At 46.3% G+C, this 60,948-nt stretch overlaps 1 protein-coding gene across 1 annotated transcript; it reads right to left on the reverse strand.

Annotated features, from left to right (window-relative positions):
• Positions 1–52,947: 52,947 nt before the first annotated feature.
• On the reverse strand, positions 52,948–59,902 carry LOC144100379 (uncharacterized). Its single transcript, XM_077633347.1, has 5 exons — positions 59,689–59,902; positions 57,356–57,513; positions 56,690–56,763; positions 53,505–53,588; positions 52,948–53,082 (listed from the first exon to the last, which is right to left on the reverse strand). Exons 1-5 carry the CDS (start codon positions 59,812–59,814, stop codon positions 52,961–52,963), a joined length of 564 nt encoding a protein of 187 aa, XP_077489473.1. The 5' UTR covers positions 59,815–59,902; the 3' UTR covers positions 52,948–52,960.
• Between the last annotated feature and the right edge of the window lie 1,046 nt (positions 59,903–60,948).

Consider the following 60,948-nt stretch of genomic DNA (forward strand, 5'->3'; position numbering starts at 1 on the left):
CAAAGAGCGATATATTTGTAATAGGCATGCTCTATCGGACCCCCACCGTTTTCGCGAGAGTACCTTTAATACATTGAGGGCTTGGGATGCTTTCTTTTTCAGGTTGTTAATGTGTGACAGAAATGTAAGTTTCTTGTCAAAAGTGACGCCTAAAAATTTATGTTCCTGTTTGACTGGCAGTGTGGTTTGATTCAAGCACAGATTGGGATCGACCTGTAGGCCTCGTCGTAATGAGAATAAAACAGCTACTGTTTTTTGAGGGGAGAACTTGAATCAATTTTTCTCTGTCCAAGCAGCCAGTTTATTTAGTGTGATTTGTATTTGTCTCTCGCAGGACAGTATGTTGGAAGAAGTGTATGCTATCTGTATGTCATCTACATAAACTGAATACATTACGGACTTAGGTATTACTTTGGCCAAGGAATTCATTTTCACTATAAAGAGTGTCGTACTTAAAATGCATCCCTGGGGTACGCCATTCTCTTGGGCGAATGTCGTTGATAGAGTTGCTCCCAGACGGACTCTGAATGTGCGGTTAGTCAGGAAGTCGTTCAAGCAGTTCAGCATCCTGCCGCGGATCCCTAGATCTGCTAGGTCATGGAGGATGCCGAACTTCCACGCGGTATCATATGCCTTCTCCAAATCGAAGAAGACACCGATACAGTGCTGTTTGTAAATGAACGCCTCTCGGATGGTGTTTTCTAGGCGGACAAGGTGATCAGTGGTCGAGCATGCTTTCATAAATCCACATTGATGTAAATCTAAGAGTCGACGAGATTCAAGTGTGAAGGTCAGTCTAATGTTTACTATGCTTTCGAAAGATTTAGCGATGCAGCTGGTGAGGGCTATCGGTCTGTAATTGTTAGGACTTGTTGGTTGTTTTCCGGGTTTCAGAAAAGGTACTATTATTGCTTTCTTCCACTCCTCAGGTATATTCCCAGTTGTCCATATTTTGTTAAAGAAGTTCAACAATGCCTGCACAGCAGCCTCAGAGAGATGGGCGAGCATAGCGAAATGCACATTATCTGGGCCTGTTGCTGTCTTTTTACCACAAGATAATGCCTTAATCAATTCCTGGAGTGTGATGGGTTGATTGTAGTCCTCGTTCATACCTGCTGCAAATGGAAGTTTTTGTTTTTCTGCTAATGCTTTGTGCTTCTGAACGTGTTTGTGTAATTGGACGAACTGGAAACTTCAGCAAAATGCTCACCTAGTATGTTGGCCTGTTCTTCTAATGATGTTTGTGTCCCGGGTGTAGTCAACAGAGGAAGTGTGAAAGGGGTATGGTCACTACTGAATCTTCGAACTTTTTCCCACATTTTTTTGAGGTTATTGAGCTGTTTATAGAGGACACATATTTCTGCCACGAGGATTTCTCGGCATTTCTCCGAACGAATCGCGCTCTGGCCTTGGCCCTCTTAAAGGCAATCAAGTTCTCCGCTGTGGGATACCGACGCGGAGAGCCCCAAGCTTTATTTTGTTGTTTTTTTGCCAATGTGCATTCTTGTGTCCACCATACTTTATGTTTTTTGTGTACGAGTTTTGTTGTTTGTGGTATGGCTAGTGTAGCGGCCGATATTATGCATGTAGTAAATATTCCATTAATTTCGTCTATGCGGAGATCTTCACAAAATTCTTTTTCTAGTGTGGCACTTGCTGTAAAAAGTGACCAGTCGGCGAGGTGAAGTTTCCAGCGCCGTGGTCTTGTGGGGATGACTGCAGTAGACGATGAGAGGCTGATGATAATAGGTAGGTGATCACTTCCCAGGGGGTCATTTAAAACATCCCATTTAAAATCGTTAAAAAGCAATGGTGATGCGAAAGCTAAATCGAGAAAGCTCATTTTTGCCGAGCTTGGGCAACAGTAAGTTGCTTTTCCTGTATTTAAAAGACAGATGTTATTTGAGAGGATAAAATCTTCGATTGTTTGCCCCCTAGAGTCGCAGCGCTCGCTTCCCCAAAAAGGGGAGTGAGCGTTAAAATCCCCAACTACCAGATATGGCTCTCGAAGTTCATCTATCAATTCTTCTAGATCATGGACTGTTAGTGTAAAATGTGGAGGAATGTATACGGAACAGATTGTTAGTGTTTTATAGCTGACGATGCTGACTGCAACCGCCTCAAGTTTTGTATTGAGCTTGATTTCTCGAGCAGGGACGCCGCTTTGGACGACAATTGCGACGCCTCCTGAAAGTCGATTTGCCTGCTCGCGATCGCGTCTAAAAGTTTGATAATGTTTCAGGATATGTACATGTTGTGGACCAAGATTGGTCTCCTGAAGACATAAAACTATGGGTAACATTGACCCTAAAATATGTGTTATGTCACTATAATTCCGCATAAGTCCTCTGCAATTCCATTGAATTAAAAAAGCCATGCTTGTGTTTTTGAGTGAAAATAAAAGGAGATTTACTTTATGTGGTGGGCCCGTTATGAGGGGCCTGTCTTTTTTCCGCTCAAGAGAGCTCTTCCGCCTCTGCAGTGGAGGCGGAGTGGGTGCTGTATCCATCACCTCAACCGAGGTGCTGGAGAACCGCGGAGGGCCCGCGGTTGTGTTAGTTTCAGGCCTCTCCCGACGGGGGGAGGTCCTGCGGGATGCCGACCCATGGACCGGCGCTCCCTGCTTTGAGGGTGGCAGAGCAGCCTTCGCTGTTCCTGCCCGGGGCGTGGATGGCCCTGCCACTGGCTCTGTGAAAGCAGCCTCAGCAGGTGCCGTAGAGCTGTGTGGTGCTACGCCCCCGCGCACTACATCAGCGAAGTTGGGTTTTGCTGTGAAAGAGAATGTGTTCGTAAGCGCAAAACGCCTCCTTGCTTCTTTGAATGAAATGTTTTCTTTTGTCTTTATGGTAATTATTTCCTTTTCTTTTTTCCAGGACGGACATGCCCTGGAGTACGCTGCATGGTCTCCTTCGCAGTTTGCGCAGCGCAGTGCTGCGTCACATTCCTCAGAATGCTGGTCTTTCGAAGCGCATTTCGCGCAGGTTTTGCGGCCGCGGCAACTTTGTGAGCCGTGGCCAAACTTTTGACAGTTGAAACATCGGCGGGGATTGGGTATATAATGTCTGACGTTGACTTTTAAGTATCCAACTTCGATTGTTTCGGGCAAGGTACAAGTATTAAATGTGAGGACCATGTGTTTGGTATCTATTTCTTTGTTATCCCTGCGGATCTTGATTCGGTGAACGTCGATTACATTCTGGTCGGTAAGCCCTTCAAGCATTTCAGCTTCTGTGATATGGATAAAGTCTGATTCCGAGATTACACCTCGGACTGTGTTTAGAGATCGGTGGGGGGTTACTGAGACAGAGATGTCCCCTATAGATGCAATGTTGGAGAGTTTTGAACACTGAATGCTGTCGCGCAGCTCAAGAAGTAAGTCGCCGCTGGACATTTTTGAGACCTTGTAGCCAGGGCCCAAGGTATCGGTTAAGCATTTTGACACAAGGAATGGGGATATTATTCTTGCCTGTATTCCGTCACTTTCACTGTGGATTACGTGGAACTTTGAAAATGTTTGTCTCTTTTTTGAGAAAAAATCAGCTGCTTCGTTCCGCCCTCTTTTTAGAGAGCGATCAGGTTTGGATAAGGGTGGAGCCATGAAAAAATTTAGTTTTTCGGTCATGGTGCCAGCCACCCACCACGGAGTCCAACAAGGGGACGGGACAGGAACTTGAAAGCAAGTCCTGCCCACGCCAGCTGTACACCTTAACTATAACCAAATATGACTCAACTCAGGGTAGTTGGTCACACAAGGTTAACCCTCGCCGCCAGGAAAACAGGAAAAACCAAGAAGTGAGTAGGATATAGGAGAGTTGTGAGACAGAGATAGGAAAGTGAAAGATGGAGAGGAAGATAGGAAAAGGCGACTGCCGATTCCCCCCGGTCGGGTCAGGCCGGAGGTGCCGTCTGCAGGAAGCTGGGGCCAAAGTGATGTGTTGCCTCCGCCAAGGGGCCTTAAGGGTCCAAACGCTCGGCATCGGCTCAACCACCAGGATCCCCTTTTCCCCGGACACGGCGATGCCACGCACGGCGAGGCGCGGGTGCTCGGGTCCGTGGTGATGCACAGTTCACCATCATCCTCTTGCGGGGATGTCCCTGCGGATGCTCGGGAACCCGCGGTGTCGCCAATCACCGTCGCGACGCCTGCAAGCTGCAGGCGCCCCCCTGCGGGGATTTTATGCGGTGGTTCAAGTTTCCCGATTAACTGACTTTCCCACATGGAGACAACAAAAAGATTTACCCTATGGCCTTTATAACACACGGATCTAGTTATTTAGGCGCCAAGCCATACAGGCTGTTTACTAGGAAGCGCGAAAAAACTGACGAACGGAGTAGAGGACACAAAAACACGTTCACTCCGTCCCTCGTCCGTTTTTTGCGCTTACTTGTAATCAACATGCATCACCAACTAGCCTGGCAGCTTGCACTCCTGAAGCCATACAGGATGTTGCAGGCATTCATTTAGTCATCAACGCCATCATCTGCTGCCTCTGTCGGGCGTACTTGTACTCTTTTCAGTACTTTTCACATCGTTTCTGTGTTTCTCCGTCATGACCCTATTTCTGGCGATGCATCAATTTTCACAATGTTTTCCGACGACTTGGTGCGGCGCAGTTGGAAACTGTGGCGGTCACACATGACACAGTGCCGGCAAAAACTCGTTAGTGATTGCCATTAAGGGAATTTTCGCGGGCCTTTACGCGTGTTTTGTGTTCATGTTTCACAGCCATCTGATTGTTATCTCACAGCTATTCCATTACCGTGTAATCAGCTCCCTAAACAGAATGTTATAAGACGTGTTCGGGCTGTATGCCTTTATATTATTCATTTAAATTTGGACCGTATCATGTGATCGTGCTTTGTCATGTCGAGGTGACGTCTGAGTGGGCGCAATTATAGCGTCAGTGGCATTTTGGCTATCGTTGTCAATTCTTAGCTCATGGCGAAGCGAAAGTGCTTGAAGGTTTAGAAAGGTACTTGTATACAGTCTAATGCGATTTTGCATGTTGAAAGATATGCAGTATTGTCGGCGTTCTGCAATGCTTTTAATTTGCGAAGTATATGCTGGTAGTCAGGCATTACTGGCTTTCAGTTAGCATTCTGCAGCTTCACAATAAATTTGGATTTTTTTTCTCATCGTGCAGAATAGGGCTAGGTTGTTTGCGGGGTTTAACATCTCGAAGAGTCATAAAAGTTTTCAGGGACACCGCAATGGAGGGGTCCGGATTAGTTTTGGCCCACCTGGAGGTAATGCACTGATATTGTACCGAACATGTGAATTCAAAGTGTGCAAGAGTGAATCGAAAATGCGCAAGAAGATATCTACAGGGCGTTTCAGCTCTGTGGTGCCAAGCTTTAAAAATCTACAAAGGGTTGTACGAAGATTAGACTAGTGCAGTGTTGTGGCATTCGTTATGATCACATCATTTGACTGCTTAAATGCGCGTTATTTGCAAATGCGAAAGTTGAAAGTAACTTGCGTTTGATGTAACTTTTAAAGACAAATTTTAAATGTTGATGTATGTGGGAGTGTGAGAAATTCAATTCGACGATTCTTACCAGGTATCTAACCGTTGTTTCTTCTGTTTATCATAATATAAACGCGATATGATATGAAAATTGTCTCGTGTGCATGCGTTCTCATGTTGCGTTATTAGCCGCATGAAACGCATCCCGGTGGAAGGTACTCGGTAACATAAAGCAGTAGTGAACAAACATGTCACTGAGCGCAGCAGTGGCTCCGCGAAAGGCGGAGCCACTGCTGTTAGGTTTCCCGATGTGTTTGTTGCTATCTCCTGAAACGGCAATGGCGGAATCGCGCTTCCAGCTGCAGCACCGTGGTTCCTACAGCAAGTAGTTGGCGGAGACTGGTAATTTCGAGAGGCAAGTTTCGTATGAAAAATATTCTGCAGACTTGACAGAGAAATTCTCTTTGCTGCCTTTCTACAGCGAGAGCTGTGTCTTCGAGGTTTCGCAACGGCGACACGCACTTCCACTCATAATCACGTGATTACCCTCAGCCTGTTCCCCTGTGCACATACCACGCGCCTCCTGGAGCCTTCGCTTTATATGGCGGGTAAACCGGTCACGAGACGCCGCCTAACGTTTCGAGTTGCCTCTCGAAAGCTGTGTGCGCCGTTTTAGACGATATAAGCTATACAGAAAGGCGCGGTTGCAGTCTTGAAATGTGTGGACACCCCTACCGTATTGTGGAGGATGGGATTATGGAAGATCTGATGGGGCCGTGGGCGACAAAAAGAATGCTTAAAGTTGTTCTCTCTGACTTCCTTTACTTACGTCATTTTGGCTTAGTTTTTGTTTTTAAATTAGTGGATGTAAAATGGAGGCTATGTACTACACAACGGTGCGTCCTTTACACGACAGTATACGGTATTACCAGCTGAGCGGTAACAAAAACATGTTTTTCTTTGCTCCTAGAGAGAAAGGCCGCAGCTTTTGATCTGCTCAGCAGTCGCACGTGTCGATGGAATGCATGTGGCAGTAGCTGTTCACTAAAGTGAAATAAACAAAAAAAGAATGCCCTTGCGTTTGCACACAGGAACGCTCCAACAAGAGTCGCTTCTGAGCGTAGTCTGGCAGCTGGCGTTAGCAGTACTAAAAGATGTAATAAAAACGGGAAATATGGGCTTGTTTGCAGCGCGGCATATTCAGCCGCTACAGAGCCGACAGTGAAGAAATGGTTCACAATTTTAACATTTAGAAACACTGCTTTTTTTGCGTTGGCTTTGTCTAGTGTGCATTAAAAATAGCTCTTCATCACTTCACAATGCTCAGCGATACAATCAGCAAAATTGTTGGGCACGACAATACGGATTCTAATTTCTCGATCGGGCGCATTACCCATGGTTGAAATGTGACGTGTATTTTAACGAACAGTTTCTTGCATGTTTCTGATTAATAATAATAATTGGTTTTTGGGGAAAGGAAATTGCGCAGTATCTGTCTCATATATCGTTGGACACCTGAACCGCGCCGTAAGGGAAGGGATAAAGAAGGGAGTGAAAGAACAAAGAGGTGCCGTAGTGGAGGGCTCCGGAATAATTTTGACCACCTTCCCTTACTGCGCGGTTCAGGTGTCGGCCGATATGTGAGGCAGATACTGAACCATTTCCAAAGTAAAATAGGAAATGGCGCAGTATCTGTCGCACATATCGGCGGACACCTGAACCGCGCCGTAATGGAAGGGATAAATGAGGGAGTGAAAGAAGAAAGGGAGAAAGAGGTGCCGTAGTGGAGGGCTCCGGCATAATTTTGACTACCTGGGATCTTTAACGTGCGCTGACATCGCACAGCACACGGGCGCCTTAGCGTTTTTCCTCCATAAAAACGCAGCTGCCGCGGTCGGGTTCGAACCCGGGAACTCCGGATCAGTAGTCGAGCGCCCTAACCACTGAGCCACCGCGGCGGGTTAGGACACTAAGAAATTAAATTTGTAGATGTAAAAATTGTTTTTTACTCCCTAATTGCCTTCACGCGAGCCCCCCTACGTAACAGATTTCTGGCGCTAACCGCTCTCAATAACTGGCAATATTGTTTGCAAAGCCACCGCGGTGGCTCAGTAGTTGTGGCGCTCGGCTGCTGACCCAAAAGACGCGGGTTTTGTCCCGGCCGCGGCGGTCGAATTCGGATGGAGGCGAAATTCGAGAGGCCCGTGTACTGTGCGATGTCAATGCACTTTAAAGAACCCCAGGTGGTCGAAATTTCCGGAGTCCTGCACTACGGCGTTACTCATAGCCTGAGTCGTTTTGGGACGTTAAACCCCATAAAACAATTTTTCCTTCCGCCAAAACGGATGGAGATTTGAAACTGTTTGGCTGGCACAAGCGGTCGTCTGTGTCGCCGGTCAGATAGACGCCTCATTTCGCTTTTCCTATCGCTGTCGGAGCCTCACAGCTGAGGACAGCATTCGAACGTTCTGCTCCATTTGCATAACCGAATATGCAATCGTCGACTGGGGAAAGTAACAGAGTGATGGTACCACAATTTTGGAATCCATGTTCAATGATCGGATCGATAAAAAAGAGATGTTCAATATTAATACATTTCGAACGCCTGAACACACACTTCTCTTGAATAATGACACAGCAAGCCATAGCGATAAAGACATGTCTCCGACCACTGCGGTGACACGCGGCTCAATCAGAGAGTTCTTGATAAGAATCAAACGACTACCTTCACCTGCCTTCAACAATGAGGGATACAGAGCTTGTGTTGTCCTGTCACGTCCCTTTCTTTTGAGCTGTTTCCTTCAGTTTACTTCACGCACTAGCAATCCCGTCAAAAAAAAAACCTATTGGATACAGAGCACATTAGGAAACAAACGCGAAGTAATATATTCTAGCCAAGCTGATAAGAAGAAATATACATGGGCAGGAAATATACTTCATTGAGAAGATAACGGATGGTCGCTTAGGTACCGGCTGGAGCCTAGAGAGAGGGGAAAAGCAGAAAATGGTGGCAGTGTTTGCAGTAGTTGGGGCCGATAAGCAAATTTGGGTGGATACCTTAGCCGCACCTTCTGTAGGATCGGGTTCATTGGAGGTGACTAGGAGAGGCATTGGCTCTGCAGTGGACATGGTTCCGTTGCTGCTTCCGCTGCTCTTGATGCTGATAATATTATCTGTGTCACGTTTTTTATCATAACGCTGGTGCTCAGCTTGGCCTCAACAGACACCTGTGCTTTGAAACAGGTCAGCGTTAAAAAAAAGACAAACACACGGCTAGAGATCGACGACACGACAGAGATTGAGCGCTCATCTCTTTAGTGTCGAGATTCTCTCGCCGTGTGTTTGTCTTTTTTTAGCGCTGACCTGTTTCAAAGAAATGCTCCGAGTTCTACTAAGGACACCTGTGCCGCTGCTGGCTGCTCTAGCAAGGTTCAGACAGTAGGCCACATGGCACATAATGCCGAATAACGTATTTGAGCTTGTTTCCTCCATACTAGAGAATTCTTTGTTTCTTGCCTCAATGTAAACATTTATATAGAATGTCGCCAAACGAAGCAGCATGTAAACTAAGATTACATGTGTAGCTAAAATGAAGCATGGGGTATGCTATTGGGGTTAACAAGAGATGTGTAAACATATTCCGAAATATTTACTACGTCTCCTCAAATGACACCAATAAGAACGAGTAAGCTTGCAGGCTTTCGTCGTTCTAAAAGTCACCGCATTTTACACCTCAACTAATGCAGACTCAAGCAGAAACCTACGACAGTTCACAGCTGTAAAAGGATGCGGCTAACGTACAACATAGTACGGTTAAAAGACTCGGCGCTAAATACGCAGCCAACGAATCCCTTGGTGCTCGAAACTCATAAATACAGCCGTAGTGAGAACGTTTTCGAAACGGTTTACTTTATTTTAAATAGGATGCACTCAAATCCGACGTGCTGTACTCGGAGTGAAAAAAGAAATTGCACACTCCAGTGCGCAGTTTCCCGCAATTGCACGAGTGGGCTTCGCTTTGCGTACGAAAACGCATCCAGAGCTCTACTGCTCAGCTGGGAAGTGTCTCTCCAAATTGGGAGTTACGCGTACTGTTTCCTGCCCAACAGGTGGTCTCTATTCGGATGCGCAGCAAAACTCCACCGCCCTCCCACCCCCCGACCCCGCACTATTATAACTAGGAGCCTGGGCAACGTTGAACGAACGATCCAAGAAGACGCGGAAGCAGGAAAACCAAGCTTTCGACCGCAGTTGAACGCCAGAATACACGCATTTGGAACTTGCCCTTGACAACAGACGTCGAAATGGTAATCAATAACAAATCTCAATTATAACGAAAAAAGAGTTAAATTATTAACTGCATTGATGTATTGAAATAAGTTTTATCTAAATAAGATGTTTTTGTAAAATTACGACTTTTGTACAGTTAGATGCGACAGATGTACAGCATGCGGATAGAAGCATAGTTATTGTCGAAGTTAAAAGACGACTATTTCTTTTCACTGTTTATATCGCTAGATTGTTCAAAAAAAGATTCTATATCATACGTTGATCGAGCATTCATGCTCTCGTGCCTACATATCGCAGCAGCAATATTGATGCTTTTCCTTCTAATTTTTTATTTCTTTCATGCCTCAAGAGTATATTGTTGAGACATTACATGAGGGTTGCGTATAGTGCAGTCTGGAGCTGAAAACCTTGTGCATTGGTTAGCAATGTCATCAACTGTAATTTTCGGAGCGAAAGGCGACAATGTAAAACACAGAAAAAAGCATTACCTTCACCCAACGCAGAATTTTAATGATATTGATTTATGTTTACAAAGATGCCGCACTGTGCGTTTTGCTTACAAATGCTATTTTACTGTGCATAGAGTTCTAGATCCATGCTGTGGGCCCGACTACTGCCCGTGTTCGCCGCATTTTGTGAATGTGAGCATTTATATTGCTTCTTTTCGGAAGTGTCTTAGGTAGCAATCTTTAATCATTCCCTTTGATTTTTTTTTTCTTCGTAGTCATCTACATCGCGTGTCCAGTGGAAGCACACAAAAGGGAAAACTGTACGAACATCGAACTCAGTATCTGTTTGTTCGGCGCAAATTTCATCGCTACTATCGGCGGTACCGAGGTCGAGATAGTAGCGGGAAATTCAAATGGCATACATTTGCATTAGATAAGCAGAAGATGCTTGGAAGTCTGACCGGGCAGGCAACCTCCTGTGGAAATATAAAACAAAATCCGCAACAGCACAAGTTAGGATACGCCTATACCTGAATAAATGGAAAATACTTCGCCTTTTAATAATAATAATTGCACTTAAGGGGAAAGGAAATGGCGCAGTGTGTGTTTCATAAATCGTAGGATATCTGAACCGCGCCGTAAGGGAAGAGATAAAGGAGGGAGTGAAAGAAGGAAGAGAGAGGTGCCGTAGTGGAGGGCTCCGGAATAATTTCGACCGCCTGGGGATCTTTAACGTTCACTGTCGCACTGTACACGGGCGCCTTAGCGTTTTTCCTCCATAAAAACGCAGCCGCCGCGGGCGGGTTCGAACCCGAGAACTCCGGATCGGTATTGCCTTTTATCGCAGTTCTTTTTTTGCGCGTTATCACAGTTTTTTTCATTTATGTTTGTAGAGAGAGCGGGGTTATGGGATTTTTCACAAGGGCGAGAAAACTGCCGCCGGCTGGCCCGAAATCCCACAAGTTTATTCTCGACAGCAGGGTCCAAGCTGTAAGTGCTTTGGTAGCTCCAACTGTGTCCGTTAGTGACTGCAAGAAGTATTAAATAGCGCTGCTAATGACGGATTTGGTTTTGCAAGCCGCGCATCTCACTAGAGCTCCGAAATATTCGCCTAGGTTGTATATCTGTGTGTGCCTGCATTACAGACACGTGTTGGATTCTCTCGGCAGTGAACTGTGGCGTCATCGAATAAGAACTTTGTGTAGGCTGGTTAGTTAATCACTGGAGGCTTTCAAAGTGGAGCGAAAAGTGTGAGGAATACCAGGACACACGGAAAGGACAGTGCTAGGACTGAATGCAATGCGGGTCCTAGGCAGACTCTGGCCGTCACGTGTGTCAACCTATTCGCCTTCATCAACCGCAAATGTGGGCTCTTAAACAGGATGCAACTCTAGTCCTTTCGTTCGTCTTGTGTTTCTACGTTGTGCTGGTATTTTCGCAGCGTTTCCAATTTCGCGATGCTTTCCGATGTCTCTGATCCCCTCTTGGTGCGCTGCAATTTGAAACTATAACGGTCAAGTATTATACGTTGAGGAGCTGCCGTTCCTTTGCCATAGTTTTCCAGGAATGTGCGCGCCCGGTTGTTATGTGCTATTTTATCTAATCGCTGATAAGAATGTTATATTTGTAATCTTATTGGAAGGTGAAGATAATTATCCGTCGAAAATGTGAACACGCCAAGGCAATCCAGGCGTGCTGTGCCCTTGACGAGATATTGTGCACGCTGTAAAGCCATCAGCGCCAAAATAGCTTTTGCCGCCACTTTTCAGTCCTGGATGAAGTGCTAGGACTGGAAGTTTTACATATTTATTTGTATAACCTCCTAAGAATTAAGAAAAGAGAATTTCTTCGTTGGCGACTAAAACGAAACCATAGGAGTGGAAGCGATGGCCTGAGGCTCAGTGGCAGCTGAGAGTTACTTCTTTGCTGCTTTTGAAATCAGCGTTGCCATCTAGTGAGTACGGACACGGTCACCTCGCTTCGCTCATCTTAAACAGCTCTCGAACAGTTCACACTGAGTCAAATTTCATTTTACGCCTGCGTTGAGAAAGCATTTACATGCATTTCGTTTGACGGTGAGGCACACTTACGCACTAATTAGCACACGAGTCATTGCAGCCAACCCAGGTAAGCGCAGGTTTTAATGAATAAAGGCTGCAATTTTCTACTGTGCTTATAATTTTCTTATAATTTTTTCTAATGATAAGACGGATGTCCAGACTTGTTGGTACTTCATGGATGACGAAATATAGCAGAAAGTAAACGGGCGAAGAAAAGAAAAGGAAGGCAAGAACTCGGACTTTCATCAAGGTTTTTTGGAATTCAATTCAAGTGTCACTACATCCACAGCCTAAAGTCAACAAACAAAGCAGACTGCGTCAAGGACACGAAACAGGTATGTGAAATGAAAAAATAACTAATATGAACAACAAAGATTTACTATTATTTTCCTTTCCCATTTTTACGACCTGGCTATGACATGCCGCATTCTGTGTGTTGTTTTTAAAGTTGCCCGTGTATATATAGCATGACATAGTTTACAATAAACCATGTTGAGTCAGTGCTTGTTTCTTCCGGTTCCCTTCTTCATCCCCATATTTCAAGAGAGGGTCTATTGAGCATCTAAACTGCCATTTGCCAGCTCACGCGATGAAGGTGAAAAGGCAACAGAAGTATACTTCAGTTATCGTTTGGAAACCAGGTTATCATATTGTAAGTGTCGCCCATAATATCATATCTTAAGCGCGCGTAAAAAATTAATTCACTCAGTTTACATCCTATGTTACAGGAGGCCAAATGTCTATGTGTTGGTTTGAGCTTGATGCCGTCACGTGATTGGTTCCTGTGCTATGCCTTCGTTAACTGCGCAGTAGCTTGTTGCTAGGCAGAAGGCCAACTTTTAAGCATTCAGGGACAGATTTTATTTCCCGCGGCTTCTTTCATTTAATCGCCGCTCGCGTCCTGAAAAAACTACGAAAAAGATGGGGCCAGAATGCATAGGACACGCGCCGTCTCCGAGTTAAAGTTTCATTGCACAGTTTTCTTAGAATCGAGAGAATTGATTTCAAACTTGTTTTTCTCAGTTTTCGCTCTTTCTGTGATTGCTGTTAACTCATTCCTTGGGCATTTAGTAATGACAGAGTAGAATGATCTTTCTTTTATTCACATGCGTTCGGACACACTGGTTATGCATTACTTACATGATTGGTGTTGGACTCCATGAAATGCTGGTTTATGGGGGTTTAACGTCTCAAAGCGACCCAGGCTATGAGAGACGCCGTAGTGAATGGCTCTGGAATTTTCGACCACCGGGGGTTCTTTAATGTGCACTGACATCGCACAGTACACGGACCTCTAGAATTTCGCCTCCATCGAAATTTGACCGCCGTGGCCGGGACTGAACGCGCGTCTTTCGTGCCAGCAGCCGAGCGCCATAACCACTCAGCCACCGTGGAGGGTTCTCATGAAATGCTGTCTCATAATCTGTGAAGACTACATTGCGACCGACAAACGGCTCACGCAGGCAGGGAAGGCTTACTTAGACGTGATGGGACGGGCAATACAGCAGGGAGCTCGAGAGAAGAGAACAAGCCACTAGGGCCTAGCATGCCCAAGGCTTGGCAAGTGCCAGATACAACAGTTCGAACGGGTGAGGGCGCTACAGAAGTTGTTAGCAGCGTCGGATTCACTGCCGAGCGAGTTGGCTGGCGGCCTCGGCGTGTCCAACGAATTAATGAGCACTATCTGGAAAAAGCTCTGCGTCCAGTCTGGACGTGGCTTCCAGGCCATGCACTAAACGATCGCAGTGTTATTCTATTTGAAGGTGATCTAAGAAAGTATTGCGTCCAAGTTTCGATGGCCCGCGTCGCAAAGCCTCTCGCATCAGCGATTTGAAATTGTTATGAAGGTGTTAATAATGCGATGCAACCTATGCGCCCACCGACAAAGCCTTACCGAGGCTGACGGTTCTGTGGATAATAGCTACTGCTGCGCGTAGCTTGTCTCGGAAATCCGTGTTCCCTTGTTAGATGACAGCTATGTATTCGCGAACGCGCACAAATATGTGCTGAGCAAATCTAGGACCGAAGTAAAGAAAAGCTTCCTCTTATTTTTTGTAAAATATTTCTCGCTCTGGAGAGTAGAGAAGCGAGTGTTCAATGTATAGCGCCATAGGAATTGTTGACGCCAAAGAAACTGGTGCCAAGAGAAGCGAAAATTCTTGCTTCGTCTTTCTTTTTCGCTTGAGGTTCCAATCAAATCTAACTGAAATGTTATGAAAAACTGAATTACATTGAAAAAAAAAGACAGAAAAGAGGGGTTTTTGTGTCAACTCAGTTTTATCCTGGAAACAGCACCTATTTCGCATAGATAAATTCATAGATGGAGGCATATGTTCAGGAGCACACAGGCTCGGATACTGAAGAATATGCCACTGCTCTGCTGACTTATTTTCAACCGACTAACAGATAAAACATGTTTATTGCACTCAATGAAGAGAGAGAACCTCTTTTTTCGCTTGCCAGTTAAAACAGCGGTCGCACCTGTCAGAGAAATGCATGAATCAGTAGCCATTCTGTAAAAGCAAATAATTAAAAAAGCCAGCCTAATTTTATGATGCGGCACACCGCTGATGTCTTGCTTGTGGAGCTATCAGGACAAAAACATGCGGCTCGCGCTGGTGCTGTTTTTTTTCGTATGCTTCATACCTGGTGGCTTAGAAGTGAGGTCATGGCCAAAATATTTCAAAAATATTACTATTTTGTTCCAGCTTCGTTTTCTGCGGATCAGCACTACAACTTACTATCACCTGCACTGCCAACTTAAGGTACAAGGATGGAAACAGTGTAGTTCGAGTTTATCAGCCTAACATCACCATTTGCCATGACAAAAGAATGATGTTGGTATTCCAGAGAACAGTGCACGATATTATTGTTATTCTTGTTCCTTCATGCACTGAGATGCTTATAGACAATCGTCACATGGCTACTACGACAGCTATGGACTATGGCGATAACGAAAAAAAAGGCAGGCTGGTGCGACACTAAAAGAAGTCCTCTGTTCGGCGAGCGTTTAACAACTCTGTACCAGTAATAGCAGCCACTGCGTTCGGCTGATGCTGGAGATCCCAATCCCGGCCGTTTTCTGCAATACTAAGTGCAAGGGTAACAGCCAAGTTTTGAGACAAAAATCTCGAAACATCGACCGCTATCATGAAGAGCGGATAAAATGTCGCATATGACAATGACAGTTACTGAGTTTCTGTTTCGTGCAGTAAAAACAGAGACAAATCCGAGCGCCGGAGTCAATAACCAACGTACGTACAGTCTTTGTCAAAAGTCTTAAGGCCACAGCATTCTGCTGCAACGAAATTAATGTTCCCAGAATGCTCTGCGTAGCGGATCATTCAAAACAGAAGTCAAGCAGGAAGCTTCTTTACTACAAGAAATTCTTCTGCTAGCATTTCAAAGTCATTCGGTCTTTAGTAGTGTCATAATGGCTCTGTTATGCGGCTGATGCGAAAAGCCTTTGGCCTTAAGACTTTTGACCAAGGCTGTAAATGAAAGCGCAAGCAAAAAGCTGCCAGGCAATGCAAGAAAAGCCTATCGGCTTGTAGGTTGCCGTCAAGTTTTCTGTACGGTGTGGGAGACACTTCAGCCAACGCATTCTGCCAGTAACTGGCTACACGCTGTCATTCCCACTAAGCAGAAAGGCCTTTATACCTGGTGGTACGGGCAGCAATACTTTATTTTAAAATCTTTTGGCTCACCCCAAAGTGATCTTCGCCCCATAAGGGGGAGGCAACCCTAGTTTCTGGACTGTAGGCGAGGCAGAGACTTAAGTTTCACGCCGACGCTACTCTCACCGATAACACACGGCTTTTTGGAGACAAGCTCCAATCTCCGAACTCCTGGAACAAGTTCAGGAGTGCAAACTGCTGGGCTAGTTGGTTCATATTGCATAGAAAAGGAACCAGCGAAAATAGACGCAAGACAAGAACGAAGGAGGCACACACCACAACACCAGCGTTGTGGTGTGTGCCTCCTTCGTTCTTGTCTTGCGTCTATTTTCGCTGGTTCCTTTTCTATCCTGGAACAAGGTTTGACCTTCAGTCAGGCTTGACGCACCTGGCGTCATACCACGTGACTGGCCGCAGCTAGAGCCTAGCTGCGCCTGCGCCGAGCCTCCACCGTACCACGCGACGTGACCACGTGATTAGCCGTGTATAGCAAGAGGGATGTACAATGGCGGCGAAGGCTAGGCTCAAGAACGCTTTAGCGCGATTGCAGCACAGCCAGAATTGGGCGGGGGGGGGGGGGGGAATACTCATATAAGGAAATATAAAAGTACAATTTAAAATGGTACACAGAAACAAAAAGGAATAAGTATTTGAATGCAAGGTTTTATAAAATAGGTAAGTAATTGTAGCAAAACATTATGCCAAATTTTCAACTTTTTTCAACGCTTTTATTGCGCGTCCTGTTTGAGTGTGAGGTGCATTTGCACCGCGACTTTGAAGGCCTTGCGCCTTTTTGCGGCCAGTGGCAGAAGCTTACGAATCGTATCCTTATCGCGCGTCTGGGAAAGTATAAATTAACCTCGCCGGTCTCAATATGGCTGCTTCGAGAAGTTTTTTTCGTCCTTGTTCGTAGCTTCTCTGTCACCGTTTGGTAGGATTCGCACCCCGCAGCACCGCAGCCTCTGTTTTATTAGTTCTATCTTTCCTTCGCTGTACGGCCAGTGCGAAACCTTTTCATGTCGTTGTGTCACGCTTCGCGCTCTTCGTTTGAAGCGCTCAGCTCTTCAAGATGATCTTGAGGATTGTGAAGAAACTTTTCTCCGTGGCACATTGCGACAGCGTGGACTGTACCGTCGGTGCCTTACTACACCGCTTCCTACTGGACTTTCATAGGTGAGCTCTTGCCATTGTCGTCTGCTCTAGATATGCTTTTGCCGGGCTGTTTCGTAGCTGTAACCGTTTCATGTGCACTTGGCTTCATGTTATCGCGGACATTCAAGCCAACCTCAGGGCACGCACTTTCAGTCCTAAGGTGTGCGAAAGAGTTTCATTTATAGTTTCGTGCAACCGACTGTCACCAACGTGACCTTGATACCGGGCTCTGAGGAGCAGCCACATGCCTTCTATGACCGCAAGGTCAGTTTAATGCAAACTGTGCTGCCTAACAGCTCTGAGCATGACATTAATGGGTTTTCCAACACCGTGGAGCCAATTTGAGGATCCCCTCGCAACTGACAGTATCGAAACTCAACCACGTGTATGTGAGTCGCCTTGACGTGGCCTAAATGAATTCGGTCAACAGTATTGTTATTGCCATTCTACATATATATGACCATCAATAAAGCTTTAAACTGATTTCGCTTCTGCGCTCTCGTTACTCTTTGAGCATAGAAAAGCAGCTAGCCGCGTGGCATCGGGGCGAGCGTTACCGCACTCTGAGGTGCGGAGGCTCTGCGCGGGCATCTACTGCCATAGTTAAGATAAAATGCACTGCATTTAGATGAAAGGAATCATGGCATATTGGCATTTGGAGTAAACGGTATTCATTTCCGTGCAGTTGTATAGCGTGCATGCTGCATCATGTACAGGTGCAAAACGTTGGTGCAGTTCTGCCACAACTTCAGCCTGGAGAAGACGCCGTGCCAGCTGCGAGACCTGAGGGTTTGTTCCAAGCACTTCGAACCGCCTGCGTATTACGAACTCAACCGTGTCATCATAACTACCACTCAACACCACTGGCAACAAAGCGATCCTTAACAGGTATGCTGCATCTCAGAGTATTTAGCACGGTCTTTCGGAGCACAACGAGATGAAAGAATAAAACACACACAGCAGCTCTCGACATTTGTCTGGCTATGTTGTAACGTACAGTGCAATGATTACATCCTCTGCTGCCATGTGAAGGTCTTTGCACTTCACTGTAAACTGCACTTCATGTATGCTTTACTGTGATCAGAATTGCTTGAAACTACTCCGGTTAGTGACAAGAAGCAGGTTTCGAGGTTGTCCGCAGGTACTATGTATGGTGTACTTGTCTAGCGTTCAGCAGGTTTGTTGATGCTAAAACTTATTTAATATTGCCATGTAGTTGTAAACATAGCTGCTATATTCTTTCAGTTGAATAAATGTGATGTGAAGAGTAGTCCCAGTGCTCTATGTCCCATGTGTAGCGTGGTGCGCCTATTTGATGTCATTTTTGCCTGAATTGAAGTTGTCACAGCATGTTTTGTGTACATTTAAATTTTCGAACTGGATACACTTGTTGCAATTCACGGCTTTTTTCTGTCTACACTGCGACCATTGACATGATTAGCCACCTTAAACAATGCTACGGTTTGTGCTGCCTGTGACATGCGGTTTTTGTTGGTGTGCTTTATAACTATATTTGTTTGGTTGATGTCATAAGCCATCAATATGAAAACGATACTTGCAGTACACTCTATTGTGAGTTGTGCACAGGAGCCAGCGCTTTGTGCATCATACCTTGCTGTACTCAAAAGTACTGGCATCAGTATTTGCACTTCGAATCATGCATGCTTAGCCAGTGTCCGGAAGTGTTGCTGCCTCCTTTGCCATGACTTTCATTGGGTTTCCAATTGCACATTAACAAGGCCATAAATAGCAGGAACTCGAGCACATTTCAACGGCAAACCTTGGCGCGCTGAAAGGCAACAACCTTCAAGAGGTACAGGCTCGAAAATGCGGATTCTATAAAAACACGGCTTTATAATTCGCGCAAAAATCAAAGGTATGCGTGACGTCATTCAACGTCACACATACGTAGGCTGCCCCACAAAATCCAGGGGCGCTGCGGTGCCCATGAACGGCCATTTTCAGACCAATGCGCGTCTATCGAGCCTTCGCTTCCAATGTACATCTACTTTGTATATAGCGCGTGCCTTGTCGCGCTCCCTCCAGTCGGAGTGATTGGGGGCTCGACTCTGCGGAGCGATGGAGGCCGGTCTCTCGCTCGTCAGATTCGCTATAACTGAGTTACACATTAGCTAATTTTGTTTCTTTTTTCTTGTGTACGTCAAAGCCTAAGAGCAGCGCGTACCTTTGGTGCATTCTTATAGGGCTGAATTGACAAAGAGGCATTAGGCGACGTTGCACAGCTATCGTGCGGCCTGGAGTCTAACGCGCGATATGGCAGCCGTTTGTACCAGCGACCTTCTTGTGAGGAGTAAAGGGTGTAGCTGAGGTTCGAAAAAAGCTACGATGCCGACTTTTTAAAGAAACGCAGGATAAAAGGAGTTCGATCAGAGTTGTTCAGGGGAGAGGTTCCACCAACAAAGGTGGACATTGCGGCGCCTTGCATATACCTCGAATATGAGAGACAGTTGGCATGATACTGTCGTATTTCTGTACCACCCTGTGTTGAAACACAAATGACAGGAAAGAAACAAAAATAGTACAACCTTAATTGTAGCTCCAGGTTAAGAGAACGGCTTATAGATACTTGCAAGTTGTAATAAGCGCGACCGCATTTTATTGAAATCGCGCAGGGATTGTTTTGATATGCGTGTTAACAATCTAATAGGCTGTCAAACTTGTGTCACGCAGTGAATAAAGAATGTTTTTCCCAGTTTTCTATAATACGTGCCCTTGTGACGAAGCTAGGTAGTAGTGGAACCATCTTGAAAGCAAAACCAATTTGTGTTCCACGTGGCCGGGCAACGCCACAAAAACTGTTTGGTGTTTATGGCGTTTGTGTCAGTCTACTATTAAATACATCATGCTGACTCGTTTTGCCATTTGTTTCCACGGCAGTTAGGCAATTGTCACCTGGAGCGTGGTAGAAGATTCGATGTGCGAAACAAAAAGGGCAATATGCGGGGTAAAATTTACGCTTATGCGCAAGATCGGGAAAGTGCTAGTCCGGACTTACAACGAGGAGGCCGACTGCTCTAGACAGATTTCTGTGAGGTGGTGCGTGCGTTCTGCGGCACAACCTTCAACGTTGGAGTGTGTGTGCGAATAGGTGAGTTGGATATGGACTCCGCCGCCTCTAGTTTTAGATGGCCATCCACTGGCGCCCGGAGGATAAGTTCTCGGGCTGTCACATGAACGCGCTCATTGCCAATGGGAGACGCATGCTCAGCTGTCCAGAGTAGGCGGGTTTTTAGGATGTGATGTGCACGATGAAAGATTATATGCGCGGTAGGCGTGATGGAAAACTCAGCTTTTGGCATGTCCAGAATAATAATTTGGCGCAAGCAAAAGCAAAGAAGCGGACTTTTCGTATTAAGGATCGAATCTGTTTTTGTTTAGCTTAGATATTGAGTATGGAAAAGGCGCCAAGTTTCTATAAATGAGTTGCATAGGTACGACTTAGGGCATCTAAATTTCTGGAGCCTTTCACTACGGCGTCCCTCACAGTCTTAGTCACTTTGGGAAGTTAAACCTACATAAATCAACTTTCTCTTCTACCTTTCTCCCTTCCCTCACATTGCTTTTGAGGTGTCCACCGAGAAGTGACAATTACCAAGACTTTTTTTGTCTAGCTCTTCTTCCCTATGCTTATTTTTCTCTTTGTTCTGGCTTGACTTGGCTTCTGGCGCACAGCTTAATAAAGCAAAATCACGAAAGAAGGACAACCACAACCACAGCGGGCTTCAGTAACAGTTTTTTATGGGTGAGAACACATCCATTGGCGTCACACATCCCCGCCACATCTACAGTGATTACGTGGGAGCTTGACTCTATGACGATGTCTAGATTGAGTCGCCTTCCGCTAGGCCTTTGTGGAGACGGGCTTTTCTTGGAGTTCTACCCCAGAGGGTTTCTCCCTGGCAAGTCTTGTGACTTCTTGGAGATAAAATTATGACGCTCTGTACGAGGCAAATGTAAGGTAAGGAGAACCCTTGTTTGCAGATTTCGCGACTTTTTGGTCTCTAGGAAGGCAGTAACTCCACAACAAAGCCGAAAAGCAAACCACGTTGCTGTGTTACTTTTCGCAAATGAGGTACGTTTTCAAGAACAGAAAACTGTACAAGTTGGTATATTGCAAGAAAAGGACGTTCAGATTGAGAGAGGATGGTAAAATTAAGGAATTAGATGCACTGCTGAACTGCAGAGACCGGCGTTAAGGATTAAACAAACTGGCTCCTGCAGTGCCATCTCCTGCTTGCTTTGCCCATTGTTTGTGGCGAACTAGATATTTTCGCGTTTATATACTTTAAGGTCGTTACAAAACTGCGTGCGCAAAATATCTCTGCGCATGTTAATATCAAAATCAGGTCAAAATCCGGTGTGGACTTTCATGTTTGCTCATAAGTGGTTCTATAATTAAACACTGAACGCAAATTGTCTTGTTCCAACAAGTTGCTAATCGGATTAGAATTAGAATTTATTTCACTAAATTAAATATTTGCTTTAAAAATGTTATATGTATTCCTTTTGGTGAAGAAGGGCGAGTTCCGTTGCTTTAGTTTGTCCGAATCCATACTGTGAGCTAGTAATTATAATATGATATTGTAGACATTTTTCCATTCGTATTAGTATGTTTTATTCTAGACGCTTAAAAATACAGGAAGAATACTAATTGGTCTGTAATTAACGAAGTCATTCTTGTTACCTTTTTTGTAAAGCACAGTCACCCTTGCTGTTGGCATATATGAGGAAAAATTGAAAATTGGATTTTAGGAATAAGAAATGGCGCAGTATCTGTCTCACATATCAGCGGACACCCGAACCTCGCCGTAAGGGAAGGAATGGGGCAGGGACTGAGGGAAGAAAGGAAGAAAGAGTTGCCGTAGCGGAGGGCTCCGGAATAATTTCGACCACCTGGGGATCTTTAACGTGCACTGACATCGCACAGCACTCGGGCGCCTTAGCGTTTTGCCTCCATAAAGACGCAGCCGCCGCGGTCGGGTTCTTACCCGGGAACTCCGGATCAGTAGCCGAGCGCCCTAACCACTGAGCCACCGCGGCGGGCCAACTTTCTGTTTCTAGATATAGGTAATATATATTGTAAGAGAGAGTTGTGGATCAGCTTGAATCTGCAACTCGCCAAGTTTGCAACGCACAACAACGGTTCGGCCAAGCGTTCAGCCTGCGAACGGTCTTCTCACCACAGGCTCGTCGTTGGCTCGTCGTCTTCTTTTTCGTCAGAGTTTACAATACTGAGTGAGCGTGGTTGCTTCGCTACACAAGCAAGAGGGGTAGAGATGTACTCAATGATATATTTAACGGGGCGAATCTGGCGCTGTTGACATCACAAGAGGTGGAGTTTGACCATTCATCGAATGTTTGTATAATTTCTCTTTCATCAACAGGCGCAAGAAAAACGGTGGCAAAACAACTAGAGATAGATGTATGGTGCATTTCAAATGTAGGGTGAACATATTGAGTGAAATGAGTTTTAGGTGCTCTGGCTATGTTTTCGCCCTTAAATACTTTCCCGTCATGAGTGACTTTATCGATGGCTGCGTTGCCATACTTGGCACCTAGGGATCGGAGCTTTTTCCAAGTTATGTCAGGACGGTCGACTGTACCAAAGTAATTCTTGCAAAAATGTCTCCTTGCATTACGTATATGATTTTTAACTTATTTCTGTATTGCTTGAATTGTTTCAGAATGTAAATTTTTTTTTATGTTACAAAAGAATTGTATAGGATATTCTTCTGTTTCATACGCGCGAGCAGCCAGTGATATTCATGGTTTTCGGACCTTCCTACTCTTTAGTTTATTTTTAACAAAAAAAATGTTTGTTATATAATGTGGGGATTGGGCCTCTTGAGCTATCGGAGTGCGCGCCCGCTACTGCCCTTTGCTCGTTAGAGACCCCCCGTGGGTTGTCCGTGAGTGGAATGCAGGCGGCCGCGCTGCTAATTGTCCTCCTTTCCAAGGGAAGCTCTGTTGAAGACCCGCTGTAAATCACCCTCTGTTCCGTGCTTCCCGCTTCTACCTCGCGTCGCCATTGGGTCACTCCCAGTGACAGCTGAGGGGCGTTGTTTCGGCGAGAGGCCCGAGCGGGAAATGAACGAAGAGATCGCCACCGACTCGAGCTGCAGAAAGGTGCGCAGATTTCGCCTCCCGGGTGCCCCGGCCTTTGCCGGGGGACCAAGAGCGCGGGTCGTGTAACCTTGCGCACCCAGTATGTACGCTTGAGTCCAAGTCCGAGCCTCCGGAGTCCCGTAGTCCGCCTGTGCGGCACTCACGCGCTCCGGATTCGGGAAGGCCTGATTTGGCTGATAACATTATCCGTCATCACCGGCCATCGCCGGTGACGACGTGCGACCTGCGTCGTCAAGGTATGCTCCGCGCATTCCCCATCCTCCCTCGTGTTGTGTCGCTTGGTTGGCTGTACGGCAGGCTATCGCCCTTGGCTGTGCCTTCACGCGCGTATGTAGACTTGGCGCGCGCGGCTCCGCGGGCCCGCTTTCGGGTGCTGTTGCTTGGCTATGGGCTGTACTGTGGTCTGGGGATCAGTGCAGTGTTATGTAATGCAGCTTCCTGTGTAATAAACACTTCTGCTCTCAAATAACGGCGCCTTCCTTCCCTCAGTGCGAGAGGGCAGGCGCGCGGCGAACGCTGGCAGTGCCCTCAGCTTGCTCTGGCCCGAACCCGCGATATGTGGGCGAAGTGCGACTCAGTTAACACTTCGGCACGGGTTTGTAATCAATCCACAATACATGGAGTTAAATGTTTCTACAAACACGATATACTTCGTTCACGTTCCTTTTCTTATACACGTCGTTCCAGTTTACAGGGCACATCTTCGAACGAAAAGCATCAAGGGAGGCTGATGTTATAACTTTGTCACGGATCTCTCCGGAGAACACTCGGACCGAAAGAATGGACTAGGCGACGGGTGTACCCACACAAACGCACATTTAATACACCCTACGTGACACACACACTAGAACACAAAACTAACAAAACTAACACAACACACAAAGACTATAAATACAGACGACCCGGGCAAATTGCTACCAGAGTCTACTACTAGCGTTCTACTATTCGTGGTCGGCGTTAGTGCTCACGGTTGGTTCGGTGCGGCTGCGGCGTTGTATGGATCCCGTAGCCGGCGTCGAGGCGGCGTTCGGCGTGCTTGGGCTGGCGGCGTTCGACGTGCTTGGGCTGGCGTCGCTGGTGACGTCGCTGGCTGTGTCGTACAAACTCCCCGTCCAAGCGCCCGTGTAGGTGATGCCGGTGTTGGCGTTGGGTGCACAAACCGGATGGGTGGCAACAGCGCTGGAGACACCCCTGGCCGTAGCAGGTGGTAGCGTCCTCCCTTGACTACCCGGAACAGGCTCAGGCACGGCAGGAAGTCCACGATGCGATGCCGTAGAACGCGAGCTCACCGGAGCAGTAGCCGGCGTCGCTCTCTTCCAGCCGATGTGTCTCTGACCCGCCGGAGCCTCCGCTTCTCTGCTGTTCCCCCGTGCCTCGCTCTCCATCGCCCTTTTATAGCCACGGTGTAAGTCCACTTAAGCCTCGTCGTCGTCGTCTTCTCTTCTCCACCAATCATCTCTCCACCTCACCGAATGCTTCTTCTTCCTCTTCACACCTCTTTCATTTAAAATTTATTTTGGATCCTTAATATATGTGGCAATGGCCCCCTCTCTCAAGAGTTTTTCCATGTAAAACTGCTCACGTCATCCTCATCTTCAAGCCATCAAGCCAACCGACTATCTTACACAGCCCAGCACACACCACACCGCAGATGTCCAGCACACACCAAACGCACACCACTAACACAGCACACCAAATTGCGTTTTCACAACACTAACACACCACTGCCGCTGTCCGTACCGAGTCCTTAATAAACACGTTGGTGTCCACAACACACTCCCTTGTACAACAACAACAACGACAACAACGACGACAACGACAACGACGACGACAACGACGACAACGACGACAACGACAATTACGACGACGACGACAACGACAACGACGACGACGACGACGACGACAACAACAACAACAACAACAACAACAACATTCATCCTAGAAATATTTAGAGCTGTTCAGTTGGCTCTACTCATGAAGGGCGCACCAACGTTATCTTCTGTATTCATTGATTTTGAGGTTTATTAGTACCTTATCCCACCCCCACAATGTCAATAGCCCCTCTTCGAAACGGTAGGTCGATGACTGGCATCTTGCCCAGAGGTACGGGACCAACTCTTTCGTTCGAAACTGTGCGCTGGCACACGTCACATGAGCGAACAAAGCGCTTAACGTCACTCTGAACACCCGGCCAAAAGAACTCCTCGGTGATCCTAGACACCGTTTTTTGAACATCTTGGTGTCCGGCCATAATGGCGTCATGTCCTAAGCGTAGCACGGTCTCTCGCATATCTCTTGGCAACACCAGCTGTTGGACCCGCCTTCCTGAACTAAATATGCATTCCCTGTGCAGAAGACCATTTACCAATTGATATTCGAAGGACGTGCGACTCTTCTTTCTTTTCACTTTTCCCCGACTCTTTCGAAGCAAGTCTTCAGGCTCGGGTCTTCTTTTTGCCTAATTGCAATTTCGCCCGGTGTTACGCTCAGTCACATCGTAACAGGAGTAGAGAGCGAACGCTGCGTTGCTCGGGCTGTCGCTTGAGCTCTTGTCTCCACTGCCGACGAGAAAGTAACCGCACACGTCTGAGCTGTCGCGGGCATTTCCTTCTTTGGATGTTCTTCAACGTCGAGCATCCTCCACTCGGGCTCGGTGTCCTCGACACTTCTTGCATCCGTAATTTTTCCCAAGTTGAGATCGTAGATGGGTTGGTCTACGCATTTTTCTACTACCTGCCCAGTATAATATGGTGTGGACACTAGAATCCTAGCTTCGGGAAGGTACCTTACTGTGCTATCTACAAGAGTGACGGCCGACGCTTCCCCTGTAAGATCCTCGTTCTTCACCAGGCTTCTCCGAACCAAGAGTTTGTTGGCTCCGCTGTCTCAAAGCACCAATATAGGACGGCCCCTGTTTGCCCAACCACCACCGGCATTGCTGCTTTCGACTTGGGTGTTCCATTCACCGTTCCATTTTCCAGCGGCGTTAGTTCTCCTTTCAGCTGTGGAACTTCGGGTGGCGTGACAAGCCCTACCCTAGAGTCGACAACGCATGCAGCTCGGTCCTGTGTTCTGTATCGGCGCTCATCCAGAGTATGACCCCTCCTCTTACAAACTTGACACACATCCTGTGTTTTTTTGGCAGCGCTACTAGTCCCACAGTCAGCTGCACGGTGTCCCACTTTGCAGCAGAGAAAACACCTTACTGGCGCCTTAGATGTCCCGCCATATGCTCTTGGTTTTGCCGCATCTGTCTCTAGGATCTTTTGGGTTTCCTCGTTTGCCTTACTCAAATTTCTTAGCCCTTGAGAATCGAGGAATTGGTCTGCAGTGTCGGCGAACTCTTCCAATGAACACAACTTTCCTTCTTTCAAGAATAGCGCTAGCTTTGAGCTGCAACATGCTAAAAATTGTTTTGTGACCAGCTTGTCACGCACCCCTTCAAAACTCTTTTCCGTGTTTGACATATCAAGCCACCCTTCAAAATAGTTGGATAGCCTGCAGGCAAACTGCTTAGCGGTTTCCGAATCCTCAGGTTTCGCGGTGCAAAATCTCTCACGAAAACCCTCTGCCGTAAGCCTGAATCTTTGGAGGAGTGCCTTTTTGACTTTCTCGTAGTCCATGGAATCAGCAGCAGGCAACTTTCCAAACGCATTCAGCGCCTCTCCGACTGAAAACTTGCACAATGCCGTGGCCCATTCACTGCGCTCCCAGCCTTGCCCCAAAGATATCCGCTCGAATCGTTGCAGATATGCATCCAAATCATCTCTCTTGTCATCGAAAGGAGCCATCAGCTTTCTTAGGCAAACTCTGGCCGGTCTAGGAGATTCTGTACCCGCTAAGGAACGCTGATCATTGTCCGTGATCTCCTCATATCCTCCCGCGACATGCGCCTGTTTCCACAAAATAAACTCCTTCTCCCGTTCTATCCTTCTTTTCACCTGTTCTTCTGCGTCATGAGCTCTTCTAGCCTCGCGCTCTTCTGCTTCACGAGCTCTTTTCTCTTCTCGCTCTTCTGCCTCGCGAGCGTCTGCGCGTCCTTGTGCCCTTTCCTCTCTCTGCCTCTTTCCCTCCTCCTCATAGAGATGCATCGCCTCTTCCTTACTTGACCCTAGCTTGAGCGCCAGTTCTAACGTTTTTGCCAAATCCATACTTTCTGCCGTCGAGAGATCGGAAAAATACGAGACAAAGCAAAAAAGAAAACGGAAATGTATCCTGGCAAGCTCGCCACTTATCTTTGTCACGGATCTCTCCGAAGAATACTCGGACAGAAAAAATGGACTAGGCGACAGGTGTGCCCACACAAACGCACATTTAATACACCCTACATGACACACACACTTGAACACAAAACTAACAAGACTATCACAAAACACAAAGACTATAAATACACATGACCCGGCCACACTGCTACCAGCGTCTACTACTAGCGTTCTACTATTAGCGGTCGGCGTTCGCTCACGGTTGGTACGATGTGGCTGCGGCGTTGTATGGATCCAGTGGCCGGCATCGAGGCGGCGTTCGACGCGCTTGGGCTGGCATCGCTGGCGGCGTCGCTGGCTGGGTAGTACAAGCTCCCCGTCCAAGCGCCCGTGTAGGTGATGCCGGTGTTGTTGGCGTTGGGGGCACCACCCGGATGGGTGGCAAAACGCTGGAGATACCCCTGGCCGTAGCAGGTGGTAGCGTCCTCCGTTGACTCCCCGGAACGGGCTCAGGCACGGCAGGAGGTCCACGATGCGATGCCGTAGAACGCGAGCTCATATATATAATTGGTTTTTGGGGGAAAGGAAATGGCGCAGTATCCGTCTCATATATCGTTGGACACCTGAACCGCGCCGTAAGGGAAGGGATAAAGGACGGAGTGAAAGAAGAAAGGAAGAGGTGCCGTAGTGGAGGGCTTCGGAATAATTTAGACCACCTGGGGATCTTTAACGTGCACTGACATCGCACAGCACACGGGCGCCTTAGCGTTTTTCCTCCATAAAAACGTAGCCGCCGTGGTCGGGTTGGAACCCGGGAACTCCGGATCAGTAGTCGAGCGCCCTAACCACTGAGCCACCGCGGCGGGTCAACGCGAGCTCACCCGGGAGCAGTAGCCGGCGTCGCTCTCTTCCAGCCGATGTGTCCCTGAGCCGCCGGAGCCTCCGCTTCTCTGCTGTTCCCCCCGTGCCTCGCTCTCCATCGCCCTTTTATAGCCTCGGTGTTAGTCCACGTAAGCCTTGTCGTCGTCTTCTTCTCTTCTCCACCAATCATCTCTCTCCACCTCACCGAATGCTTCTCCATCAACCATCTCTCTCCACCTCACCGAATGCTTCTTCCTCTTCACACCTCTTTCCTTTAAAATTTAATTTAGGTTCCTTAATATATGTGACAAACTTTGATTAAAGATGCATTCTGCTTTTTAAATTTGGGGTTCACAGTATGACACAATAGATAGATTTCCGCGTGGTCGCTTAAATGACAATAAGTTACTCCGGAGAATATGGATGAAGCATTTAATGTTCGTTATAAATAAATCGAGAAGCGTTTCTTAACTCGACGTTTCAGGAGTCGGATCTTTGACAGTAATTGCCATAGCGAAGATGCGCAGAATTACTCCCAAGTTGACACTGTTTGCTGTGTTCATGACATGTCTATGTTAAAGTCACCGCTTATATCTAATATTTACGAGTGGGTACCCAGAAGAAACTGAGCATATTTTTGTTTGAACTTCTTTATTCACGTTTTGAGCACATACCTTAAATCCTCTTCAAAGTGCTCTCCAGTTGCACTAATACACTTGTCTAATCTTTCATTCCATTTTTCAAACATTGTTTAAATTCATCTTATGTGATGCTTGACAGCGCCTCTGTCATTTTTTTCACCTCAGCAACGTCAGCGAAACGCGTTTCATTCTTGTGTCTGCTTTTGATTCTAGGAAACAAAAAAAAAGCCGCACGGGGCACGCCCATACAAAAACGTCCTATGGCCGTCTGTGGAAAAAGCTATGTCCGTCTATGGCCTTTTATGAACGTCTATGAGCACCCTCAGAGGGGCTTATTGTCCGTTATTGAAAAATCTATGCCACTAATGCTGTAGGTTTGAAACCACAAAACTGTCTTTAGCTCTCTATAGAGAAATATATCAGCCTTTACCTACGGCTATAGATGGACATAGGAAAGGCTTATAGCTATTTGGGCCAATTGTCTATAGCCGGCCATAGGACATTTTTGTATGGGAGGTCGGGTGAGTATGGGAGTGAGGAACAGGGGTCATATCATTTTGAGTCAAGAATTGTACAGACAGGGCAGTGTGAGCAGGGGTTGTTCTAATGGTAAAACCAGTCACCCGACTGCCAAAAGTCAGGCCGCTTCCACCGCACCCTGTTGCGCAATCATTTCAAAACTTCCAAGTAGAAAGCCCGGTTAACTGTCTAAACCTCTTCTTTGAGTGGAAAGCGGAAGTCAAGCTTGCGACTCGCTTCTGCGAAAGCGGCAGCTACATTGAAGTCCTGGGCCGCACCACTTGCACATGCCGCACCAGTACGGAAAACAGCGGTTTTGCATGTCGGACAAACTTGTTGCGGTAGTTCCCACTCCTGGCGTTCGCAGACACATATGTTAAACCGGAATATTTTTCCGCATGATACGGGTATGGGCATTGCTTAGATTTAAGAATGTTGGCAGCAGTCTCAATTTCACGATTGCCGGCCAGACAAATTTCCGGCTCTGAATCACCTATGGTGATCGATAACGTACACTTCGCAGAAAAAACAGCAGCAAAAAAAATTGGCAGTGGTTTAGCTCAGGTTAAACCTGGAGTGACGCGATAGCTACAGCTGGCCGAGTGGAACTTGCTCAGTTGAATTGCGAAGTCAGTCTTTCGCCGCTCCGTTTCGCTGAGCGTTCCTTCTTCTTCGTCCCACTTGACACGGCGCATGCGCACAGCTGTGGCAGCTCGGTTTCGCCGGTGCGCCGCGCCGCCGGCAGAAGCAGCAGCTCTGCACCACGTGGCTGGTCGCGTGACCAACCAGGTGACGAAATACGTGATCAGCCACGGCGTGTCGGCGCCGCCACGCTGAGGGCTCGAAATTCTACCGTAATGTAGCTATCGCTACAAAAAAAAAAAACGAGCGAGCGCGACAGCAACAGTGGTTTCGGCATACACAGCGAAAAAAAAAGTGTGGAAAAAGTGCCACAAACCTGGGAACGGCGCACGGAGACTTGTTTTTAAAAACGGCTGTCCGCAGCTCGTCACTGACGCTGCCAAACTGCTGTTAAAGTTGGGCGTAGCCAGCCGATGAAGATAACGCAGCGCAGTGTTTGCGACGCAGTATCCCAGAGCCGCCGATTCCTGCACGTCCAAGAAAAGCAGGTAATTGTTGTTAGGTTCCGACCACCGATGCAGTGTCAAAACAGCATAGCCTAGAACTTTCAACATGAGGTGGTGCCAGCAGGACAGGAACCAAACCTTGGAGCGGTGCACAGAAACTTGTGAAGAAAGCTTTTCCGTAGCTAATCACTGGCGCTGCCAAACTACGAGAAAGTCAAACAGAAACCAAAAAGTCCAACTACTGCTTATGTATTGTGCGATTTTGCTTAGAGCTCACCGGTAATTTTCAGAATTGTACACGCATTTTATAAACTGCGAGCTAGCTTGTTCGTTTATAGAAAACACGTCTACGAAAGACTGCTGCACGTTGTTATAAACCAAACCACTACATCGGTGGAAAGTGATTCAATAAAACTTCCACCAATTCACATAAGCCTTGAAATATGATGTTAACTGGGAAGTATAACTGGAGAAGCTGGGCGTCGGGACGTGGATTTTCGTTATGTGGCCAGTTTCAGCGATGGAATGGAGAGAACAAAAGAATTTCTGTTGGGTGATAGCCTCTTGCTGTTTCTGACGTTCCTGAAGGAGTCACAAAGGCGAGTAGTTCTGCAGGAGCCACGGCTCTCTTCTTATACGACGACGAGCCAAGTAGTTAAGTCGTCCGCAGTGTTTCCTGGGCGGTAAAAAGTTCCAACTATTTCATTGCCGTCATAAATAATGGCCAATGCATTAAAGCTTCGTATGCGCCAAAGGGGCATAATCGAATATGAGACACGTGAGTGTGTCTCATAGTGAACGACATCACGATTTGTGTCACGCAGGGCTCTCAAGGTAACATGCAAGAGGCGGCACAGGAATTAGCAGTACCGATTAAAGATACGGGACTAACGAAGGTCTGGCCTACGTGGCAGAAAAGTCAAATCATTTAATGTCTCGCAAGCAGCCCTGACGATCCGACAGGCTCCCTAGATTTCCATCCACCTGGAGGGGATACCAATTGCGCATGTGAAACTCCCTCCATATCCGGGTCCTTCAAATCCAGGTAAACGCAGAGACTCAAATGATGCACCTCCAGAAACAGGTTCGGAGATCACACACTCACTGTTATTAGTAGCCGCTCCTCGTGGCAGACCCAGAGAGACAGACACACTGTACATAGTGCATCACTCGTCGTCAACCGGTTCGTACCGAGCCCTATCACACCACCGGAACTGCAGCGCTTAAACGCTATCCTCCAATCGGCAATCAGGATGGATACGACAGTTCCTTCACGCGCCTCAACATAACGCCTGTTCAAGCTGGGCAACCACAGTTCCATCCAAAAACTGATCTAAGCACTGCGCTTCGGCCTACTTGTTCGGGGCCGCAGCACACGAACCGTCACAGACCTGCAATAAGGGAGTAATTACTCATCGATATCCGCCCAAGCGCTGCCATACGGCTACAAAGGAAAGCTGTACAGCTTTGTCAGAAACTTCGCAGTTAAAGAAAAATTCGTCCTGGTAATTACTCCCTTATTACAAATCTACTCCACCTTCGGTATTCCCCTAAGTATTTGACCAACAGTGTTCTTACTTCGAGTTACTGATCAATTCGCTCTCGCCCTATCACAAGCTTACCGTCCCGGTTAGCTCATTTGGTAGAGGAACTGCTCAGGTGAAGCGGTGGTCCCGGGTTTGGACCCCGGACCAGGACGAATTTTTATTTAACTGCGAAGTTTGTGAGAAGCTGTATAGCTTTCCTTTGTAGCCGTATGGCTGCGCTGGGGTGGATGTCAATGAGTAATTACTCCCTTATTACAAATCTACTGCACCTTGGGGGATTTCCCTAAATATTTGACCAACAGTGTTCTTATTTCGAGTTATTTATCAATTCGCTCTCGCCCTACCATAAGCTTGCCGTTCCGGTTAGCTCAGTTGGTAGAGCGACTGCTCTGGTGAAGCGGTGGTCCCGGGTTCGAACCCCTGACCAGGACGAATTTTTATTTAACTGTGAAGTTTGTGAGAAGCTGTACAGCTTTCCTTTGTAGCCGTATGGCTGCGCTGGGGTGGATGTCAATGAGTAATTACTCCCTTATTACAAATCTACTGCACCTTGGGGGATTTCCCTAAATATTTGACCAACAGTGTTCTTACTTCGAGTTATTTATCAATTCGCTCTCGCCCTACCATAAGCTTGCCGTTCCGGTTAGCTCAGTTGGTAGAGCGACTGCTCTGGTGAAGCGGTGGTCCCGGGTTTGAACCCCTGACCAGGACGAATTTTTATTTAACTGTGAAGTTTGTGAGAAGCTGTATAGCTTTCCTTTGTAGCCGTATGGCTGCGCTGTGGTGGATGTCAATGAGTAATTGCTCCCTTATTACAAATCTACTGCACCTTGGGGGATTTCCCTAAATATTTGGCCAACAGTGTTCTTACTTCGAGTTATTTATCAATTCGCTCTCGCCCTACCATAAGCAAGCCGTTCCGGTTAGCTCAGTTGGTAGAGCGACTGCTCTGGTGAAGCGGTGGTCCCGGGCTCGAACCCCTGACCAGGACGAATTTTTATTTAACTGTGAAGTTTGCGAGAAGCTGTATAGCTTTCCTTTGTAGCCGTATGGCTGTGCTAGGGTGGATGTCGAATGAGTAATTACTGCCTGATTACAAATCTACTGCACCTTGCGGGATTCCCCTAAACATCTGACCAGTCACAGACCTCCTCGACCGCCTTGGGTATACGACACTTGACCCAATGCACATGGCGCTAACGGACTCCCTTGGGGCACTATCAATAAAGTGAAAGGACCAGTGGAAGACCTATCTACTCGGCTCCGACCCGGAGACTCAAGCAAAGATAATCCAACTGGCTGAAGACGCTGCCAGCGCCTACGGTATCCTGGCTCCCATCTAAACCAGGAGTGTTAGCCCCACAGTGTGTAAAGTTACTGATGATGATGATGGCGGCGCCAACGCTCCGCGCGGACACAAGTGGCACAAATTCTGGGAAACGTGCATCCCGATCATCACAGAGACAGAACACGAGCCATGGTACAGGGGCTCACGCACTCCCTCGGAAACGGCCCGTCAAGATAGCGGACGGACACGCACATTAGTTCAGAGCATCAATCGCTTTGACTTTAAGCAAGTCGGCGGAAAAAGGAGCCACCACCCTCGCCATACTACGAAGTGCTTCACTGGCCCTACGACGAAGCCCTGAATGTTGGTCTTAATGTCCATGTAGCGAACATGGTCTGCTATAAGTTTACTAAGTAATATGTTGATTTCGGAAGGGTGTCTCATTTTGCCCCTGAACTGTTTGATATGGCGCCGCGGGGTTGGGGAAATTGCCAGAATTGGAAGTTTTAAAATAAGAAATTTTAGCCTGTTGCTTTTCAGCTAGATTTTTAGTATTTGTTGAATGTGATGCCAGGGTGATAGGGAATAATACCTGTTAATAAATACCTAAGGCAACCATATGCGAATTTGTGTCGCGTTTCGGCCCACTTCTCGCTATGCTCCCTCCTTCACGATACAAACACCTTCATTTGACTTTGAATACTGGCACTTTAATGCCTTCTGCACGTTAAAATCGCGTCCACTTTTCATGCGTTTGTTGTCGTGTTCTAGCGACAGCTTGACTGATCTAGTTTAAGAGCCTACCATGGTCTTGACTTGTTATAAAAGCCGTACAAGTCAATGCTAGATGACAGCGAACTACGTGTGGCTGTCCTTGAACGCTGAAAGACAAAAAAGTCTAATAAACGCCAGAGTGTTCAATCTACAATCGAGGAAAAGGTATATGAGATTAAGTCGACGCTTGCTCGTAAGTTATGAAGTTTTATTTAAAATGCAGTATTTGCAGAGCTAAGAAAACAAAGTCAGTTAGATACATCCAGCTAATTCTATAGCCGCTCATTTGGGCCTTAGCAGCCCGCATGTTCCCGACAAATCTGGTGGCCGCGGCCATTGAGGTCATTCCTGTGGCTGTTCCTTGCGCTGTAGCTCATGGTCGCGTCCGAGTATACTGGCCAAAATGTCGTGTAACTTGGTGATGATCTCTCCGGCGTCCGCAGATGGTAGAATGACGAGAACCGCTGCTGCGAAAAAAATTCACAGAATGATTCTTATGGCCAATGCATACGGTGAAAGTAGAAACATGCATTTATTGTTAGGAATGATCTTGTACATGCTAATGTACACTGATGGCGTGAACAAAGACTCTGCAGCCAGTTATCATTACAAGCTGTAATCCTCTGCAGATTTAACTAACTGACTAAGTAGCAGCAAGAACTTACCGACGACAACTAGGAAGACAATAGGAAATCCATTGCTGAAGGACATGGCTGATTCGTGCTTGGCCTGTGATAGAGAAAAACACAAAAAAATTGGTCACTTTTGGGGCACAAGCTGCTAGGTATGCCGAAGATGCTTTAAACAATTTTAAGCATGAAATATATTGAACAAAAGTGAATGCTCCTTCACAACTGCGGTGAGGCCGAATGCAAAACTTCAAAAAAGGCTCCTCCCCCCCCCCCCCCCCCCCAGCGCTTCGAGCAGGATTTCAATGAAAATCACTGCTGATATACCTTCGTTTCCCTGCGCCTGAGGTCATCTGGTTATCGCCGTAGCATTTAGAGCTTAGTGTTCGAATCGATTAAAGCGGGAATTTTGGGGAGTCGTTTGGTAACGATTCTGCGTTAACAGCGTAAACAAGGACGAGACGACGATACTTGTCACAGCTTCCTTGTTCTGGCTTGGTTCTGAATATTTCTTGGTTTTTCTCTTGCACCGCATGTGCTGTTTCTTCAAACTATCAAGGTGACACTTAAAGCGCATCTCTGTCTTTCTTGTACGACTCTTCGTTGTTCCGAATCCCTAAGCGGTAATCAGCGGGGGTACGCCGCAGCCAGATGTCTTACTAATCAGGAACTGGCAGAAGACTCAGCAGCCCCGGAGCAGATCCCGGAACAGTAAAGTGACATCATTACCTGCCACGGGCTCTGCCCCTTAGTGCAGAAAAGTCTTCGGGGGAAGAAGCCGTAGCTTGGAGGCAGGTACAGACGAACACGTACCCACACACCAGCAGCTTACACCCCACATTGTACCGAAACACATTCCCGCTATGCGGGAAACTCCTAAGCATGTATCACACTTCATGGGCTTGCCAAAAGCATGAAGGCATCCCTGAGTATCCCAAATCCACACCATAAGCTTGGGTGGCCGTGCTTTCCAGATCAAGACTAGAGGACCAAAGACAGCCGCTTCAGCGGGCGCAGCAAACGGGTAAGGCCGTTGAAACCCTTGATTTATTATAAAATTTGCGGAAGTAGACAGTTCAAAATAGAGCCGTTCAGTGGTTTCCTACTATTTAAAGAAAAGGCCAGTGCTTTGCATCTGTCAACTCATTTTTATTGTAAATTACAGTTTTCGGCCTACATACGGGCGGGCTGCTATGCTCCGCCCTGTCGGGTATATATTAATGAATACGATTTGGGCGAGCACGCAATTTGGCTCATAGAATTCGCCCTATGTAGTCCTTCGAAACCTTCGATTCTATTGCAAAGGTTCCCTAAAGCCTGTGATTACAAGGGAGGCTTAAAAAACTTGCTTCAAAATGTATATCCATGCCTTTTCTCTGTAAGAGATACCTCCACAATGCGACAGCCGCATACTGAGGCACACTAGCCATCCTTTACTTACCAGTGGGCTTGATGCAGAAGGCGTTGCGGCTGATGAAGCAGGAATGATTCTCCTGACCCTACCATCCAGGTTTTATAGTATCGAAGCTCATCAAAATCTAAAGAGCAAGAAAAGAAAAAAATCACAGCAATGCATTACCTTTCGCGTTCATACACGACAGATTAAATTGTGGGCTTGAACTACAGGAGATAATTGGGAGATATTTCAGAATGACATGTATCCGACCCAGATTCCACGTTCACGGAAAAAAAAGAATAGTGATCTTCTGATTAATTGCGCCCTATTTGAAATCAGATGAAGAGAAAAAAAAGGCTGCCGTTGGTAACCCCTTGTTGAGTTAAAAGGCAGTGGATGTCATTTCTCTACTGGAAGCCCACGTACCTGAAAAGGTGAATTGTGAAAATAGGGGCATGGACCTTATTTTATGACAAATGATTTTTAAACTCAGTTCCCGAATACTGCAAAAAGAAATCTGAAACGAAAAGTGCTACATTGCAGTATTTCCCTGTCCAAGGTCGTGACCAGGAGCGAGCAATACGAAAGGAAATATGTAGTTTACTTTAAGAACCGAATAATTTTTCATAACCATTTATCATTAGGGATAATAATAAGGACGTGCGCTGGCGAGAAAACTGCGTGGAGTACAAACATACCTGCTCAGACTTATGGATTAGCGGCAAAGTGCACTGAAATAAGGTGTCCCCTACCATGTTTGCTGTAAACTGACATACGGAGTGTACAGCTATGAGTATGTAATCATAGACGATGTAGGCTGCAAGTTCGACTGTATGGAATTGGTATGAGGTAGCAGGCCCCATGTACGCAAATGTTGGCAAAGCAATGCAAAGAATAAAGACTGTCTAAATATTCATATCAGATCACTGCCTACGCATTTGTAATAGTAAAAAAGCAGGTACTTATGCGCATGACTTATGGTTATGATCTGTGAATTACGCACTCAATAGAGAACGAAAGAAAGTAGCAAAAGTGGGTAGGACAGGACTACAGAAACCAGCGCTAGTAGCGTGCAATATTTTCCTTCTTTCGATAAGAAGCTGACTCTCGAGCTCATAGAAACGTACATTTAAAATACATTAAATTTTCGTCCTCAATATAAACCTGGGCTAGTCGGTACCAAATGCATTCCTTATTTTATTTTGAACTGTTGACGCCAGGAACTGTGAAATATCCGGTCCGCGGCTTGCTTTGTCACTGCACACTTTGTATTGGTGTGCTCATCTTTTTTTTAACTGTTTTTGGCCTCAACTTTAAGTTTAGTACAACGACGGAAATAACTGTCCTTATCAGCAGCAAAAATTATCTGTTTCAAGAAATATCACGAGCGAAGCCGTTGCGCACTTACGCGATCGACTTCCCGGTGGTTCGTGTCTGAATATTCGCTGTGTGTACTGCTGGAATTGTATTCTGTTGGTTAATTTCCCACTTTAAATCCCGTTCCGTCCAACGCATTTCTGAAATGCATTCAATATAAGAATCAAAATGTACGAGGCTAAGAGACGGTAATAAACGACGACGAACAAAAAAAAAACATCGAATCCCCCGTGAAACATTTCCTTCGATGTCTCCAGATATTGTGTGTTGGTTGTGAATAGCGCGAATTAAAATGACAATTTATCCGGCATGTTTTCCACATGAGTCTGGAATATCTATAGAATATTTGCGCCCTGTGCGGACAAAACGCACAAAACGGTCGGAGTACAGACGCAGCCGCTAATGACGTCATATAATTTGAGGCATGCTTCGGTGTTTACCTTTCATCTTGAGCCGCCGCGGTGGCTGAGTGGTTATGGCACTCGGCTGCTGGCCCGAAAGATGAGGTTTGATCCCGGCCGCTGCGGTCGAATTTCAATAAAGGCGAAATTCTAGAGGCCTGTGTTCTGTGCGATGTCAGTGCACGCTAAAAATCCCCAGGTGCTAGAAATGACGGGAGCCCTTCATTTCGGCGTCCCTCATAGCCTGAGTCGCTTTTGGACGCTAAAGCTCCACAAACCCATACACCATTTTCTTTTGAGTCACATAGAAGACAACTCAACGTTCCATGCATGTATGCACTACTTCTCCACAGAATTTTTTTTTATTATAAGCATTAGGTGCGCTTGAATTTTCTTACAGAAGACGAGAGAGGAGGTGACTGAAATAGCACTTCCGTACGATTAGGGTTACGACTCTATATCGTACGGAAAGAGATAGATATCTCACAAAAAAAAAAAACTTACTCGCACATTTGAAATTTCTCCCTATTTTTCGGCTAAAACGAGCTGAACATTATATTTCAGTGCGCGAAGCTTATACGGCAACGTTCAAGCATTTTTGCGTTGGAGATTATAAAAAAAAGAAGAAAATGTGGGCAGAGTTGAGGGCCGTCGGGAAACCACTAGCTGTTGCCGTGTCTTCATGAAATGGGCAATAGCTCGCATCCATATTAAGCGGATACCCTAAAAGGCGGTCGCGTACAGATCCTCCAACATATTTAAAGTGCAAATTATACAGATCTGTTACAGGATTAGTGCAGGCTATATACTGAATAATATGAACGGCAGTTAGGGTGACAGGTCAGAAGCAGAAGTGTATTAGTGTGTCGTACAAACTCTGTTTTGATCGCATCGTCCCCATTGGCCCAACAAGAGGTAGTTAAAAAATGACGCCGATGAAAGTGAAGTACCGGCAAACGGCTGCTGGCTCCGCGAAGAGTTTGTTTATACGCTCTTATTGTAGGTTGTAAATTGTGCGCTTTATTATGCCGAAGCGAAAGTTGGGAAGTGAGTGAAAGCGTGGTGGAGGGTTGCGGTATAATTTAGACAACCTGAAGTTCTGAACGTGCGCTAACGCCGCGAAGCACATCGATGTTTTCAATATTTTGCCTCCACTGAAATATGGCAGGGACGAATGCGACTAAACCCGCGAGCTTGGGCTGTGAAACTGCATACTGTCATCTTTTATGCTAGGTCGTAAATTGAAGCTATTTAGAAGCTACGCTTAGAAGCTATCAACGGGGCGCGGTGCTAGAGACGTAACAGCGCTCAGTGGAAACAGGCACTAAAAAAAGTTCCCAAGTTAACGTCATGTGCACGAAATTATCCCTGCAGAAAAAAAAAAGAGGCTGGGCAGTAAATACTGCGTGCAATTTCTTGCACTTTGTTTCATGTCGCAAGTTTTCTTTCAATTAAAACAGCTCTGAACATAAAATTGCCGGTCATTTGTCAGGATCTCGTGCCGGTGACCCTAAAGCTGTCTTATCCATTAAAAGAAAGAGTGGAATTGCAGTGACATGAATGTGTGTCACCCGTTTCACATACCTTTTTTCTCGCTTGTCAGATTCACATGTATAGATTTCATGATTTAGACGTGACATTTTTTTTTGTCTGTGTCTCAGCATGCTACAATGTTCTCTCAGCACAATGCACGTGTCATAGTAGCGGTACGGGTCAACGATAGAATCTGCTATTGAAAAATGGCAGTAAGAGTAGGGGTCGAACTTTTAATCTTGGTGGCATTACCACGAAAGAAAGAGCTCGCTGCGGTGAGCTGGCCTTGTGCTGAAGCTTGTGAGCCGCTGAGGAGTTCAGAAACCCGATTAAGCCAAGAGCTCACCGCTCCTTTCCATGTGGCAAATAAAACTTATTGTCTATTTATCAGCGCGCTAAAAAAACTCACGTGTACAAGAAAACTCAACGAGCTGTCAAAAAACTAACACCTTTGTCGATTTGCTAGTCATTTATTATACCGTTCGGAGCTTAAACAATAACGATCTTTAAGTAGCAAGCGAATTCAAGAAGGAAAACGTAGGGGACGGGTGTTAAGTTAAAGGATCTTCTAGATTCCACATAACTGCAGCGTAAAAAATTACGAGCACAAAAAAGGGGAGAAACACATACGACACGGACACGGCAGCTTGTCCGTGTCGTATGTATTTCTCCCCTTTTTTTGTGCTCGTAATTTTTTACGCTGCAGTTATGTGGAAGCAAAGTAACCAACTTGCCCAAAAGCTCGTTTTACTAAAGATCTTCTAGATAGTGGAGTTAAATCAACAAAATTGCAATCTTTTCAAAATAGCCATTTGCTTTTATAAACTTAGGCTCTGCCCTCTGGATGGCAGAATATATTGTCACGTGGTGGTGACGTTGAAGAACACAGTAGCAATAGTGTAAAAGACAAGAACAACTTTTATTCGGGTGTCGGGTGTCGGTACGCTGCTGGTTCTTGATCGGTAGCCGGGCGAGCTGTCGAGCTTCTTCGGCGCGCTGGAGATAGGTAGCGACGTCAAGATTTTCGTCATCAGTGACGTGCGGCAGCATGGCGTCGAGCGTCGTCGTTGGGTTCCTGCCGTAAACCAGCTTAAATGGCGTGATCTGTGTTGTTTCTTGCACCGCCGTGTTGTAAGCGAATGTTACGTACTGCAGGACCGTATCCCATGTCTTGTGCTCGACGTCGACGTACATTGCTGGCATGTCGGCGAGGGTCTTGTTCAGGCGCTCCGTGAGACCATTCGTCTGCGGATGGTAGGCAGGTGTCCTCCTGTGACTTGTCTGGCTGTATTGCAGAATGGCTTGCGTGAGCTCTGCTGTAAAAGCCGTTCCTCTGTCGGTGTTGAGGACTTCTGGAGCACCATGTCGCAACAGGATGTTCTCGACGAAAAATTTCGCCACTTCGGCTGCGCTGCCTTTCGGCAGAGCTTTAGTTTCAGCGAAGCAGGTGAGATAGTCAGTCGCCACGATGATCCACTTATTTCCGGAAGTTGATGTCGGAAACGGTCCCAACAAGTCCATCCTGATTTGCTGAAAAGGTCGGTAAGGAGGCTTGATCGGATGTGGTAATTCCGCTGGCCTTGTCGGTAGTGTCATGCGTCGCTGACAGTCTCGGCATGCCTTGACGTAACGGGCGACATCGGCGGTTAGGTGTGGCCAGTAATATCTTTCTTGTATCCTTGATAGCGTCCGGGAGAAACCGAGGTGCCCAGCGGTCGGATCGTCATGTAGGGCGTGCAGTATTCTGGACGCAGCGCCGACGGAACAACAAGAAGACAGTTGGCGCGGACTGGTGAGAAGTTCTTCTTCACAAGTAGGCTGTTTTTGAAGCGTGAACAAAGACAATCCACGCTTAAATGCCCTAGGGACAACGTCGGTGTGCCCTTCTAAATAATCGACTAGGGCTTTTAGCTCCGGGTCTCATCGTTGCTGTTCGGCAAAGTCTTCCGCGCTTATTATTCCAAGGTATGCGTCGTCATCCTCGTCATCTTGCGGCGGCGGGTCAATGGGGGCGCGGATAGGCAATCGGCATCTGAGTGTTTTCGTCCGGACTTGTATGTTACAGTGATGTCGTATTCTTGTAGACTGAGGCTCCACCGTGCCAGCCGTCCTGAAGGGTCCTTTAAGTTAGCTAGCCAACACAATGCGTGATGGTCGCTGACCACTTTGAATGGCCTGCCATACAGCTAAGGGCGAAATTTCGCTGTGGCCCAAACGATGGCGAGGCATTCCTTTTCGGTTGTAGAATAATTGCCTTCCGCTTTTGATAACGACCGGCTAGCGTAAGCTATCACGTGTTCATGCCAATCTTTTCTCTGGACTAGGACGGCACCGAGGCCTAGGCTACTGGCGTCAGCTATGACGTGTTCATGCCCATCTTTTCTCTGGACTAGGACGGCACCGAGGCCTAGGCTACTGGCGTCAATGTGGATTTCGGTATCAGCGTGCTCGTCGAAGTGCGCAAGTACGGGCGGCGACTGCATGCATCTTTTGAGTTCTTGAAATGCGTCGGCCTGCGGCGTTTCCCACTTGAACTCGACGTCACACTTAGTTAGCTGTGTCAGCGGCTCAGCGATGCGTGAAAAGGCCTTGAAAAATTGCCTGTAGTAGGCACACATGCCAAGAAATCTACGCACTGCCTTCTTGTGGATTGGCTGCGGGAACTGTGCGATGGCAGCTGTCTTCTGCGGGTCAGGGTGGACTCCAGCCTTGCTGATAATGTGGCCTAGGAACAGAAGCTCGTCGTAAGCGAAGCGGCACTCTTCTGGCTTCACAGTGAGCCCTGATGGCTTGATGGCCTCAAGTACTGTGGCAAGTCGCCTAAGGTGATCGTCAAAATTTGCGGCGAAGACAACGACGTCATCCAAGTAAACGAGACAGGTCTGCCACTTCAATCCTGCTAAAACCGTGTCCATCACGCGCTGGAACGTTGCAGGCGCCGAGCACAGTCCAAATGGCATAACCTTGAACTCGTAGAGGCCGTCTGGGGTGATGAAGGCGGTCTTTTGGCGATCTTTTTCGTCGACTTCTATTTGCCAATAGCCAGACTTGAGGTCCATCGACGAGAAGTATTTTGCGTTGCAGAGCCGATCCAATGCTTTGTCTATCCGTGGGAGGGGGTATACAACCTTCTTCATGATCTTGTTCAGACGACGATAATTGACGCAGAAACGTAGGGTTCTGTCCTTTTTCTTCACCAGGACAACAGGGGATGCCCACGGGCTTTTCGACGGCTGGATGATGTCGTCGCGCAGCATTTCGTCGACTTGTTCTCTTATAGCTTCACGTTCTCGCGGCGAAATTCGGTAAGGGCTCTGGCGGAGTGGTCGAGCGCAATCCTCGGTGATTATGCGATGCTTGGCGACTGGTGTTTGTCGAATCCTGGATGACGTCGAAAAGCAGCCTTTGTATCGTCAGAGCAGACTTCTGAGCTGCTGTTGCTTAATCACGGGGAGACTTGGATTAATGTCGTAGTCTGGTTCGGGAACCATGGTCGTAGGGGTAGATATTGGTAGATACGGCGGAATACGAGAGGACAAACGCATTACTTGTTTCCAGAATTTCCTCGATGTAGGCGATCGTCGTGCCCTTGTTGATGTACTTGAACTCCTGGCTGAATTTTGTCAGCAAGACTTCAGTTTTCCCTCCATGCAGTCGAGCGATCCCTCTTGCGACATAAAAATGCCGCGCCTCACTCCGGAGGTGCCGCATTTTAATGTCGCAAGAGGGATCGCTCGACTGCATGGAGAGAAAACTGAAGTCTTGCTGCAAAATTCTTCCCGTCCCCCAGAGCAGAGTAGCAGGCCAGATATTTATTTTTCAGGCCAACATCTCTGCCTTTCTTATCAATAAACCCTCTCTCTCTCTCTCTCTTGCGACGCAAATTTCATGGTGTAGCAGTAGACGTAGACGTTCGTCGCCTTCGATGACACCTTCCATGTCAGCGGGTATTTCGGTGCCGACCGAAATAATGATAGAGCGAGGCGGGATGCTCACTTGATCTTCGAGCACACACAAGGAGTGGTAACTACAAGGGCTCTCCGGCGGTATCGCTTTATCTTCCGACAGCGTTATTGACTTCGACTTCAGGTCGATGATTGCGCCGTGTTGGTTAAGGAAGTCCATACCGAGAATGACGTCTCGTGAACACTGTTGGAGGATAACGAAGGTGGCAGGGTAAGTGCGGTCATGAATGGTTATTCTTGCCGTGCAGATTCCAGTCGGCGTGATGAGGTGTTCTCCAGCGGTCCGAATTTGACGGCCTTCCCATGCGGTCTTAACTTTCTTCAACTGGGCGGCGATGTGTCCACTCATTACGGAGTAATCAGCCCCTGTGTCCAGTAAGGTGGTAACTGCGTGTCCGTCGAGAAGCACGTCGAGGTCGGTGGTTCTTTGTCTGGCGTTGGAGTTAGGTCTTGGCGCCGGATCGGACGGCGGCGTGTCGTTATTATGTCGTCGAGATGGTCTATGCGTTGTCTTCGTTGGCGGCGGAGGATCTTCGTCAGTTCCACGAACAGCAACCGCACCTCCATCGGTTGCTATAATTGGTTTTGGGCGGAAAGGAAATGGCGCAGTATGTCTCATATCGTTGGACAGCTGAACCACGCCGTAAGGGAAGGGATAAAGGAGGGAGTGAAAGAAGAAAGGAAGAAGACGTGCCGTAGTGGAGGGCTCCGGAATAATTTAGACCACCTGGGGATCTTTAACGTGCACTGACATCGCACAACACACGGGCGCCTTAGCGTTTTTCCTCCATAAAAACGCAGCCGCTGTGGTCGGGTTCGAACCCGGGAACTGCTTTTAGTTTTCCGGATATGGGCTCGCAGAGCGGCCCCGTGCAGGGCCAATGTATGGACGGTGTTGCGGCGACAGGTAGCGGCCTGGTGACGGCGACCGGGACGGCCGTCGAGGGCTCCACAGAAAAGCGGCGAGGTAGTCATCGACGTCACGAGGGCGTTCGCCTCCCCGAGGGCGCGGTGTGTCCACGGCGAACCCTAGCAATCCCAGGTCGCGGTATGGGCATCGGCGGTACACATGGCCTGCTTCCCCGCAGTGGTAGCAGAGCGGGCGGTGGTCTGGAGTGCGCCAAACGTCGGTCTTCCTCGGGTAGCTGCGCTGGTCGACGGGTGGGCGTGTTGGCGGCGGTGGTCGACGGAATTGCGGCGTTACAGGGTCCTGGCGCGGTCGTGGAGGGGGACCTTGACGGCGGGCGACGGCGGCGCAGGTCATCGCTTCTGGCTGGGGCTGCGATGATTGTGGTTGTACATCGGGAACTCTCAGCGATTGCTGGACTTCTTTGACAATTTCGGCGACTGAGGCCACTTGAGGTTGCGATGAAGGGAAGATCCATTGAAGCTCCTCTCGTACGACTGCCCTGATGGTCTCGCGCAGGTCGGCGGTGGCCAGTGACTGAACTCCGGCGTAGTTTGTCGAGTTCGTGCGGCGGTTGAATTGTCGGTTCCGCGTTTCGAGTGTCTTCTCAAGGCTGGTGGCCTCGAGAAGGAACTCTTCTACGGTCGTCGGTGGGCTTCGTGTCATTGCGCCGAAAAGTTGCTCCTTTACACCACGCATCAGTAGGCGGACTTTCTTCTCTTCGGACATTTCCGGATCGGCGTGGCGGAACAGATGGCTCATTTCCTCAGTGAAGATTGCGATCGTCTCATTCGGCAGCTGCGCTCTGGTCTCCAGTAGAGCTTGGGCTCGCTCTTTTCGCAGGACGCTTGTAAATGTTTGCAGGAAGCTGCTCCGGAACAGGTCCCACGTCGTCAAGGTGGCTTCTCAATCCTCGAACCACGTCCTGGCGGCGTCCTCCAATGCGAAATAGACATGTCGCAGCTTGTCGTCATTTGCCCAGCTGTTAAACGTAGCGACCCTCTCATACGTTTCCAGCCAGCTTTCCGCGTCCTCAAATGTGGAACCGCGGAACGTCGGTGGTTCCCTGGGCTGCTGCAGCACGATGGGGACGCTGGGGCTGCCATTGGGGTTGCCTCGGCCACAATCTTCTTGGTCTTCGCACGTAGAAGTCCGTGCTCCTGGGGCAGCTGTTGAAGACGTCGGCTTGCTCGATTGTCCGGGACTACGTTGGTATTCTCTTTGCGGTCCGGGCTTGGATCACGGCTTGTCGGGGGCGTCCGGTACATGAACAAAAAAAAGAAGCACCTCCACCAGATGTCGCGTGGTGGTGACGTTGAAGAACACAGTAGAAATACTGTGAAAGACAAAACTAACTTTTATTAGGCGAACCTGTGCCCACAAAAGAGGCTACACGTACAGCACAACGGTAGCGGCGCACACGGTCGGCGATCGTCGAAAATCTGATCCGCGGGTCAAGCGCGTCGGCTGTTATATAGCAGTCGTCGAATGTTCCAGACTAATTGTTGGGACCCGCGTGCCTTCCACAGAGTTCTACGCCATTCGCGTCAGGTGATGAAATCAGCTATCTTAAGGTTCGTCTACAACAGACAGCGAATAGAAGCATCGATGACTTGCCAGAAACTTCGAATAGATGCAAGCGCGTCCCGCGCTGTGCGATAACACTAGTTAAGCGGCGAAACGTGGTCGCCCGATAAAGATAAGTACACGTGTCAATATTAGCGGCGCTGCCGAGGCCAAAGTGTTGAATCCTTCTTAAGCACCGAGCTGAAAAAATGCTAAAAGCTGCGAAATTTTAACCGTGTTGCAGTGCATGGGAAGAAAATTGCGCGCAGTACTGTAATGAGGGAATATATTGGGACAGTTCGTTAGTGGCTTCTTAAGTGCTAAACCGACGCCATAGGCGATAAGAGCAGAATTGTGGGCTACCAGAACTACTGGATAATCCAATAGAATTTAATACTTTTGAACGAGCCACGGAATCAGAATATATTCGACTCTCGTTGGGATTGAAATGTGGCTTTCGTTGGTTTCTTCGCAAGCGGCAGTTCAATTTTAGCAGCCTACCTTCTACGGAAGTAAAAGGACAAACTCTCAACATTGGCCGGTGTGCGGGTGAAGTGCCTTAAAATCAACAACTGAGGGAAGTAGAGCGTTGAGTTTTCAGGACCAGAAAAACATTGTTCGGTAATAGTAGGGCCACGAGACTTCTTCCGGACTCACCAGCGTCAACAATGAACAGGATAAACTAAAGAAGCAAGCAGACAGCGCAGACGCTGTTCCATAAGCTTGTATTTTTAATCTTTCGCTGTTAAATTGTGGCTCTGCTAGGGATGCAAGAAATCATTCTACCGGAAAGCATGTAAAGAACAAAGAATATATCTTTGTTAGGGCCACTCCACCCAAGTTGGAAGCCGATAATATAAAGAAATCGATTAGAATCAACTGCTTTGCAGGTGTGCACGAGTCGTTATCCAAGGAGCTGCCAGATGACGGCAGCTCCCTACTTCCATCATTATCATTTTCCGGCATGAACCTATTGGCACATGGGTGCTATTTGTGAGGGTATTAAAGTTTAAGTCCATGCAGTTCGGCATCAAGTTCATTTTCACTGCACATTAAGCCGTCCGTCCTTCAAGTCAGCCGTTTTGCCATTTTTGCAACGTGACAGCTAAACAGAGCACCACTTCAGCTCGTGTGCTCCTGAAATTTGAAGGCGTGGTGTACTGTGTCCCAAAATATTTTTGCTAGAAGCTTTAAACTTACTGGCATTTAGAATGCAGATGAACGAAGCAGACGATGAACACACTTATGAGGGTGTAGACGATGACGACCCGTGAAACAGCGACATTCACAAAGAACCCTAAGACCACTTGGAACTAGGTGCTAGATAAGGGGTCATACTGTAATACGCCATAAATTAGTTACCGCAGAACAGTGCTTGAAAACTGAAGTGAAAATGTCCACTTTCGGGCCAGGGACTCAATTCGCAAAAATTTCGAAAAAACAATTGCAGCCCTTAGCCGTATATATGGGGTATTACTAAAAGGGCCACTTTTATTGAGCATAATACGGAGATGAACTTTAACAGTACCTTGTGTTGCTAACATCTAATAGCCGTAACTAGTCTGTGAGAAATGTCCGGTGGACGCGAAAATATTTCGACCGATTGTGGTCCCTCTACGTGCAGTGACACCGCGTAGAAGACGAGTGCTTTTGCATCCTTCTCAATGGAAGTGCGAACAGAGTTCCTGAGACTTCATCTAGAGTTTTCCGGCTTAACAGTGAAAGTTCTGGCTTGTCCGGTTCACCAGCGCTGAGCGCGTTGGGAAGAAAACTAAGAAATGAGAGACAACAGAAAAAAAAATTGCTGGTGGCCCAGCTCTGTTAGGCCAGTATATACGCAGCGAAAGCGCGGAGACTTCTGGATCAGAAGAGCGCATTCACTAGATGCGCCTTTATTCATCGTTTAAGCTTGAGCCGTCATGGCGGAGTGGCAGCGTCTCCGCCTCAAACGCCAAACGTCCTGGTTCGATTCCGAACCTCGGCACGGTTTTTTTTTTCTATTCAGTGAGTGTGTGTGTGGGGGGGCGGCGCTCAGTAGCTCCCATAGATGCCGCCACCGAGTAAGTTGGTTAGCGGTTAAGCGCAGGCTCTGTTAAGGTGCATTTATACTCCGGTGTAACTCGGGCGCGCCCTGCACGGCGACTTCACGTCGGCCAAAGCCAGACCCTCTATAGTCCAACTGCGCTTGACCGCCGACTCGTTCGGCGGCTTCGGCGCACTCTGACCGCACTGGCGAAGCCTTGGAGCATGTCTCTATTTCGCGCCGAGCGCGCCAGCCACCGCCGGCCCGGGCAGTCCGGTCCGGCTCAGCGGCGAGGCGCGCGTTGTGGCGTCATGTGCCTCATCGGAGCACCGCCACGGCGAAATCGCGTTTCGCGGCCAGTAAAGCTTTCGCTTTAGAAAAGCGTGAGCTCTTATTACTCGCATTCGAACGTTTCTTGTCCGTACGAGATTTCAAGATGGCCGCCGGTCATGTGATCAAATTGCTGCAGTATCGTGCAAAATGTGACCCCGCCCCACACGCGTGACGGCGCGCGCGCGCAGTCGTAGGGCCGGCACGGCGACCGGTTAAATCCCAATGCTGATGTTCCGCTAACATGTACCGTCCGAGCTGGTGCCGAGACATGTGCCACTTGGTGTCGCAAAATTCTGGCCCACCCATTTGGCGCAGAGGGTTCGGAGTGCGATTCGGTTAGTCGGTGAGTTCTTAGTCGAGCTGAAGCCTGGTGTGTGTGCGGGATTCGCACCGATGACCTTTGGTCCTCGAAATCGCAATTGGGGCGACCTTCAGAGGGCCGTGGCGAGAAAACCAGTTGTCGCAGAGGGTTGCGGGTGGTGCCAAACGAATAGTCGTTTTCTTATGCACACATTGATATCCGAATTTATCGAAAGCATGAGTGAAAACAAACTAGCTAACACTCTACATTTGATTTCGCATTCGCGAATCATTTTTGCAATTTTGACGCAGTTAAACCAGGCAGGCCTGGGAAAGCATGTGTTTAGCCTTGTTGGCTCATGCTTTTGTTCCTGGTTTTCTTTTGGTTTCTCGTTTCTGTGGCTTCTTTGCAAATTCTTTCTCGCGTTTCGCAACGCCTTCGGGGCCGCTAGATTGACGTTGACATCGTTGTCTTTTCCGCTGCAACTCACTGTGCCGTAACCAGTGCACTCCTCCTCTCTCATGTTATACGGAGCCGGCTGGCTCTCCGTCCTGACGTAGACTGAGGTATACGGGTAAGTGCGGCTGCTTTTATATTGCTAAATCACGTGAATGCTGATGTCAATCTGATGTTCGATTGGAGGCAACGCCTGATGGTTGGTACTGGTACTCAAAGATCGAAGTCAATTGTCAAATGTCATGTCCATCATGGTGGACAATGTCCACCAGGATGTCCCTAGGCGTGCAGAGGTATGCTGTGCTGTGCATCGTTTGGATGTGGTGCTTTGTTGCTACGCTAGGCTTGGCCGAGGTAACCCTCAATGTCAAGCTTCACACATCATTTTTGGTTGGGTTCGATGACGTTGAGTGGTGCGTTTGCAGTAAAAAGCTCAAAATAAGAGTAATTTTATTCTATTGCGGCCACATTTTTGGGGAGCCAGAGTGAAGGAATCGGTTGCTGCGGCCAACCTGGGTCGCATAATCCTACAGGTGGCTCTGTTTGGAGCAGCCGCCTGCCAGCTCAGGGGTGCCTCACGTGACCAGTACACCAGTGGTCACGTGACTAAACGACTAAACTAAGCTAAAGCCTCTGAACAGCTGTTGCTGAATCTCGCGTTACACAGTCAAAAACTTGCTGTAAGTGTTTTTTTATTGATCAGATTTAATTTCGTATGTAAGGTACATGCCTCCGGTAAGCGGACACAAAAGGTCGGTTGAACGCTTGACTGTATTTATTATCTCGATATGGACGAGTTCAAAACTGTAAGCTTTATGCTAGCAGCCATACAGTCTGTGTAAAAAAATTCCGCTTCATTATTTATTGCACAAATGCCTGCAAACACGACCATGCGATATATTAATCATATATATTGATACAGCGAAAGTTCACCTCATACAGGTTTGTAGAAAAATATGTTTACAAGCGTCACGAACGTCTGTCGCCTGCAGTGAACAATGATATGAGACGAAGAGCATGCCCCATCTATCCAGAACAATCCTGGGGTGCGCTGCAAGAAAATGTTTTCCGACAGCTCGCATTAAGCTAACTTATGCTGCCGATAGTACGTAAAGACAATCATTACGGTGTATCTGATAGTTGGTTACATTGGTTACACGGCAGCTGGACTGTCAGCGTTAATGTCAGCGTACATTAACGAATCCTTGGAGATAGAAAATAAGGCGCAGCCTTCTACTACGGCAACTCTCAAAGTCCGTGTGCTACTCTCAAGCGTTAAACACCAACATACCATATTTTAAGAAGTTTCAGCGTATGAAATTCCAGGGTGTCATTTTATGCATTATTTCTATGTTGAATATGGCGGCCTGTAAGGAACACTAGCTGTACGGGAGGACTGTGGAGACCAGGTCCTAACATTTATTCACTGTGGCACCCGCCTTATTTTATATTTAAAATTTGTGTTCTGCCGAGGGATTCCTTTAAGTTCTCGGCAGTTAAACAAATCATAGTACAGTTTTCTCGATTTCACTTACCCACTGCACGCACACACCTCAGGGTACGTTAAACATGCCTGGTTTCCCTATACTGTGATTAGTGTGAAATAGTTAACACAGGCAAGCGGTCTGGTTTGTTATTCGAATGCATAACGAAATTCGAACCACCGCTGCATATTGGCTCTTTGGCCTCTCTCGTTTTGATGCGTCCTTGTTTGCTTGCGCGATAACAATATTCAATTCTTGAGAAAGCTTCTCTTTTTTTGGTGACGGTTGGCCACGTTTTAAACCCCTGTGGAGCCCTAACACTGCTTACCTATTAAATGATCAGATACGTCATACCCTTCTTGCAATTGGATGTAAAGACTCTGTTCAGGGTTTATTCAAATACATTTTTCCCATCAGTGCTAAGCGCATCTCTTCTCGATGTTTTAACGACTCTGTGCACGATTATTTTATGATTCAATAAACTTTGCAATAGCAACCAGTGCCCTTCAGAGAAACTACTGAGCAGAGTATTTTGTCCACATCTTGACGGGTATTCATCGCCTCGCCTATACCCGATTTAATTTCTGTCTCTCTGCCATATTTCTTAATGGCAGTAAGTGCTGTGTGCAAAGAGCGATAAGCGATAAGAATCTTTAGTGATTAATTATCACTGCGCTCATTTCTAACTAGGCCTATTGGCTGTGTCACCTTATTGGCGCTCAATACATTCCTTCCTCTTCATCAGCATTTTCTTCGTCTAAGTTGTGCACTAGGCCACAGTAACGTGCTTTTAAGTGAGCATTGTCATAATATTGTGTACACAATCCTTAGTAATCACGTGGTAAAATTACCGACGCTTATGTTAATAGCTGAAGCCCTCTACCAAAATCTTATGTTTTTATGGTGAGCACTTTTATTACACATCAAGGAATGTGTTTTGTCTAACGCGATAGATTGAAGTGTTGCTCAGCAGCTCGCGATATTGTGAATTGTAGTCTTAAGGATGCGCTGTGGTAGACGTTAAATTTCATCACTGCCTTCTGTAAGCGTAAGCTCTACTTTAAGTAAGGAAATAAATCAGAATGCATTCCAGAACCGTTTTCATAGATAATTTCTGACAGGATGGGAAACCGTAGATTGCGGTGCCCAGGTATGTGAAGATATGATTCGTCTATATTCCGTCCAGTTCAACGTACAGAGTAGTAACAGTAATAAAAAAGCCGCTAAGGTTATAGTCTTCTTACATAGGACGAAAAAATTCTTGTCAGTAGAATTCTGGCCATGCTTCATTGATGATGGCGTACGACAGAAACATCTGGATGTGCAGTGATAACGCAGGAGGGTTAATAACAAGCTTTCCAATTTACGCACGTGTCACTCAAGAGTCTGGCATCGACCTCGACATATGTGCGCTGCTAGAAGAGGGAGGAGTAGCAGATGGTGGTTACATGTCCAAAGTTCTGGGGCAAAAATTTTGAATGTTGAAAAATATTCGAGGTATTAATATATTCTCCTGATGTGTAACAAAATATTCCTTTAAGATAGTTGCCATCGATCGTATCGAACAGTTATGACTGGTGTAGGAAACCAAAAGGGAACGCTTTGGACGATAGCACAAACGTTAATCGCAAAACATGTCGAACATTCTTCGACATAAGAATGTTCAACTCGAAATTTGGAATATACTGTTATGAAAATATTGAAGGAAATGGTCCATTCTTCAGATATGTAGCAAAACCTTTCTTTTGAAATGTTTCCATCGATCCCATCGAACATTTAGGACTGCCATAAAAAGCCAAATGCGAACGCTTTTGACGGAAGCAAAAGCGTCAATTAAAAAAATAATCGTAAACTGCCTTCGGCTGATTTGCGGATACATTGGTGGTTATTGTGAAATCTTACATTATATAAAATTGCGTTCATAAATGATTTTCTTCTCAAAAATACTTTTTTCCTGAATTTTTGGGCATGTGCAAGACTGCCATCGAGTGATTTGCGGATATATTGGTTGTTGCAGTGAAATCTTACGTTATATGACAAATTTGCTTTCATAAATGGTTTCCCTCTCCAAAATGCTTTTGTCCAGAAATGTTGGGAATATGTACGCTACAGATACGTAAGGCGTAACAATAGTTTTAGGTTCAGCATTTTAACTAAATTTAGCATAACGCGCTGACCTTCATTTTTATTTGAGAGCTGACTTTCGTAATTAAACATTGGTCGATGAAGATCTAGCTTCAAGTTTTACATCACATCTAAATTCACAAAAGAACTTCGCTGTCAGCTGAAAAGCTCAGTTGGTTGGTTTAAGCGGGAAGTTTTCTTTTAATAAAGAACGGCCGCCGATTAAATTTCCAGATGTACACATCTGGAGTTGTAACGCTTGAATGAAACCAGAGTACTCTAAATGAACTTGAAGTGTTTAATCAGCAGTTTTCGTAGATCTGGTATTTGGGCGACACGCCGCACACCAGGTCGTACACAAACTCGCAGCATGGAATGTCTTCGTTTAGAGCCGCTTTTGGTTTCCAGAGGCTGCAACCCTTGCCTGCAGAATAAGCGATGTCTTATTCAGAACACTACCAATATTCAATGATGATATCACAAAAGCGGTAGCGAGTTCCATAGAAATTTGTGGCAAAACAGCACAAAAATACAGGATACGTGCAGTTGTAAACAAAGAAAACCTTGAATACAAAAATTCACCGTTTCGTCACAAAAGAGCATGTCATGTGCCTTCCATATGCCCCAATGCCCCCTGTTTTCGCGCTGCTTTTCTGACATCCATTACCCAATATGCAGGTTGCTAATTGCAGTTCGGCCACCTGGGGTTCCTCAAATTGTAAGTAGCCGTTAGCCACGCCACGAGTAGTGCGGCGGAAAGTGGCATTATAAAGTGTAAAATTGTTATTTTATGAAATAAAGCATTCTCTACGTTCATGCATATCGCACAGAGAAAAATCTCATTACCATTATCAATGTAGCTATGGCGGAAGACTTTGCACCTGGCACAGTCTGTGTAGATGCTTGTCAGGTTGAAGATGATCCCTGGCACTGAAAGTGAATATAAAGAGATGAGTGTAACGGTATTATTTTTATTCCTCTCTTTGAGTAATGTTACTTCTAAGCAAAACATATTTCTAAAAAAGTTTGATGCTTGCGAAAAAACTCCCGGTCGCAAAGTTTTTTTCGTTTCAGGCAAGTGTTCTTGAATGTACGCCGTTGCAAGTTACGGAACTTGCTTTGATGTTTCTTCGCAAGTTGCGTGTAGTCTATTGCGGATATGAAGATAAGGCTTCTACAGGTGTAAAAAAGAAACAAAAAGAAACTGCGCCGGCTCCCTGTATATACGAAGTAAAATGCGAGGTCTCCGGCTTCTACCGCACCTACAACTTATCTGTGTCTATATAGGCAAGGTCTTTGGTGTCCGCTGCGCTTAACACGCCAGTAGAAGTTGATGGTTTTGTTTAAATATTTATCTCTAGCAGCGACAGGACACAAAGAAAAATTAGAGGTCACTGCGGCTACCCGCATTGGAAGAATGCAAAAGCGCTGACGCCTCCTCGACACTGGTCGCTTTCAAATTTGGCGCCACGGTTGCTTTCCCTTTCACTTGATTGTTTGGTTATCGATTAACTCTGATTATACCCTCCTTTCATCCCGGCAACCATTCTGAGTTTTCAAATTTCTCGCCGCGCTTCGTTCCCGCCCACTCACTATATACCCGTCCAGTCTATTTACCCGTCCATTACCTTCTGCTTCTCATTAACTAACTAGTTGCCTCTAATTAATCATTCATTTTTCTATCTCCTTTTATCTCCTAAACAGTTTCTAATTCTTTTGAGCTGTTTATCTTAATTTATTAAACGTTTCGCTGCAATTTACACGCCCAATTCCATTTTACTGTCCCCTCACTATATCGGCGTCCACCATATTCCTGCGTTTTTTGTCATTTTTGGCTCTAATTCATTAACTACTCATCCTATCGACATACTTCTGCTTGCTCACATTTTTCTCACATCACCCTCTTTCTATTAAAATCATGTGTTTTATGCTACCTCTTCTGAGGACCTCACAACTGTGGCGGACATTTTTTAGTGACACGACGCCGTCAACATAGTCTAGAAATGCTTTCGCATTAGTAATCAGTAGTTCCGGAATTTAGCGCTACCTATCGACTACTTCGAGGCCGTGAAACAAGCCAAACATAGGTTGCTGAAACTTGGTAACCCACATTGGCTTAGAAGGAATAGCTAGATACTTGGTTGCGATCCACGCTAAACGCAGCTCGAAAGTACGAGGAACGAAACAGAAATGACATCACGAGTGCTATAAACTCACGATTTTATTAAATCCACGTACACTGGTCCCCAAAACAAAAACTACCGGAACAGAAGCAAAGTGAAAAAACTGGAGACAAACCTTGCCCAATAACCCTTCAGTTACATTTCTGCACATGCATCCTCCATGATCTAATTTCTGTGTCCTTCGTCCGGTCGCGCTGAACTTTGCCGCCAAAATGAACTACATCCAACTCGCCCATTTCACCATTCTTCTCCAAGAACGCAATTTCAGGGATTTTCAGTGATGAGGAAAGTTTCCTCACGCATTCGGAACCACCCTTATCGATGTGGTAACCATAAACTACCTCTCTTGCTGTCTGATCCTTATTTTTGAAATTACTGGCGTTTTTACAACCAAATTTACAATCCAGAGTTAATTGCAGGCGACCATAGTTGAGGTATCATTATTGTCCCCGTCAAGCTTGAAAAGAATTCCCACTCTGAATTACACGAAAAATAATTGCTGTTAATCAGTAGGGTACGATGCCGTTTCCACGCCCACACTGCTCCTGGTACCACCCATCCCACATTGGTTGGCCTTCCTTTCGATACCATTGGACACATAACTATCAGTTTTGTCATGCCTCGTGCTCTATGGCCTCTCCTGCTTGGGCCAGTTTATGACCTGCAGTATCAATAAATGAGTGCATGAATCCTGCCACAAGGCGGCTGAATGCAATTCTTTAAAGTAGAGAAAACACGCCATACCCATCTCACTGTAACAAAGCATGTTTTTTTTACTGGGGAAGCCGTTATACAGTACCCGCCCCGGCATTTCGTCTCACTGTGGTCCTAAGAATTTAGCAGTTGCCCGGAGGTGCACCTATCGGTGAGTGGCAGCTTACGGGCTAGGAAGGGCCCACGATGGACTGACACTCAGAGATACCGGGCCCCAAGAAAAAATTCCGCGTAAATAAAATTAAAGTGTGCTCATTTTGTTGACAGCCCACTCACTATAAAGAAAAGTTTTGAGCACAGCTGTTTTCCTGATTCCTATTTGTAGTTTGGCCGCCGTTACCATATAACGTGCCGCACATGAGAGTGAGACGCTAACTACAAGGCTGTGCTCCTAAAATTGTGCCTTATAGCCGATGACGCTGCCGAAAATCTTCTCAACACAATTCTGAGCAAATATCTGCTGTGACTAGGTCTGTAATCACAATATACTGTGATAGCTTGAGAGTATTCATGTTTTATCTAGTGACATATTACAACACAAAGTTTTGTGCGCTGAAACTGGGGAGCGAAACATGGCTGTGATCGATAGATATTATGCTGGCTCACCTTAATTTGCAGCGTTGCGTTTTGAAAACGATTTTTCATTTTTTGTTTAAAACTACGTGTTAGGATGCTAATCTCCTCGCTTCAAGGAAGAAGGTTAAACAGCACGCTTGAGACCGATGATGAGGTAGATATAGTAATACGAAAATGCTGTTGGTCCTAGACCGACAATACCAAAGAAACAAATACCGCGGATCCATTCGCCACAATTTTCGCATGAACCGATGGGTTTAAGTGCATTTTCCCCCTAATTTTCTCGCAGAGTTGAATCGCCTTCCTTCGGGCTTATGTAAATTGAACTATTTCGTGAAGAAGTTGGAGGAAATTTTGTATGGCTTCTAGTATTGTTATTTTGATGCGTGTTGAATTTGATCTCCTCTATATGTCTTTGTCCAGCGGTTGCGGTTGGTGGTCTTATAGCTTTTGTACATTAATTGCTCGCCCCTTCTGCTTGGACCAAATTTCTGACTCCCATTATGTACAAATAAATAAAATCGCTCCAGCGTCAGTTTTAGAACCAACATAACTCACCGTCAACCACTTCCACCTGAATAATGTTCTTCACAGTGTATCCAGGTGAAGACAAGAGCCTTGCTTTCACATTCCTGAGAAAAAAAAACGAGCCTTTATTTTCAAATGACACAAGAAAGAAAAATAAGGCTGCCGTACTGTTATTTATTATAGCTTATATAACTGGCAGAGTTCATGACTTATAGGGGTTTAAGGTTCCAAAGCGATTCAGGCTATCAGGGACGCCGTAGTGAATGGCCCCGGTAATTTATACCACCTGTGGTTCTTTAATATGCGCTGACATTGCACAGTACACGGGCCTCTAGCATTTCGCCTCCATCGAAATTAGACCCCCGTGGCCGGGATCAAACCCGCGTCTTCCGGGTCAGCAGCCGAGCGCCATAACCACTGAGCCACAGCGGGGCTCTTTCACAGAGATGTTCAATCACCAGCTGACTAATTTGAGAAGTTCAGTCTTGTTTACGGCGGTTTCTAGCGTGCCGCTTTCTTGTTAGCAGCTAAAGTGCAGCTTGAACGATCTGTGGAATTGGCTGACCCCAAATGGGCCGCGAACAACAGGTTAATGGTTGCCAAGAATTAAAATGGGCTGTCCAGTCACGTGCCATAAATACTTGTGCAAGTTTTGTGAATATCTTCCAAGAAACCCAATTCAGCGCAAGAGCTTACGCCGTCTGGTCGCCGCCATACTGCACTGTGAACGGGGCGTAGGCGCCGACAAAAGGTCCCGTCTCGGTAATGATGATGCACTTTGCGTCCCCGCCGAAAAGCGGGTCTTCCTCGTAGTTCCTGTGCATTATGTAGTAGGAGTCCTGAAGTGGGAAGCACTGAAATGACAAAAAGAGAACGCCGCAGGTTGTAAAGGAACTAACTTTCACTTTCCCAAGTTTGTTACCATTTGTAGCTCGCATACCAAACAATGCAGGAGAAAAGCATTTTTGAGCGGGAAACCTTTTATGGACGCAATTTCTTCAAATAGTGTAAAAGTTCACTATAACAATCAATATATCCGCAGATCACTCGACAACAGCCGCGCAGTTTTTTTTTTTTTTTGCTATTAACGTTTTTGCTGTCGTCAAAAGCATTCCTGGTTGGTTTTCTAAGGGAGTCCTGTGTGTTTGAGGCGATCGATGGAAGCACTTTAAAAGAAAAATTTTTGCTACATATTAGAAGAATCAACCATTACCGTCAATACTTTCGTAAAATTATCTTATGGTATTCAAAATTTTTGTCCGAAATTGTTGGACATGGATAACCACATCTTGATGTTCTTCGTTCCATAGAATGAATTTAAGCGGAAGCGTGCGGAAAATTTTGAGAAATAGAGAATTTTTAAATTTTTGCCCTTATAAAGCAATCCGTTGCTTTCTGGCAGCCGCAGCCTTCAGGCACAAAAGATTTGGGAAAGTGAAGTCCAGGATTGCATTTCTTTAATAATTTCAGTGTTGCTTTCACACGGCCATATGCTAAGAATCACAATATTAAAATCGAACTTCGTCCAAATTTTATTTTTCTTTTAAGCTGCGACCTACCGTAATAATAATGATAATAACAATAATAATTGGTTTTGGGGGGAAAGGAAATGGCACAGTATCTATCTCATATATCGTTGGACACCTGAACCGCGTCGTAAGGAAAGGGAAAAACGAGGGAGTGAAAGAAGAAAGGAAGAAAGAGGTGCCGTAGTAGAGGGCTGAAGAATAATTTCGACCACCTGGGTATCTTTAACGTGCACTGACATCACACAGCATACGTTTTTCCTCCATAAAAACGAAGCCGCCGCGGTCTGTTTCGAGCCCGTGAACTCCGGATCAGTAGCCGAGAGCCTTATCCACTGAGCCACTGAGCCCTACCGTATCAATATAAGGTTGTGCGACAGCATGCTGACATATAACATAGGGTTATTTTAATGCTTTGAGGTCCGTACGGTTAAATATTAATTGGCTGACTCTCTACCACTGCGACCCTGCATTCATCTTTTAATCAAGTATTTAAAAGAGCCATGCAGTATTTTGCTCAGACGAACTAAATATTTAGGATGTATTTAAACTTATTTCACAAAAATAATTTCAAACCCTGATAATTCCACATACTGGGATTCGCTATGCCATATGCTGGTAGGGAAAGCTTCCGTGCCTCTTGTAGTTATAATGTTAAGAGACACAGGCGAGGAAGCAAATAATGAGCCGAAGCAGCTTCAAGAAAACATTTTTCATAACGCATGCGTTACCGTGATAAATGTAAAATGTCGACACGGATATGAATTGAAACGGCACATTCTTCGCTCCGAGACAATATTTCATTCTGCTCTTAAAGTTAATGCTGATATTTTCATTGTTTTGAAAGCTCGAGAGACCTGTAATATCAAGTGACCTCAAGAAATTGATCGAAATCGGGAGACAAGCATATCATTTAAAATCAAACTAAAACAAAAACCCTTACGAACTGCGTTCACGCGAAACTGTCCTCGCTGTATGCATTTCAGCGCTCCGTAATTCTCGGCCTGAGTGCAACGCTTTACCACATGGCAACATAAATGACGCCTCATGCCAACAATTCTGGAGAGAAGCAATCTTGAACCGGTAATTGTTGATACACGCAATTTTTATATAATGAAGATTTCACAATGACAATAAATATATCTGCAGATTACCCGCCGGCAGTCATGAACTTTTTTTTCTATTAACGTTGTTTCTATCCTCAGAGGCGTTCTTAATTGGATTATTATGGCAGTCTTAACTGCTTGATGTGATCAATCGAAACACTTTAAAGCAACGATTTTGCAACATATCAGGAGAATGAAACATTACTTTAACTATTTTCATAACAGTATCTTGCAATTTATAAATTTTCAAAATTTTTGTACGAAAATATTGCTAGTTAAATTTAACTAGCAATATTAACTAGCAATATATATTTATTATATATCTATTGTTAACTAACAAGTTAACTAGCAATATATATCTAACTAGCACATGGCCAGTTAGATTTAAGACACTTACGTTTCCCTCGTTCTGGTAAAGTCCCAGCGCCGGATTCCTTTCCGGAAAGCTCGGGTTCCCGCCTAGTGCGCAAGGCAGGAAAACCGAAGCAAGCCCAGCGGCAGACATCAGGGTCATCAGCACCATCTTCTCTGATGCGGTGCTCTTTCGCGCTGAAACCTACTGCACGCGTCGTTGTTTTTATAGCGTTTACTGTGACCCGCTGCTGACCGTCTCGGTTTCCTGGCCAATCGCCGGAAACACGTGTACACATGCCTGCATAGACCGGAGAGGGTTCGCGTTGTACTTGCGCAGACGTTCGCGCTGACGGCAATGTTGAAGTAATAAAATAAATTTTGCTCTCTTTTCATCCCCGCGTCCGTCTGAACTATAAGCGCGCTCCACCTGAGCGCGTTTTACACACGTGCACTGCGGCAGTACAATCGTGTAGAAGTAGTCCATGTGGTAGTAAAATAGGTCAGCTGAATTTCTGTATTTTATTGTACGATTCGCCAAAACTGAAGTTTTTCTTAGTTTATTGGGCTCTGAACGTATGCTAAAAGCAAGAAATAGGTCCTTTTAAAAAAAATGCGTTCGAACATACTGATGCCTAGTTTAGTTTTGATGTATTTCTTGGCACATTGATGCCTGGCACATGAAGTTTATTAGCATTGCTGCTGTGTTTAGACAGGAATTAAGAATGCCGGTGCGGCAGGAATTCAATAACAAGTGAAAAACGCTAAAATAACAGCGTTTTCTTAGACTAGGCTCTTTGAAACATTACCGTCTAGGAGCCGAAAACATTACCCATGAATCAATTAGTCTGTGGAATGGTCATAGCATTGCTCCTCAACCTTTTGCAATGTCGCCAAAAAAAAATGATCACAGCTACACTTAGACAACCTAACCCCATCTACGCGTACGTCAAACGAGAAGTTTGTTACGACTAAAAAGCAAGGAATTTATAATTGAAAACATCAGGAAAGTCAGACGCGATAAAGCACTGTCATGAGCAAGCGAAGGGACAGCACTAGAAACAATTTCGAAGTAGCAAAACACAAATTGCGGCCAAATAGAAGAAAAAAGGATTAGCGTCATTTAATGCATCTCGTTTAAAAAGCAGGGTATTAATCAAACAAAAAAAACGTTGTATTTTTTTTTCTTTCTGATGAAAGCAAGCAGATTCTGAAGCTCCAAACTTAGGGTGTCGATGAAGATGATATGTAATCTCACATTACTGTCCAGTATTGCATGTAAAAGGCTGATAAAGAGCACTTATTC

The sequence above is a fragment of the Amblyomma americanum genome, chromosome 8, assembly GCF_052857255.1.
Source record: "Amblyomma americanum isolate KBUSLIRL-KWMA chromosome 8, ASM5285725v1, whole genome shotgun sequence".
Taxonomy (NCBI): domain Eukaryota; kingdom Metazoa; phylum Arthropoda; class Arachnida; order Ixodida; family Ixodidae; genus Amblyomma; species Amblyomma americanum.

Bases quoted from the DNA above. Each gene is read 5' to 3' on its own strand.
- LOC144100379 (XM_077633347.1), bottom strand. From the start codon at position 59,814: ATGGTGCTGATGACCCTGATGTCTGCCGCTGGGCTTGCTTCGGTTTTC. The intron at 57,514-59,688 runs GTAAGTGTCTTA...TTGTCATTTCAG, and splicing joins TTTACCAGAACGAGGGAAAC to TGCTTCCCACTTCAGGACTC. The intron at 56,764-57,355 runs GTAAGCTCTTGC...TTTTTTTCTCAG, and splicing joins TATGGCGGCGACCAGACGGC to GAATGTGAAAGCAAGGCTCT.